The following is a 72089-nucleotide window of genomic DNA, read 5'->3' as shown; positions in this document are numbered from 1 at the left end:
TTTAGCAGTTTAGCTGAATCAAAAGTTCCTCTGACACAAAGGATTGCACAGCCTCAATCCTCCATTATGTGTCATTTTAAGTGGTTAGGGGCTTTTAACTGTTCCCTTTTGTCAAAAATGCTTCACCGTTTTAACCCACTCTCCTCATGCTCCACGCTTGATTTCTGCTTCATTTACATACAAACCACATGAAACCAGAGAAACACCTTCATGTCAGTACGGCATGATCGAAGATGTGCACATTAGAGGGAGTTTAAGAAGCGCGATAAACTGGTCACAGTCACAGTTTAAAACATACTTAAATAATTCCTCTATGAATAATAGCTGCCATGAAACTACAAATCCCAGGTGTCTGAACCTCATTTACAGGACGATACCAATTCGAGAACAAAAAGTCTGAAACAAAACAACTGCTGAGCAAAACTCATAATGCATTGTTGATTATATTTGCAAAATGTCATCCAGGTGTTGCTACGTAATTTTTCAGGATACAAAGTGGTGGTTGCTATGTAGAGGCCGGTAGGTGGTTGCTAAGGTTTCACAGGGCAGATACTGAGGCTGGGTTCACTATTTCATTTCTCCCTATATAATGACCACTCATTAGTTTAATCAACAGGGAGCAACAAACTGAGCTTTTGGGCTTATTATCATTTGTCACTGAGTGCAGTGGAGTCACTATAAATATCTATAAATAGTTAGCAGATATAGGTGCCAGTGTTTGCCCTGCAGTGTCAGTCAGGTAGCATTTGTAGCTGCATGTGAGGCTTCAGCTTTGCAGCTAAAGCCACAAAAAAAATTGAATTCTGTATGGTTCATATCTGAATTGCTAACTAAGATGAATATATTCAGTTTAGTTTTATTATTATTCTTACCTGTATTTAACCAGGTTTGTCCCACTGAGATCCAAGATCTCTTTAACAAGAGAGACCTGGCCAAGAATGGCAGTGCACACAGTTAAAAATAACAGTTTTAACACATAATCACATTTAAACATAGACATAAAAATACAAATAATTAATTTTACAAGATTAGTTAAAATGAAAAATATAAACATTTTCTCTCAATTGAAACATTTGCACTCCAGAAGCCTGGATATGATTGGATTGATCATAGCCTTAAATGCATTCAGAGATACCAGATGTCGGAGTTTGAGCTCTGACTGCAAAATGTTCCATGTAGTTGGAGTTTACAGAGTAACAGACTAAGCCTTGATAGCTACAAATTTTTTTGAGCTTTTTACATTTTGAGAGAAAAAATGACTATATTTTAAAGGTGATAGTAGTGGGGAAATGAACATTTTTCTTCCTTTCCATAAAAAGGTAAAAAACTCACTTTTTTGCTAGCTTTTTTCTCTTTCTGTCACACAGCATGCCAATTGAGTCCTGGTTTAAATGTGGCATCACAACTGAATCTAATCTGTTCTAAGAGTGGATGAGATTATTATTTCTACTAGGTCAGCACCAGTGACTGCTTAACAGCATATTTTTTTAAATTTTTTTGTTGCTTTCAGAACACATCACCACAGGTGGAATTTCCACGTACGTATACTTCTCTGACATGTCTTTAACCTCTCAGCGTTTTGCTCTGCTCTGTAACAGCCTTTACAAATCAGGCTTCAGCATGTTGGTGAGACCTTTGCACCTGTTAATGAACCACAGATTTCAGTTGAAATGTTAGTACATTTTTAGTACAGTGGAAGAACACTGAGCTGCTGCTTTTATCAAGATGAAGAAAACCATAATTACCAGAGAAAAGCTGAGAATCTGTTGTCTGAACATGATGGGAAATTATAGAAAAAAAGTTTGTCTTTATTGTGATATTATGTCTGTTTCTTCCTTACATCATGCCTGTTGTGTTTGTGCTTGAATCACTTACAAAGCTGAGGCCTCGTTTTTGACATATTGAAAAATAAGAAACATGATCAAACTTGAATTGATGTCGACTAAAAGCTTGCAATCAAAATGTGCAGGTTTTCTTTCCAACTCATTTAGTTGACACACAGCTGAAACAGTCAGAGAGCCGTGCTTCATCTGCTGTTTACCCCACAGAAGAACTGGATAAGTAGAGATGACAGAAAAAAGTGCTTCAGCTGGTTGAGGCTGGTGCTGGGACTCTACGTTGTCATATGATTAAAATAACCATATTATTATAGCCCCTGATGTGATTTATAGCTACCAGAACAGATGGCATTTAATACACTACTGCATAATTTCAAAGTGTACCTCACAGCTCACATGAGAGAAATAAGAAAATTATGTCTTTCTTGCAATGAATAGCTAGACAGTTAAAAAAAAGTTTAAACTGTCATTTTTGAACAACACAAAACACAGGACATAACTGCAAAATATGTTTTTTTGTTCATGTTTTTTTTTAACAAATAATAGTCCATTCTTTTGCAATGTCTGCCTGTAAAATTACATTTTGAATTGTTTTTAAATCAGCAAAAATATTAATATTTTACAGCATTTGAAAAAACCCTCATGTATATTGAAGAGTGAAAAAAGTATAAAAAAATTAACTTTTTTTATAAGACATTTTGCTTCGCCCTCCCATTATCTTTGGGGTCAGTTTTAGCTGTATACAACATGTAAGAAATGTCTACATTTTACACACTTTTTATGGGTTGTTTTGGATGAGGTCACGATAACATGCAATTTCATAATTATCAAAAAACTTTAGAGTCCTAAACTTTTTGAAATTGTGTTTGTTTTTCCTGAGGTCACATTGACTCAGAACACAATGCATGTTTAGTATAGTTGATAACAGAAATTGTTTTTTCTTTCCAAATGTTTTGGATAGCAACAATATGTGCTTTCAAATAAAATGAAGCCATTAAAACATCAAAAGGAATTTTAGGTCAGTCAGTGAGATTTTATTGTGTTCTGCAAATTTCTCCATAGTTATGTAACAGGAATTCTGGATGCATAAGGGGAGTGGGGTTGTTTTATTGAGAGCTCTATTTAGTTAGTCAACAAACAGACATAAAGTACCTGACACATAAACCTGTGGAACAATTTTAATTATAATAATTTTTTGGAGGTTTGACCCCAAGGACAAAAAAATGTTAGGAGGGTTAATGAAATTACAGAAAATGTCTAGTAAAATAGCAGGGAAAAGTATTTTTAATGTCGATTTAAACTGATCTTTTCAAGTTTTTGAAGAGTCCATGTAAAGATTTGTGATCATGAAAAAGATACACAGATTCACTGAAAAGTTCAGTGTTTTTATGCATCTTTTGCTGGATAACTGGCTAGCAACAGGTACCAGCTGCTCTAAGTATTATACATAAACCAAACACACATCATTAGTGTTTATTCATTAAACTCTCATTGCATATACAACAGGATTAAAACCTAAGTAAGTGATTTCTTCTAACGACACAACATTCAGTGGTGTAATAAAAGCTAGGTTTACTTAATTATCATGTCATTGTAATTACGTACCTAAATCTGGACACAAATGAGGCACAACAGACCTTTGCTTTGTGTCATTAATGTTATTGGTGTTGAGTCGTAACTAGCAGTTTTATTACTTTTCATTAATGCTTTACATGAACTTAGAACAGCCGGTTTATGACCCATTCATGATGCATGAGCTTCATTACAGACACACTGTGTATTCCATCATTAATATTACTGTCGGGATGTAAACACGCAGATTCTCGCTGTATTATGCTGCAGAGAAAAAGCTGTATGTCAGACGTTAATCTGCATGATCGTGGCTGTTTTAAACTGAACCCGGCCATAACAATGTGCATAATGAATCATGAGACGGTGGCAAAACTGCAAAGAGATAGTTGATAGTTTAAGTAATAAATGGTGACAGTTTCACATCCTCATTTTGGATGATAATGACGGTGAGATTATGGGCATTTGTTGGGGCTCAAGATGAGACCAGTTGGTTGGTTGACAGGTATACTGGTCTTACTGGACTGCTCTTGTCTCCCAGGGGAAAGTTTTTTGGGAGCAGATGGTTGCCTCAGTGGGCAGAGTTGAGTGTCAGCTAACAGTAAATGATCTTCTCAGCGAGGGGCCGACATGCTAGAGCTTGTCCTTGTAAAGTGAAGAACAAGGCTGTATCAAACTGTAACAAAGGATTGGACAAAGCTTTATGATTACTGTGGTGCATCGTGAGTGAGGATTGGTTGCTGACATTGATCCTTCGCATTTTGCACGAGGAGAGCATCTGCTGCTGAGTCATGATGATGAGGTGGGAGATGATCTGGTCCCCGGGCGATCGCAGACGGATAAAAGTCTCAGCTGTGAGGTTCACAATGACGGAGCTGATCTCCAGGGGAGGAAGGACAGGCAGGTTCCCGCTGATGTCAGTCTTATGGAGTTTCTTCTTGAGCGTTCCTCCTTGCACCATTAATGTGTTGAATATGAACAGTTACAGACTTTAAAGCCTGGATCATTATGAGCTGATTCAGCTTCCCTTCTTCAGAATGTGAACTAAAAGCGTGTCACCTCCTGCTATGAGTCAACACTCTGCTGCCTCGCTCTGTTTTGTGTCATGCGGATCTCATTCTCAGTTTTGTTATTAGCTGTGCGGACCTGTTCGCATTAGGAGTGTTTTGGGTCAGTAGGTCAGAGGACCGGCTCAGCAGCACCTGGGGAACACAGAGTTCATCATTCAGAGAGCCATTAGGCAGCAGAAGGCCGGATCCCGACCAAAGACAGGCGGCCCGTCACCTCTGGCTCTAATGGGCAATGATCAGCGAGAACATGCGTTTACGTGTTGAGGTGTCGAGAGCTATGATTGTGTGCAAATGTGTGGTTTTCTAGGGAGGCAGAGGGCAGGCGCATGCACAGCACGAGCATGGAAGTGTTGTTGATTTTGGAGAACAATAGTTTTTTTCTTTTTTGAAGAGAAAGAAAAAAGGCGGATTCAGAGGTAGGGTTGATGAATGTGTTGATGGTGGCATTTTGATAGGGGTAATTTTGACCTGACAGGGCCCAGGCTCTCTCATGAATCAAAATGTGTCAGGCAGGCGCTGGAGATGGAGGGCCGCTCATTGTGGCTCTGACACCCATGTGAGGGGCTGAGGCTGCTGGGGGTCAAGTGTGACACCTCATTAGGACGATGTTGATTTAGTGTGGCCACAGCGCAACAGACCTCCTCCCATGGGGCACGGAGAGGCGTTTGAGCGAGGGGGTGGGGAGCACCTAGCGCTGGACGGAGAGTGGGGGCTACTGCTCTTCATCCGCAAGGGCGTCATCCGACAGCTTGCAAATCATGCACCTACGGCCGATCACGCCGCCCTTCCCCCCCTCTTAATTTTCACCCCATTCAGAGTTTTTGAACATGCATTTCCTGAATCACCAAAAAAAATAAAATAAATCTGCACATATATTTCATGGAGGAATTAAATGTGTGTTTGAATCAGATTTTTGTGTGTTTTCTTTTTAGGTTTGAAGCTCTGTTTTGGTCAGTTTTCCCCCTCAGTGAACTCGCCACCCCTGACAGAATAATTTTGACCTTTGACCTTTGATCTTTCAATTTGAAATTGTTTTCAGTAATGTCAAGATTGCTTCTGACAAGCTGCAGTTGTGCTCGCAGCTCAAGTGCACACGGCCATTTGCTAATTTTAGAAATGAGACTTTTAAGGTTTAAAAGCACCATGTTTGTTAGCTTAGCCTCTCCTGTTTTACATTTCTTTCCAGCCTATTTTATTTAAGAGTGTAAGATTTCTATTTGTATCTTTTGTCAGTCAAACTTTAAATATTACTAATTAATAGCTTGTTTCTACTTCATTGTTTAAATTTCATTGTTTCCAGCTTTTTTCTATACTTCTATTCGAAGTCTTCACATGAGAAAATGTCACATTTCATTGTTTGATGCTAAAACATCATGTGCGAATATCAGCTCTTTACAAGTTCCAATGCTTAAATTGCAAATATAATTGCAAATAAAATCAGAATTATTATCTGGTCTTTCACTGAATTTTGGATTCAAATGAATTTTGATTTTATATGCTTCACATGAGGAGATTAAGCTATAGATCTAAAAGAGTCTATAAAAATTAATACCAGCAGAAACCAATATTATTAAAGTATAAATATTTGCGACTAAACTTTGTATGAATGTTTGATGTGGTTTAAGATGAATTTTATTGTTGAGTTTAAAGGTTTCTTATGAGTCTGAAGTTGTACACAAATCTAATTTGACAGCTTTGCAACAAGGGAGAGAAATCAATTTTGAACAGAGTTTGAGCGATCCTGTCAAATCTAAGAACTGAGACCAACCTAAACTTTGACCTTTAGCTGTAGTGCCCCCATCTGGCCAGTTTGTGACACTGCATTTAAAGCTGTGCATCTGCAATTCCTGCAACTAGAAATCCAAATTTCTGCTGTTGTGTGCACTGACAACAACACTTGCAAGACAAGACACTGCACAGATGATTTATTGATCGCTAATATAAGCGTTATTTAAATGCCAACGTTAAATAAGATCATGCAAACTGTTCTGCAGCATCACGATCAATCATCTCCATTCTGCTTTAATGCAGGCTTTTGTATCCAAGTAGCCTGACTGATCCAATCATGTCAGCGAATTCTCTTCCCCTAATTTCATCTTTGCTTTTATCCCTCATTTTAATTATGCCACAAAGCCACACTCTGCTGGGTCGAATTCATTGAGAAGATGAACGTCTGCATTAATGTCTCAGACTGCTTGAATTTGATTACAGCGGCTCAGGGGCGTCCACCAAATGTCATCGCTTGTCAGAGCGCAGGTTCCCTCCCTTCTTTCACAAAACCCCTTTTTTTGCATTAACTCATCATGCATACCTAAATCTGAAATGATGGAAAGCATTGAAGTAAATTAGTGTATCACTGAATGCATGAATAATGAATGAATCTTAATTCGCTGATCTGGTCATTCATCATTTAATAAGTAAAGATAATTACGATTTTATAATTATCATTTTTTGAATTGGGCACTTTGCTCTGGTTTTAATGCAGAAAAAACAAGCAATAAAGTGGTACTACCAATAAACTTGATCTTTTTTCCTTCCTCTAGCCACACACAGACACACACACACACACACACACACACACACACACACACACACACACACACACACACACACACACACACACACACACACACACACACACACACACACACACACACACACACACATTCAAACAAATGCATAGAGGACCATCTGTCTTTTCTGATGCTACAGATCTGGGAAAACAATGAAGGCTTGGTGACATTTCACAGATTTGCCTCTAAACGTTTCACACCAGTCCCAACGCTCACCGAGTCGCCTCACTTATCCGGCCACGATTAAAATTTTTGACATGTTGCAACAAAAAAAAATTGCACTTGTCACCCACTTATTAATAAAACCCCGCTCTTTCCAAGAATGAATGATTTATGAATGCTGGTGTAGCTGATGTCACAGTCCACTTTTGTTGCCTTTGAGATTTTACTCATTAGTCTGAATAATAACTGTCACTAATTCAAGCTGTTCTCGAATGGCTTTTTGAATAGAAAGAGAGGGAGAGAGCGCGAGGGAGAGAGAGGCAGCAATAGAGAGGAGAGAGGCCTGAGAGATTAACTCCAGTGAGCTCACTCTGAGAGGCCCAGGAACGGCTGAATATTGTTCTAGCGGTGGGGAGATGGGGTTGGGGCGGGTGGTGGTGGTGGTGGTGGGCGGCGGGGGATAGGGGAAGGGAAAAAAAAAAAAAAATCCCTATGCAACCAGAGAAATGAACTTGATGATCTCAAGGGGGCGGGGGGAGGATCACCATTCCTTGCTCCTGACAATCAAAATTAGATTGGCCAGCACTGTGTCAACACTAGCCTCAGTTAAGGCATGACAGGGGAGGGAGGGAGGACACCCCCACCGACACACACACACCCCCAACCTCCCCCCAGCGGGTGTTTGAGAGTTTGCCATGTGAACTATGGAGACCCCACAGTGCCTTTCACTGACTGCTCAAGCCTCAAAGAAATCCACAACCCTCTCTTTTTTTTTTTTTTTTTTTTTTTTTTTTTATTGGCCAGCACTGTAACCGATGGCATCTCTTCCCCCCTCCAGTTCTATATTTTGGCAGCTCATTATTGCTGTTTTTGCCGCCATGTTTCATTAAAGCCCAAATCTACAGCGCTGGGATTAGAATTTGAGGGTGTTGCAGAATAGCAGCTGAGCAATGCCTCTCGGTGGGTTTCTCGCTTCATCCTCCTCGTGTGTGAAAATATTTAAAGAGAAATGCAATAAATAAAGCACGATTCTCGAGCATGGAGCAATTTCACAGGTCTTTGTTGTTTTAAAATAAAAACTGAGCGTTAAAATTAAAGATGAAAACATTGGAGTTACATGAAAAGGGAAACTTTTGGCTCTCCAGTGACAGCTTGAAAATATTAACTGCTAAGTTTCAAATCACGCAAAAAAAAAAAAAAGGCCACAAATGATCTTTCATTTACATACATCTATATGAGGCAAATATGAAATTAAAAAAAGAATTCTGAAACCACATGCATACTTTCTGAAGTGTGAGATTATGATGTCTTCATTTCTCAAAGTGTCAGTGAGGATAAAAAGTATTTGCGTTAAAAATGAGGCCGAATTGCTTCGATTAGTTTATTTTCTGGTTATTTTCTTGCACATGATGTGAGGGTGTGAAAGAGGACTTAAGACCGAGATGATCAAAGGTTGTGTTTTTGGAGTTTTGATCAGTGACCTGGAATATTTCAGCCTTACCACATTAGAGAGGGAGTGCAGCTGTGTCCTCGCATAACCTTCCTGTTTTCATTAAATCATCCCAATTAATCTGATCTGAAACAGCTCCAGAGATGAACCCACAACTTTGTCACCGTCTCTGCATTATACATACAGAATCATCCTGATGTTTAGGTTTGTTTATTTGGTGTCATTACATTTGTTTGTTTATTTTTTTATTTTTTTAATCTGCCTCTCAGTTTATTAATAGCGCTGTTTAATATTTCGGAGTTTATATCGGCTTCGTTGTTGTGCCACAGATTGAAGATGTTGTTCCAAAAATGAGGCAGATTTAGGATTATTACCAGGACTGCAGGGTGACAGCGTGGGACGAAAGGTTTTGTTTTTCACTCTTGGGCTGATTGCTGTTGTTGCCAAAAGGGAGATGTCCGACTGACTTTCAAGTAATCACACACTGCTGTGAGGAGCATTCAAAATAAGTGGACAGAATGTGCAGATTGGTGTGTGTTGGCAAAGCAGAAGCTGCTGTTTTAGTCATCATTAGGATGTTGTACCTACGAGAACCAGAGAGAGAACTCATTTATAACATTTAATATTCCTGCATGAGTGTTTATTTTGCTCATTGATCTTACCTCAAAACCTTTGTGGCTTGAAATAGTTTTAATATTTCCCTTGATGCGCATTGACTTTAGTGGATTATGCACAATATGCGCAGAAGCACTGCTGAAACATCTGCAAATGATAATATTTTACCTTTAGAATATCTACATCTACTTTGCATGTAGATATAAATAAACATAATATCAATTCTGCTTTTTGAAAACCCTGCCTTAGCTTACAGCAGAGAGGCTTACTGAAGGGATATTTGTTACTTTTCAAAGTCACATTTTTCTTCTTTTAACTGATGTTGAAAGAGTCAATAAAGAACTTTTATTTATTTCTTTTTACAAATGTAATATAACAAAATAAAAGCTAAAGAAAAGTGACTTAAACAATGATTTGTCTCTGTGAAAAATGCCAACTTGCACTGTGCCGTTTAATAATTTTCACTTAGACTCTTTTCAGTCTTTTAATAAATCTATTTTTTGATACATCTATTTACTTTGCATCTATAAAAACTAAAGACAACATCCAAATACATTGCTGATGCTGTAGTTTTGCAGCCATGAGAATGAAAAAAACCTCCACTGCATCAGAAATCCAAGAGGGTGTTCAGCCCTGAGCATAATTTAGACTTTTGTTGCTTCCTATCTGGGCCCTGAAAGGAACTCCTCCAGGGTAGAGGAGGTGATCTTGTCCCCCAGGTAAACTGTTAGGTCTGTGGGACTGTATGGCAACATGCCCTGGCAAGGCTGCACCTCACCACCGTCTTAGCAGAGGCAGCAATTGTCAGCTGTGAACCAGATGGTTTGCTGGGAGCACAATAGAGTGACAGCTGTCACTCACCAGAGCCGAGGCACTGAACCTCGTCAGTCAGCTGGGATTTCATGATCTGCAAGTTTACCCAGAGAAAATGAAGGCAGATGCATGTGTGGTGCAAATACCATGAAGCGCATATTCTTACAGTGTTTGCAAAAGTTAATACTAAAATTAAGAACTGCAGTTTGAATTAATATAGTTAAGAGAACTTCTGATGCTAAAGATGCTACATTGTATGAACAGTGATGCAACAATGGTATTTTAACTCGGTGCTTTTTCTGCATCACAATGTAAAAATGAAAGTGAAAAAGTCCAAAAGATGTCAGTTATAGAAAACGAAGCTCAAGCTGCACTTTAAGAAGATATTTTAGAGGATAAAATCAAGATAAAAATGTGCGCCTGATATGCAAAAACTGTTCAAAAACTAACAAGACTGGACATCAGTGTGAAAACAATTATGCAAAAAGCTCTTAAATAATACGTGTTCCATTCATTTTCTCCACTTGTAGATGGTGAAGATGATTTATGATTTAATGACAGCATAAATTACATTTACTATTGAACAGGTATGGTCCAAAAAAAAATCAGCAGTGAAAGTGAGCTTCACTGCAGCGCCGATGATCAGAACATTTAATGAGGATTTGTCATTGTGACTGTTTATTTTATTGTCACGTGAGACTCTTTCATCCCATAAGAGTGTGTGTGATCTTTCCTGAACAGTTCCCCTCTCCAAACAGCGTCCAGTCGCCGAGCCAGACAAAAAGGTGTTACTGATGACTGTGTCCAGCAATTTAAGCTATTGAGTGCTGCCCCCAATTCACCTTCTTTCTGAACTTTATGGCTATAATTGCCATAAAGCTCCTCCTAAATCCTCCCAGCCCCCACCGGCCTTTCTTGAGGGCTTTGTGACATGTTCAATATTCCCATTGTACTGTACGTTTTCCTCCTTTCTTCCACAAGTGCCTCCGTGGCATAGTTCAGTCTTTATTTAACGAAGCTGGGTCAGAGTTCATCGTGTCAGCACTCTTAAGGCTTTGGGGGCACCATTCAGCCTCTAGTACTTCATTTCCAGCTCGTACAACTGCTCCATATGTGGCAAAACAATAAAAACATCCATCAATGTCCTCCCTTGTCTATGTAGGGCGGTTATGACGGATGATGTGTACGGCACATTGATGCAGTTGAGGGGCAGGGGTCTGTGTGAATGTTTGTTTATGTCCAGTGAGAATTTGTCAAAAGGTTTATGTCATTGCTGGCATCAGGCTCCTGGAGCTTGCACTGGGTGGTCTTTGTCTGTTTGCATCCGACAAGAGCTTCGTTTTCACTCTCATTTGTCCCCTATTGATTCTCTAAATTAGGTTGATGAGAGGCCCTCCTATCAGGTGGCATATTAATTGGGTCAGGCTGGATCTTATATGAAATCCAAATAATGGCAAGCCGAGCCCCAACACTAAACCTTTGTCCCCTGAGCGCTCTCTTTCACCAATTAGCCTCGCGGTGAATCTGCTTCCTGCCACCTCTGCTGCCCGTTACTGTTTTCCAAGAATCAAGATGCCACCAGTCACTTAAGTAAGAGTGTGAGTGTGTGTGTGTGTGTGTGTGTGTGTGTGTGTGTGTGTGTGTGTGTGTGTGTGTGTGTGTGTGTGTGTGTGTGTGTGAGTCAAAGTGTTACACAGCGGTGTTGCTACTACTGAAAACACTAAAGCCAGGTCCAATGTTTTTGTTCTGATGTCTAAAATAAGTATAAACTGATAAATAAGTTTGTATTTTTCGGCTACGTTTGAAGCAGTTTCCTTTCTATTTTAGGACAATGACAAAGTAAATGAATGTGTCGGTATCCCCCCCCCCCGCCACACTTCACATACATACCTGTGCTACAGCTGCGATTCCCCTTTTTCTCTGCTGGAGACCACAGTCAGCTGAACGCCATCTCAGAGCGAGCATGATATGGCTAGCTTCCACGCACGACCGTTAACACACATTACTGGACCCAGAGAGCTTGTGGGCAAATACAGAGCTATGGACATTCACTGCTGCCCGTATGTCATTCTTTTAAAAAATAATAAATAAAAAACATTCTGTCTCTCCAAACTGAACTCTGTCACTAGCCTCATTGCGAGAATGGGGCGGTAATGCACCAAAGTGATGGATGCCAACCAGTGCTGCCAACTCCTCAGTAAGGAAAGTCGCTGTTGGCTGTCCTAAAAGTCGCTAGAAGTCGCCAAATGACGTCATCGCCTAATTTGCATATTTCCCAGTTTGCATGTAATTGTAATCAGCGTTGTAGGAGAGAGGAATAACGTTGTGGAAGAGACCAAAAAGTGAGTATAAAACACCCAAAATACATTTTTCTACTAGAGGCTAAATACTGTGGTTTATTTTAGCAGTGAAGAAACATTTTCATTTATATCCTGCTCCGTAAGTCTGGATGGGCTCTGTAGTGAATTTGCGCATGCGCGATTCATCTGCCATCTAGCCGCGGAGTGATCAGACACTGGGACTGCTGCGGGGTTACTGGACTGACCATAGATATATACAAACATGTTTGTATATGTTTGTATATATCTATGGGACTGACCGCCTGTGCTTTGGGACGGGGAGGAGCTCACAGCAGCACCTGCTGCTCGTTGAAAACAGTAACTGCAGAATGATCCGAGTTTTCCTGTCAGAGTCTCCAAAACGGCAGAAAAAGTCACTAGATTTGTTGCTAGTCACTTTTGACAAAAAAAAAAGTCACTAGGACGCTTTGGAAAGTCGCTAGATTTAGCGAGAAATTCGCTAAGTTGGCAACACTAATGCCAACCGTCATAAAACCAATGAAGAAGAAGAAGCCTCGCGAGACCTGCCGTATTCAGTTGCATGGGTGCAGTTGTCGGGAGATTAGAGCCCACAGCGGGAACAATCCATGGAGCGGAAGAAGCGATCGCGGGCATTATCTGCTTTTTTTTCCAAATACAACAACCTATCAGGCATTGATAAGAGAATCGATAAGGAATCAAATCGATAAGTGGCATCAATAATGGCAGTGACATCGATAATTTCTTATCAATTATCATCCCTAAACCCATCCACTCCTTGTTTACTGGTTTAAAGTTTGAACTATTCTCATTATTACAGTGTCCACATAGCCCTGATGGATATATATTTGAGCAAAGCTAAAAGCTACATTATTTGTGTAACATGCTAGGGATTTTTCTATTGCTGTGTTAACATTGCCATCAGAAATATTGTTAATTCACTGGGTCTTCAGTTCTTCAAATGTGAGAGTGCAAAAAGAACACTAGTCTACTTTTTTTGTGTCTGAAATTTAGAGTTTAGAGTACTTTCCATACATAGGAAAATGTATAATGTATATGTTTTTTGTTTCATATACCCTAGAAAATGTGTTTGACGCTATCTTTGGGGCACTTGAATCAGGTGAAGATACGAGACAAATAATCTCAAGGAACGTATTACTAACGCCATTGTACTGTGGGTACGGAAAGTATTCAGACCCCTTGAAATTTTTCACTCTGTGTCATTGCAGCCATTTGCCAAAATCAAAAAAGTTCATTTTATTTCTCATTAATGTACACTCAGCACCCCATCTTGACAGAAAAAAACAGAAATGTAGAATTTTTTGCAAATTTATTAAAAAAGAAAAACTGAAATATCACATGGTCAGAAGTATTCAGACCCTTTGCAGCGACATTCATATTTAACTCACATGCTGTCCATTTCTTCTGATCCTCCTCAAGATGGTTCTATTTCTTTATTGGAGTCCAGCTGTGTTTAATTAAACTGATTGGACTTGATTAGGAAAGGCACACACCTGTCTATATAAGACCTTACTGCTCACAGTGCACACAGACCATGTGATATTTCACATACTGTGTGTCCAGGAGACCAGGTGGAAAGGTAGTAAAGCTAGAAGTCTAGGAGCAGAGTTCAAGTTGTTCTATCATGATGTAGATAGGAAGAGAAATGGAGTAGGAGTTATCTTGAAGGAGGAGTTTGTTAGGAATGTCCTGGAGGTAAAAAGAGTGTCAGATCGAGTGATGAGCCTGAAGCTAGAAAACGAAGGTGGTTTTGAACATTGAACGAAGGTTCAATGTTGTTAGTGGGTATGCTCCACAGGTAGGATGTGAGCGGGAGGAGAAGGAGAAATTCTGGTTGGACCTTGATGAAGTGATGCAGAGCATCCCCAGAAGTGAGAGAGTTGTCATTGGTGCAGACTTCAATGGACATGTTGGTGCAGGAAACAGAGATGATGAGGAGGTCATGGGCAGGTTTGGTATCCAGGAGAGGAACGCAGAAGGACAGATGGTGGTTGACTTTGCAAAAAGGATGGAAATGTCTGTAGTGAATATTTTCTTCCAGAAGAGGCAGGAACATAGGGTGACCTATAAGAGTGGAGGTAGGAGCACACAGGTAGACTACATATTGTGTAGATGGTGTAATCTGAAGGAGATCAGTGACTGCAAAGTAGTGGTAGGTGAGAGTGTAGCCAGACAGCATAGGATGGTGGTGTGTAGGATGACCCTGGTGGTGAAGAAGATGAAGAGGGCAAAGGCAGAGCAGAGGACCAAATGGTAGAAGCTGAAAAAGGAAGAGTGTTGTATGACTTTCAGGAAAGATTTGAGACAGGCTTTGGATGGTCAGGAGGTGCTTCCAGATGACTGGACAACTACAGCAAGTGTGATCAGGGAGACAGGTCGGAGAGTACTTGGTGTGTCATCTGGAAGGAAAGGAGATAAGGAGACTTGGTGGTGGAATGAGGAGGTACATGAGTAGATCCAGAGAAAGAGGTTAGCTAAGAAGAAGTGGGACACTGAGAAGACTGAAGAGAGTAGATAGGAGTACAGAGAGATGCAGCGTAAGGTGAAAGTAGAGGTGGCAAAGGCCAAACAAGGGGCTTACGATGACTTGTATTCTAGGTTGGACAGTAAGGAGGGAGAGACTGTACAGGTTGGCAAGGCAGAGAGACAGAGATGGGAAGGACGTGCAGCAGGTTAGGGTGATAAAGGATAAGGGTGGAAGTGTGTTGACAGGTGCCAATAGTGTGATGGGAAGATGGAAAGAGTACTTTGAAGAGTTGATGAATGAGGAAAATGAGAGAGAACGAAGAGTAGAAGAGGTGACTGTTGTGGACCAGGAAGTAGCAAAGATTAGTAAGGATGAAGTGAGGAGGGCATTGAAGAGGATGAAGAGTGGAAAGGCACTTGGTCCTGATGATGTATCTGTGGAGGTATGGAAGTGTCTCGGAGAGGTAGCAGTAGAGTTTCTGACTGGGTTGTTCAACAGGATCTTAGATAGTGAGAAGATGCCCGAGGAATGGAGAAGAAGTGTGCTGGTGCCCATCTTTAAGAACAAGGGAGATGTGCAGAGTTGTGGCAACTACAGAGGAATAAAGCTGATGAGCCACACGATGAAGCTATGGGAAAGAGTAGTTGAAACTAGACTAAGGGCAGAGGTGAACATCTGTGAGCAGCAGTATGGTTTCATGCCAAGAAAGAGTACAACAGATGCAATATTTGCTTTGAGGATGTTGATAGAGAAGTACAGAGAAGGTCAGAAGGAGCTGCATTGTGTCTTTGTAGATCTGGAGAAAGCTTATGACAGGGTGCCCAGAGAGGAACTGTGGTTTCGTGTGAGGAAGTCTGGAGTGGCAGAGAAGTATGTTAGAGTGGTGCAGGACATGTATGAGGACTGTAAGACAGTGGTGAGGTGTGCTGTAGGTGTGACAGAGGAGTTCAAGGTGGAGGTGGGACTACATCAGGGATCAGCTCTGAGCCCCTTCTTGTTTGCTATGGTGATGGACAGGATGACAGACGAGGTTAGACAGGAGTCTCCATGGACTATGATGTTTGCAGATGGCATTGTGATCTGTAGTGAGAGCAGGGAACAGGTGGAGGAGAAGCTAGAGGCATGGAGGTTTGCCCTGAAAAGGAGAGGAATGAAGGTTAGGCGCAGCAAGACGGAGTATCTGTGTGTGAATGAGAGGGACCCAAGTGGAAGAGTGAGGTTACAGGGAGAAGAGATCAAGAAGGTGGAGGATTTTAAGTACTTAGGGTCAACAGTCCAGAGCAATTGAGAGTGTGGAAAAGAGGTGAAGAAGCTTGTACAGGCAGGCTGGAACGGCTGGAGAAAAGTGTCAGGTGTGATGTGTGATAGAAGAGTTTCAGCTAAAATGAAAGGAAAGGTTTACAAAACTGTGGTGAGACCAGCCATGTTGTTTGGTCTGGAGACAGTGTCCCTGAGGAAAAGACAGGAGGCAGAGCTGGAGGTAGCAGAACTGAAGATGCTGAGGTTCTCTTTGGGAGTGACCAGGATGGATAGGATCAGGAATGAGTACATCAGAGGGACAGCACATGTTAGAGGCTTTGGAGATAAAGTCAGAGAGGCCAGACTGAGATGGTTCGGACATGTCCAGAGGAGAGAGAGTGAATATATTGGTAGAAGGATTCTGAGTTTCCCACTGCCAGGCAGGAGGCCTAGAGGAAGACCAAAGAGGAGGTTTATGGATGTGGTTAAAGAGGACATGAAGGTAGCTGGTGTGAGAGAAGAGGATGCGGAAGATAGGGTTAGATGGAGGCAATTGATTCGCTGTGGCGACTCCTGAAGGGAAAAGCCGAAAGGAAAAGAAGAAGACTGTATTTTTGTCACAGTAAAAATGATCCTACTGTAAATGCAATCACAGTAATAGGGTACTGTACTGTATTTTTTTGTCACAGTAAAAATGATCCTACTGTAAATGCAATCACAGTTTGGTTGTCAAATCTGATTATATCAGGCAACATTCACATACCAAATAAAGATCTCTTCCTCATATTTATTCCTGATAAATTAGATTCAAACAGAGAAACAAACAAATGTTTCCTCATAAATTTGATGGTTCTATAAAATAGATCAAGACTAATTATTCTTTTAGCAGCATCAGGTCATCATGTGTCATTGATTGTGTAAATTAATGGTATAACACTCTCTCTATCGCACCCTCAGTGTTAAATTACATCAGAAGATGACACCATAACTCATCATAGCTCTCAGCCTTTTCTCTCTATTAAAATGTCTGTATCTGGTATCTCTGAACATTTCTGTTCATGGCAATGGACTCAGATCAAGACTGGAGCTGAATACAGTATTACTCACATAGTAGTAGTGAAGATATATTTGTCAAATGGTGTAATGTTAAATATCAAGCATTTTGAAATGAATTTCCCATATGCAGTATAGCAACCTGTTGGCAATAATTCCTCAGCAGCAAACAGAAACCATCCTGTCATATAATATATGTAACCAGAATATCTTACCGAGAGCCAAATGTGTGATTCAGAATTGCTTTAATACACGTTCACAGGAGAAGTGCATTTAAATTAGCCTTGGACGTTTCCATACGTTTCCATTTAAATTTACATTTTCACTATCGCTATCAGAACATTTAAATCGAAATAGAAAATTTAAATACTACTTTTAATAATATCTCAATAATTATTCTACACACAAACCTTTTTTAATGTATTTCCATGGTTGTTACTGACTGCACACCTGTACGCTTTAAAATGTGCCGTTTGAGCCATAGTGACTGCATGAACAGAAAATCTGTCATAACCTTGCTATTAAATGCTCCTCTTTTGGGCAATTTAGTTGGAGGCAGATTACAGTATTTTGATGATTATGTCGAATTCACAATTTGCTGGAAAGTAATCTGTGTTTAAACACATAATTAGTACTTCAGGTGGCTAATATGAGCAAACTTTAGATTTATGTGCCACTAACATTTTCTGACTGCAACTGTTCTGCATTTGTGCTTCTGTTACTCTACATTTTAGCTTTTTTTTGTTGTTGTTTTGATGCAAAGTTCCATATTGGCACAGATGCACTAAAAGCAGTAAGGAGTAAACAGCAAATCCCATAAGCTAAATAAATGATTTATTGTACAAAAGAAAAATGACAGTAAATAAACAACAAAAGGCAAAAATAATTGAACAGTTATTCATATGCACAACCATTAAACTACAAAGTTGGGGTGATTTTTTTTCTTAACTACACAAAGAACGGAGGAATGAAGGGGGAAAGTGAGAAAAACGTTAGAAGCGGTGAACCTGTCCAAAACATCATAAATGTCAACATTTGGGTAGGTATTTACATAGAGATTTCTTACTCTCATATATTTATATGAAAAAAACTCTCACACATACCAGTATACAAACACGAAAATTCAAAATGCAACTTCTCAACAGCTTTAACCATAGTTAAGCCACAGATGTGGGCACAGCTAATTATTTCTTTTGACCACACATTACCAGAGCCGCTACCATCAGTCACTCTGTCAATAACTCAATCTGAACCTGAGAGCAAGGGGACCCTGTGGTTTCATCTACATTATTTTTGGAGGGGATGAGGGGAGGTTCTTATGAGTTAAATGTTTGCACAGATTAATTAATGACATTTTTTCGTATTTATTTAAAAAAAGCAAGGTGTTTAGAAGGCTGAAGTGAGGTAGACAGACTTTGAAATTCATTGTAATTATTATTAATAAATAGACAATTGACCAGTTTAATTTTTTCTTCTCCAACCACTGCCCCTAAACCAACTTTTTCCTCCCTTTGAAATGTTCTAGCATATTCCTGCGATCACAAAAGTTACAGCACACAACATGTCATCTTCTACTTTGGCTAACAATCCCTGGATACTCCTCCCATTCTTACATGGGTGCTTTCACTTAAAACACACACAAAGGCAAAAACACGTCTATGCAAGACAGTCGACACATTGTTTAAGTCAAAAGGATGAAGTCTCTCTCTAACGTGGTAACAGATTAAAGTTGATGGGCGGGCCACTTCCAGTTAAAGCATTCTATGTTCATTGATCCAGACACTTATTACACACATGACTTATCACCCAAAGTGGGCTTGGAGGCCTTTCAGGCCGCTGGTACAGTACGTCCAGGTTCCAGATTGGATCGAAGTGTGTGAGTGTATGGACAGGCCCCCGCTTCAGACAAAGTCAGGAAAGTGTGATGGTATCAAAAAGAAGTAATAACCTCTCTAGTTCACGGTTTATCACCAGAAGCTTGAATAGTTTTTTTTTTTAATCCTATACTGTACAAGCTCTCTTGTGCTTGGTAAAACACAAACAACACTTTACCTCCTCACGCCATGAACGTCCCATAGTGCAAAATTTATTGTTGGTAAGGTAGAGTGCCCCAAAAAAGGTTTTTGTACCCCTTTTTAATATATACATATATCATTTATATATAATGTCAGAAGGCTCTTCCTTTATCCAACAGCATAGTGCTTTCGTTTATAACAAAAGGATATCTTTGCTTTGACATCCAGGAGACAAAGACAAGCTTCAAGCATACTAATCTACTCTGTGTTCAAGCACTAACAATATTTTCTCCATTAGGACAATGATGATACGGTTGAGGTTGAAGTGGATGGGGGCATTTCAAAATGCAATCAAACATGTTCTCTAAACTAAAGTCAGTGGCTGAGTTATATTCCCTTGATTATTTATTTTTTCATTTTGTTGCACGCTATGTGGTTTGTTTTGAATTATAAAAGCTAGATTTTCTTAGTACAGTACTGCAGTTAAAGGATTTTGCATTTTCTGAAACTACCATCGAGAAAAAGTGAATGAAGTGGCTTGACAGGAGTAATGTAGCTACTGCTCTTTCTTAATTTAAGTGTTTTTTTGTTTTAGTTTTTTTTTTTTTTTTTTACACAGATGCGAACACTGATCTAAGTAGAAATATGTAAACTTCTAGTGATACAACTGGAATCATGTTTTGTGCTACTTTGAGCTCAATAATTCACCTAGATTATAAGAGGGTGAACATTCGAGCACGGCAACCTTTGCATGTGTTTTTTCAGAGTGTGGATTCTGTTTTGCTATTACATATTCAGTCCCAAGCCTCTTCAAGTTATGAAACAGTGCATTTACTTCTCTGCTGAATGTGTTAAAGTGTATTTTCCCTTGTTGGATAAAAGGTTCTTGTCATCCTGCAGGATTTGCTCTCCTCCTCCTCTTCCAGATGTGAGAGTGCATCTACATCTCAGTTTTGTTTTAGACTTTAGTGTGCAAGACAAACTAAAACTGCATTACGTACCTTTGCAGAATGACAGAAACAGCTATACCGACTTTAATCATCTGCTTTGAAAGATACGGTTAAACTAGTATAACCTCTTCTCTTTCCTTTTATTAAGTTTTACAAGACTAAAATAAAAGATCAAAGTAACTGTGAAGAGGTTTTCGTAGATACTCGAGAATGTCACACTGGGGTGTTATACATTAATAGTGGGTATAGGTTTGGTTTTGGATCTCCTTAACACTTTACATCTCTAAACATCTGTAAACAAGATTTTGGATTTATCCTAACAGTATCTCCAGACGTGAATCCTCCTCACACTAGTGTGTATTTTGTGTTTTTCTTTTTAGTTACAGTGATGGATTGCAAAATAATTCTGATCATGCCCCCTTGCAAAACATTTTCGTGGATCAAATCTCACCCGCAAGTAAGTGTATCTGCAAAATTAGATATTTCCAGACTCACCTTAGAACTGAAAATTGCTTTTAAAATATTGTAAATGCTTATGTCTCCTGCCATCTCAATCCACTAACCTGGACATTTCACAAAGATGCCATTAAAAAAATATTAAAAAACCCACAGAACTAAGACGTACTCTATGACATAGTCGTGTCTCATTTACCGTTTTCTGAAGCTGCTCCACAAGCACAACCTCTTCAAATCATTCAGAATGTACTGCATTTCCATCGCATAGTTCTTTTTTTTTTGATTCATATTTCATTCATAACTTTTTGTACAGTTAGAATCAATTTAAATACTGGAAAAATGGAAACCCAGTGGGATGCTTTTGTGGCCGAGCAAAAGTGAGATCTGGTGCCGAGGAGTGGGTTCTGGTGCTGGGGAGGAGCTCCGTAAGGGTTTTGGGTGGTTTGACGTGGGCTGTACACGAGTGTGTGTCTCCTCCTGCAGCCTAAGAGCAGCCACATCGATCCACCACCATCCCCGGGATCTTGCCGTGAATGATCTGCTGCTTGTCATTGAAGTAGAGCATGTTAATGGGGGACATCTTGGTCGGGGTACAGCAGGGCCCTGCCGAGCCTCGAGGGTTGGCGTGCTGCACCAGGTGGGTGTGCGGGTATTTCTGCATGAACATGTACTCGCACTGGCCGGAGCAGTAGTTGGCTTTGTAGCGTTTGGGGGCAATGATCCAGTCCCAGCCAAACGCCTCGAAGTCCACAGTCAGAGGGTAGCGGCAGCAGCGGGACTCGGTGGAGTGCTCGTCGCAGTCCAGGCCGAGGTTTCTCCGAGAACGTTTGGTCGTCTCAAGAACCTTCACTTCCAGGAACGGCTGCTGGAATCAGGGGGAGGAGGGGCAGGACAGACGGAAAGAGGTGGTTATAAGAGAACAACAGCAGAGTCATCGCAGAAAATGCAAATATCTGACATTTTGGTGAATCTGCTTATTTCTTTTCCGACAGTTGAGCATATTTCTTGGATAAGAAAATGACAGACAATGAAATGGGCCTTGAAGAGGAGGCTTTTTTTTTTCCTTGTATGGCAATATTATTCTAAAAAATATGGAAAAACTCTTAAAACAACAACAACAAATATAAGGAAAAATATAGAAAATATAGAAAATTTCCACATTGTAGAAGATTTGGCCACATTAGCTCCTCTTTAAACCTCTGAGACTTGCAGTTACTCGTATTACAGAGGCTAACACATGTAAGCCCTTTGAGATATGTAACTTTGATGGATTTCTGTTAAAGTTTCTTCGAAGTTTAAAGCACAGTAAGATATCTGTTGTGTCACCCACTGCACAAAACACAGTCCTACAACAGTAATCTTGTGTTCATTCATATCCATTTCATGCCTGCAATTCAGACTTGTGCCACGTTGAACGTGACACATAAACTGTTATTAGATCCATTCTAGTAAGACTGTCATCCCAGCATGTATTGAAAAGATTAGTACCATTTTAACGTATCAGGAAGCAAGTAGCTTAGCTCTTAGCTTAGCATTCAAGGATAGAGTCAGCAGAGGCTTAAATCTTCCCACAGTTGAAGAATGTACTTCCAAGGCTCATTATTTAGTTTCATCTGTTCTAGTCTGACTCACTGGATGTAGACGATGGGTTTAAGTCTATCATTGGATGCACATTTCACGTACTCTTCCTCTTAGCCTTCTGCAAGCTACGCGTTGCCACTGTCAAAGTTCCCTTCAGTACAGGAAACAACAACAACCTTTGAGCAGCAGCTACCAGACTGTAAACTTCAAATTGTACAGAGGATTATTCAGTAAGGTCCTTCTAAGGTTTTCTGTGAATTCGCCATTCTGCCACTCTATCACTATTTCGAGGAGATGGTGTTGCGGCGTCCTTCGCTCAGCTCGTTTTGAAGTAATACAAATGAATGTGTTTCTCCACATGAGTAGAATGATGATGAAGTTTCCTATGAAAGCATAAATCTGTACAGAAACAGGGATGTAAAAGTGACAACTAGTTTGAGGTTTACACAGGCTACTTTTTGGTAAACACTTTGTTTGTCCACACAGTTCTTCTGTGAAGTGTCTCTGTTGTCTGCCTGGCAAACTCACAACAAAAACAAAATAAAGAATCATCTGCACTTCTGTTTTACTTGTTCTTTTGCTACTATTGAAAACACTAAAGCCAGGTCCAATTTATTTGTTCTGTTGCCTGAAATAAGTATAAACTGATAAATAAGTTTGTATTTTTCAGCTAAGTTTGTAGCAGTTCACTTTCTATTTTAGGACAATGACACAGTAAATAATTGTGTCAGCATTTCCCCCCCAGAAATTTACTGCCTCAATTTAAGATGGCAAAACTTGTTTTTTTTCTGTTTGGAAAAACATTAAATGATTAAGATGAAATGCATTAATCAGTTATCTTTAAAGGGGCTGAGAGAAGTATTTTTGTATTTTGGCAAAAACAGACCAGTTGCTTGTCCCATTGTCCGGTCTTTGTGCTAAGCTACGCTAACCATTGCTCAGCTCCAGGTTTATGTTCAATAAATAGGTATGAAAGTTGTATCAATCCTCCCATTTAACTCTTGTAAAGACAAAGATTAAGCACAAGCTCTGAGCTTTGTTGTTTGAAGTGTGTTTATAGTGTTCCTCTTAAACTGACATGGAGCTCTGTCACTACTTGCACAAACATCTTTTCATGCACATGTTTGTCAGCCTGGTGGAGACAAAGAGCTGCACAAACATCTTACTTATGCAAGTGTGGACGACCTTTGACCTTTCTCTTGTGCATTGAATCCACTATTTTTAATGTAGCTGAGCTACAAAGTGAATGTTTTCTGCTAAAAACACAAACTGATGATCAGTGTAAACCAGGGGTGTCAAACTCAGTTCCTGGAGGGCCACTATCCTGCATGTTTTAGATGTTTCCCTGCTCCAACACACCTGATTCAAATGATCAGCTTATCATCAAGCTCAGCAGAAGCCTGATAATGAGCCTGATCATTTGAATCAGGTGTGTTGGAAGAGGGAAACATCTAAAACATGCAGGATAGTGGCCCTCCAGGAACGGATCTTGACACCCCTGGTGTAAACAGTTAAAACAGATGTGTCACGAGAGGCAATTGTGTGATGGTGATGGTCACACTGCCACGACTCCCTTGGATGCTTGGATTAAACAGAACTATCTCTAATGTTATCAGTGACAGCTGTGGTTGTCTTTAAAAGTCATAAATAACTGATGTAAAAATGACTTTAGTCCAGCACAGCATTGTCATAGTTTGTTGGCTTTTTACCTCTCGTACCTACTGGTAAAACAGTCAGAAAAAGCTTTAACCAGTTTCTAATTCCACATCTACTCATTTCATATTTAATCTCATTTTATTACTTTTTTGGTCACTTTTTAAAGAAGTAACACAGCGTGCCATTTGAGCACTTTTTCAAAGCTCACTGAAACAAGCCTTTTCTAACACTGATGGCCGACTCTGTATGCTTGGTTTGATCCATGACCCAGGAGGTCATCTGCAGGCTACCATAACCTTGACCTTTGGGCGAAGCGAGTGGATCAAATATTTTACTCCATCATGTTTGTTTTACAAAGCCTTCTTCTCCCCACAGTGATTCCAGCTGGGCTTCAGCACAGTGTTTTGTGACGCATTCAAAGGAGGAAATAAGCTGAAAGGCTGTTGTGGTGAGACCATGTCAGCTTGGCCTTTAAGGCTTTTGTTGTAGAAAAAAGACCCAGAGGATCAGGGAGAAGCAGAGTTTGACTCTTTCTTGCTTGTTGTGTTTTGTTTTATTTTTATACACTTGCCTGTGTTTTTGATCTTTTCCTTTTTTTGTGGAAGAATAATATTGCACACTGCTGTGTGCTCAGAGGGCAGCGATTTATTGGCCAAGACACCAGAGCTGACCTCTGATATGTGTTGTGAAGATCTGACCCAAATAACCACTTGGTAAATATTTGGTGTTGCTTAACTGGGATAAGTGGCCTACATAATTCAACATAGATGTTGTATGTAACTGTCAGTCGCAGTGACTCTGGGTTTTCTAACAGGATTAATGGTTCACGGATGGTTTTGCTTTGAGACTGAAGTTTGAACTCATCCGTGCAGCCCCGTCCATTACGTGAGACCCAGAGGTTCACCATTAAAAAAAGAATCTAAGCAAATATGTAGGCCAAGACAAGTGCAGTGATAAATGTTGTGTACGTTAAAAACATCCCACTTGAGGCCCAGAAGCATCCTTTCAACCGAGGATGTTTAAGGAAACTCAAACTATTCAGAGTGAAACTACTCAAACTATCCATCTCACTTATTTGCTTCAAGTGATTTACATTTTTCACGAGAGAAGCCATCATGAAATAAGGATTTAGTTCATATTTTCATCTACATACATACAAGAAAACATGCAAATGCTCAACCTGCACACAACAAAAAAGTACATAAACTTTTTTTAAAGAGTGCGTACAGTCATTGCACTGTGTAAACTGTGTAGTTGTTGTTATTCATGCTGGATTTAATGATGGGATGCAAAGATGAATAAATTATAAATACTAGGCCAAACAAAGCAGCTGTGTTTTCTCTGGATGAAACTAAATAGACCGGAAATGACTAACATATCTAAATGAAGTGTTCTAAGTATAAAACTACAAATGGTGTTTCAACACATCCCTGTTTTGTAGATTTTACATTTTTAATTGCACTTCTTTTTTTAAAATATACACTATTTGGTATTAGTGAATATGACATTATTTGAAATGGCGTAAAATGAATCTCCTCCTGTGTTCTTACATACACACTTCAAAAATCTCTTGTGATAGTTCTAACAAACTAAACTTTTGAAGACAGAAGTAACCGGAGTGGCAGAGGATCATTTGTATTATGCAAGCAGCGGCCTTCAAATCTTTGGGATCAGTGGCTTTACTTTAGCGGGGAGCTGTTCTGTTTCCAGCCTGACTATTTCATTTAGGTGGTTAAAATGAAATTTTCACGCACAAAAAAACGTGCCAACTGCAACCATATGCTCCTTTAAAGAAGCCCTGCTGTTAGCTGCTTCGCTCATGGTTCAAAAAGTGGCTTTTGATATCAGCATGGTGCACATTAACATTCCTTTGGGTTGTTTTCTAGTTTTTAGTATTTATAATGCAGACTGAAGCTACATGATGCAAAGACTTCCATTTTGGAGGGGGCTCAAATCCACTGACAGTTTGTTTTAGACTCTTTTTTTTCAGATTTTATTTGTGGTCTGTGCAGTCACTGGATTTCATGAATTTAATTCAAACAGAAGAAACAACCTATAAATCTTTAAAGATGGAGTCTAATTCTGGAGAGACATTGCTGATATTCTGCTACTCAACATATTTTAATAGTTAGCCTTTGTCAGATTCAGCATTCTTCTTGGACAGAAGCAGCAGCTGGGCTTCCTCTATGACAGCTGTGATATTTGTTGAATTTGACAGAAAGTGTATTGAACTAGAATCACTGACTCTATGTACAATCTACTGAACATGTTCAATGTCACGTTTAGCCTGAGCTGAGCAAGTTTAAAGTCTCTGCAAGTTGGTTTGGATAATTTAATGAAATTACCAGTGTCTATATTAGGAAGCAAGAAACACTATTCAGAAGCAAAAAACATACCAGCATGCTCTAGAGATGGAAACGTTTCAAAATGTACTCTGAAACAAAAATAAAGCATCAGGGATACAAGACCAGAGGTGAAGCCCAACAAAAGTTAAGCATAATGCATCTGCATCGGTAATAATAGCCTCACCAGTGACTTCTTGCAACCTTGTAGAAATATCCAACTTAGATTTTTCTATTTTAAGTTGTTTGTTTAATATATAAAAGAAAAAATGTGAGGAGAAAGAAAATAAGATGACCTGCAGAACGACACTGTTGCTGTCTTTTTTCCTTAATGACTATTTGTTCAAGTCAGTCTTAGCCCAGGCCACCCATGATGCACAGCGGATCTCAAATGTTGCTCCAACTGATTTTTGCTGCCCTTAGTTGATTGAAATATGAACTGACATCTGCATATGCATAAATATGAGCTGTACTGATGTGATTATTCCCCCACCATCTTGCCCCAGGGACAGGTCTGAGGGTCCTTACCAGCCCCTCCTCTCCGGGTCGCAGCGAGGTAACAGCCAGGTCATTGCCGCTCTCATCAAAGGCGTTGATGTCGATTCCCCAGTTGGTGTGGGGCTGTTTGAACCAGTTCTGCAACACGTGCTTAAAGTCAATACTTTGCCAGTGGCCGACCCTGGAGTTGAGCTCTATCTTCAGGGAGCGGATGCGGATGTGGCGGCTGCCCTGCTCCGTGACGGGCTTCAGCCGCAGGATCTGCAGGTAGACGGTGGAGGTCTGCTGCAGCGGCCGCAGATACACCCACAGCTGGGCCTTCAGCACCTTGGTGAACATCAGTTTGGGGCTGAACTTGAAGAAGCAGCAACTGGGTTTCCCATTCACCTGCACCAGGGGCTCCGCTGTGGAACAGAGCACAGAAGCATTTATATACGGACACTCTATACATATGAGATCAAGATTATCATCAGATAAATGACTTTCAATTCACTTACACACTTCCATTTGACCAAAGCCTAACTTTATCCGTTAAACCGCAGAATTATCTTCCTGAGCTTACATTTTTTTCATTGAACTCATTCTTTTAATATCACAAATAATAAATAAAAAACATTATTACTGCTATTTTGAGAAATAATGAAAACATCATGTCCTTCATATCAGAGTTTGTCTGTTTGTTTGTTTAACAAGTAATTTTACACTAAGTATGTGGGACAAGCAAATGCAAAATCATAATTTTCATCATTACCATAATTAGCAGCAGCAGGATCTAAGTTCATTCATGCACTCCGTTGCATATATTATTAATAACTAAAAAAGGATCCTTCAACCAGAGCCAAGTAAGAACTTCAGCCAAATAAGAAATTTGCTCAGAAAAGGGGAACACAGAGTCAGCAACATCTTCCAGCAGTTTTCAAGTATCAACTCAAACTGGTGCATCTTTCATAAATTCACAGAGCAAACAAAAAGGTTTTATTGCTGAAGTGAAAATGGGATTTTCCCTGTCTGTAATCCTGAAAAACATCCCCGTTTGGGAGGCTTTGTTGACATTATTATGAATTCTTCGAAACCACAAATCACAGCACCACTTTTTGTCTTTGAATTTGACAAGAAAGATGCGTGTGTTCTGCAAATCGATGATGAAGACTTTCACAGCTCTGCATGGCAGAGAGAAGTGACAACACTCTGACACATTTGGTGTAGCTCCAGTGAATGAATTCACATTCGTAATATACCGCCAGTAGCTCAATAACACACTGCTTTTGCCAACATATTTATTATTTTACACGGAATGTAATCAAGTTGTTGTGATGAAAATTAACCCTATTTGTGAATCATACATTTTAAGTAGCTGTGATTTAAAGTGTGAGAAAATGATCAGTGTGTCTTTTGCAGCATCAAATCTAAAACAGCAACGCCTGCACTGAATCTGAGAATGATGTTTTTCTGTAAACTGACCGCTGTCCTCCGTCTATCCACATGACGGCTGCCAGTCATCATATGCGCACTGGGTCCTGCTGGTCGGTCTATTCAGTCGGGTTACATTTGTGATTACATTAAGGTTGGAAAACAGATAGATTTGCATATTAAAACAAGAATCAGTAATGGTGGCCAGTGGCCAGATGGTAACCTTAGATTCCCCTGGGTCAGTCATAATGAAATGGTCTACCCCTACATTACCAGTAGCAAAATTAAAACATTCCAAGTTTTTTTAGTGACTTCACCTTTGCTGAAAATATATTAGGGGTGTGGATTAAGGGTTACGTCAGAGAGCACAAGGCGTCTCCTAAAATAGGCAGATTTATTCCTGTCATGATCTTGGGCTCTGGTGTTTCTGTGATTTGCACCACATGTCAAATCTGCACATGGTTCATTTACATAGACCTCCATCTGATATAATGACATCCATCCATTGAATTCACACATTCATTTCCATGTAAAGCGTTCATTTATTAAGGGAAATTTATTCTGTATCTATCTGGCATAATAATGTGCCAACCGAGTACAATAGAATATTTAATCTGCCCATTATCTCTAAGCAGATTTGACATATTACAACAGCAGATTTTGGCAAAAAAAAAAAAAAAGAAAGAAAGAAAAAAGTCATTTTTTTGTCACTTATCTTGAAGGGGAGTTGTTGTTTTGGCTTTTAAAAGAAAAGAAGAAAAAAAAACAGTATGGACCTGTCAATCATTGCTAAATCTGAGGTTTCTCAGGCAACCTGCAAATGCTTCCTGGGTCAAAAGGTTATTTGGCACCTCAGCCTAGTTAAGAAATGGGATCAGGGGTCAAAACCGTCAGCCTCTTTACATCTCAGGGGTGCTGGGGAGGGGCAGCCCTAACAGCCAGATTGAGATTGAAGGTCAAGGTCGACCCTATGGCAATGGTAATATGTCTTTCTTCACATCACGCCTTTTCACCAGAGAATCATTTGAAATCTCAGCGACACAACAGTGCTGAATCATCCACAGTTTGTTTTTGTTTTGATTAGGGTGGAGATTCTCCAGCCAATAGTGAATTGTTTATCAAACCTCAATTGACCAGGAGGGAACACTGCAACCGGCTGTTTTTGTTTTTTTTTACACTAAACAAGTATTGTAATTGAATTATGGGCATGTATTGAAGGATATGAATTCACTGAGGTACAGATGGACTATCCATTAGAAGAGTCCAGGGCGAACATTGAATAAGGGCCAAGCCAGGGACAGACGTGGTCCTTCAGCCTGTATTTCCAAGGACAGTCATTAGTGAGTGTAAATTATACAGTGTCTCACGCTGGACAAACAATATGTCAATGTTCCTTTTGGTGGGTTGCTGGGGTCACAGCAATTAACGTGGGTGTTGTTGTGTTTGCTCATCAGCACAAAACTGGCAATGAATGATTCTGCAGTTTGCTTGGGGTTTACTTGCGATTACTACTTTTTTCTTTTTGTTGTTTTTAAATCGTTGCAGATGGGGGACGGACAACCACCAGCTCGTCCTTTGCAAACTGTTTTCATTGCTATTGTTGCGCTGCTGAGAAAAAAAGAGAAAGTAAAACAATTCAGCAAACACTTCAGAGCTGAAACGGTTCAGGTTCTCAAGCAGAGGCCTTTCTCGAGAAGGAGTAACCTGAGAAGCCGGGCCTGTACACCGTGATCCATTTAGGACCGCAGTTATTAAACACACATGCACAACATATGAGCTACGTTATGTTAAACAATGCCTGCATTGATAGGTGAAATCATTTTGTGCCTTTATAGATCCTGTAAGTGCACGAGCTAGAGGCGAGCCGCGGAGGATAAATGCCTGCAGCTTAATTACACCCCACGTCTTGGCAGAGAGCTCCGCCAGTGCACAACGAGCACAGCTAGCTTGTAAAGATCAGAAAACCAATGGGGCATTTAATCCTTCTACCTGAACTAACTTTTCTCCTGCCACCAGAACACATTACTGCTGGAAAGCTTATAATTTTACTGCAACTGCAAGACTGCTATTTTATGGCTTAATTTCCTGGACAATTTACTTAGTTACAGCTCAGTGCTTTAACAGTCTGATTTCAGTCCCGCAGTAAAGATCATTTTAGATTTTGTGTTCAGCACCACCTACTGGAGCGATAACAGCTCTCTGCTCAGCCTAACTGAAGATGAACTTACAGTGAGAACGCTGCTCTCATTTCACTTCAGCTGAAACCCACGTGAAGTATGGACAGAGGCTGTGTTTTTCCAAAGGAAACAGGTTTGTTTTGCTTTTCCTCCTCATGTTTCCAGCCTGCTTCATTATTACAGCAGCTTATTTCCCTGTGGTATAATTGCAGCATATGCAGCGCATGAATTTTATTGCCAGCACACAGCAGGCCTGCAGGTGAGCCTATCAAACATCTGGTGGGGTCCCTGGGTACCTGTGTTCCATAGTTAGCCTCCTATACATGCATGTAAGGGGAGGCATATAGAATATAAGGTTTTATTCCCCACGCCATCTGTCCACTTTAATATGATCGCAGCCCATTTAAATGCTTTTAAATAACCAAACACAGTCATGTTGTTGAGGGGGAGACGAGAACTGAGGCAGTTGAAAACAGATGGACGAGGATTTTAAGGTGTTAGTATGCAATGACAATCTTACATTTTACCAATGAGTAAGGCTAAAAGTGATTCTTTATAAGTCAAACTGGTATAAATTATTCTTTGATTATCGCAATTTCACAGAGGTTTCTACAGTTTTGATGATGCTGGTGACCATGACTCTTCATGCTGTCAACTTCTGCAATGAAGGGCTGCGTTACTATATTTACATCAACAAAAAACTCTCTACTCAAACATCACAACATGGTAAGAAACCTTACAATGTAGCATTTTCTGTTTCATACCCATATCTTATTTTTTGCCAAATATGCAGCAAAGTACAAAAATTAAACTGGATGATAAATTTGCTTCACAGTGAAGCGTCAGATAGTTTGATGGGATTTATCACACAGATGTTTCTAAGCTTTAAAAATGACCTTGACACTCACATTTGGGAAAGAAAAATTATCCAAACTGTTTGCATGTTGTGTAGATGTGTGGTAACATATGCCAGTCAGGTGAAAATACGCAGCTCAGATGGGGTGGGGAGAGAAATGGTCATCTATTGTTAATGTCCAAATGGATATTGCATAGTGGTATAAACCTAGATAGGACTTTCATTTGCATATATATCTATATTTTCTTTTCTTAATGGGAAATGCAAATGTGCCATTTTGTGGTGAGTGTGTGTTTGAGAGCCTTCGCGTTGAATAAATGTGACTCTAGGGTATCCCCACGCACCTCGGCATATTAATCATCGTGACACGTTCACGACCCTTCTAATAAGACAGGGGCCACAGTGCACCCCCTCAAACATCCCATCCCACCCCAGCCCCACTCCCTCTTTGTCTCTCGGCCAGTCCCAGGGGAGTGGAGAGGGTTGTGGGGGAGGCCGAGCTCGAGCTGAGGATAGAAGGGGGGAGTGTGTATGTGTGTGAAGTTAGACCCCCTCATTCAGAAGCCCTCCCCTGGGACAACGGCAGGCACAAGACTCCTATTAGGACTGAGCACAGTAGCCCCCCAGGAGCAACAAAAGACACGTCCTAATGCTCCCTGTTCTAGCTCAGTGAACACGCACACATGGAAACATGTAGCCGCACATAAACACACAACATGCACAAGCTCCAAACTGGCCGTGTGCAGTGAACACACTCGAAACTCATTGTTTTTAGTTTTACGTATGTTTGTATCATCGGGGGAACGTCTGCTGGACAGCAGGACAGGAAGAATGAGCGTGCAGTGAACTGCAATAAGGTGGACAGCTGGACAGCATGAAGCACGCCGGGGTCTCACCACTTGTGTTTGTGTGCATCCACACATACATGCAAGACATTAATGCCACGGCACGGCACTCTGCTCTGTCCAATGCAAAACTTTTCTCACACTTTACATAAGCAAACACCTAAACAGGACGAGACAGACAGATGGTTTGGATTGATTTGGAGGCTTTGTTTTTAGTGCTGCTGTTTTGTATTGATGACAGGCTTCAGAGGGGGAATGAATGCGTACATGTTAATTAAGCGTTGCCATTAAGTTCTTTTGGTTGTATTTAAAGGAACATCAAGTTCCTAGAGAAAGTCAGTGAAAAATGTCCTCTTGAAACTAAAATAATTAACATTTATTTTTGCTCCCTCATAGCTGAGCAGACGTTTGTTAATTCATGCCATTCAGAAGTAGCAACACAGATTTGGATATTATTTAGCTCTAAAGCGGAATTCCCTTGAATATCTTTTGAGTTTCAACCAAGTTTCCCAAAATACACTGAGACAGTGTCAGTGTTTGTTTCACCACACAAATTTATCATTATAACTGTCCTAAATTAAATTAATAGCTGAGTATTTGTCAAGTTTACAAGCTAAAGCTTCTGGAAATTTCTTAGTGTTGGACTTTCTTTGAAATGTGCAGCAACTTAACAGTGTGTTAGTTCACCCAAGTGTGTGTGGCATTCAGTTTAGCAGCAGCCCTCCTGTGAGATTATTGTTTCAGAAAAGGCCAAAGCCTGAGGCAAAAGGACGTAACACAGCAGTGACTGGTGGAAAACGGAAGGAAGGCAGTAATCACTCCAGAGGCGATCGAGTGCTTCTATTTTTCTCTCTGTCCATTATCATTTAGATAATAGAAACTCATACAGATGTAAAGATCATCTGGTGGTTTGCAGGCGAGTCATATGCCACTCCGTATGGTGATGATGTGATATATATTTCTTCAGTCGGTGTTATTTTATGCAACAGATTTCTACAGATTATCACCACCTGCCTGCCTACAAGCTGGTTCCACATTATCACATGCTACAAGTGATTTACAACAACACACACTGTGCAGCCACAGACCAACACATACACTCATTCAAGTCTGACACTGAAATAACAAGTTATTTATACATTTTCACAAGATTAGAGGGACTAGAAACACTCATTGTCATCGGTTACTTGTCTAATGAACATACAGCTAAACAATTCAGCAGTTGTAAATTTATGTAACATTTTATGAGGCTATGTTTGTGGATATTTGGAGCAACTGTGAGAAAAAAAAGTAATGAGAAAGAAAAACACAGAATTAATGCAAACCCATTAAAACAAAACAAGAATCAGGTCCCTGTACGCTATCTAACAATCACACTATCTTACAAAGCATTGCCTAAGATCTGCAGTGTATCACCTCCCTCCGACACCATCATCTACACACGTGGACAAAATTGTTGGTACCCCTCAGTTAAAGAAGGAAAAACCCACAATTCTCACTGAAATCACTTGAAACTCACAAAAGTAACAATAAATAAAAATTTATTGAAAATTAAATAATCAAAAACAGCCATTACTTTTGAATTGTTGATTAACATAGTTATTTAAAAAAACAAACTAATGAAACAGGCCTGGACAAAAATGATGGTACCTCTATAAAAGATTGAAAACTATTTGACCAGAGTGACATGATTAACTCAGGTGTGTCATTTAATTGACATCACAGGTGTTTCCAAACTCATAATCAGTCAGTCTGCCTATTTAAAGGGACACAAGTAGTCACCCTGCTGTTTGGTGAAAAGGTGTGTACCACACTGAACATGGACAACAGAAAGCGAAGGAGAGAATTGTCCCAGGACATCCGAAAAAAAATTATAGACAAACATCTTAAAGGTAAAGGCTATAAGACCATCTCTAAACAGCTTGAAGTTCCTGTGACAACAGTGGCTCATATTATTCAGAAGTTCAAGACCCACGGGACAGTAGCCAACCTCCCTGGACGTGGCCGCAAGAGGAAAATTGATGACAAATTGAAGAGACGGATCGTTGGAATTGTGTCCAAAGAGCCCAGAGCAACCTCCAAAGAAATTAAAGGTGAACTCCAAGGCCAAGGTACATCAGTGTCAGATCGCACCATTCGTCGTTGTTTGAGCCAAAGTGGACTTCATGGGAGACGACCAAGGAGGACACCACTGCTGAAAAAAACTCATAAAAAGCCAGACTGGAATTTGCAAAAATGCATGTTGACAAGCCACAAAGCTTCTGGGAGAATGTCCTTTGGACAGATGAGACCAAACTGGAGCTTTTTGGTAAGGCACATCAACTCTATGTTCATAGACTCAAAAACCAAGCATACGAAGAAAAGAACACCGTCCCTACGGTGAAACATGGAGGAGGCTCAGTAATGTTTTGGGGCTGCTTTGCTGCATCTGGCACAGGGTGTCTTGAAAGTGTGCAAGGTACGATGAAATCTGAAGACTATCAAGGCATTCTGGAGAGAAATGTGCTGCCTAGTGTCAGAAAGCCTGGTCTCAGTCGCAGGTCATGGGTCTTCCAACAGGACAACCATCCAAAACACACAGCCAAAAACACCCAAGAATGGCTGAGAGAAAAGCGTTGGACTATTCTAAAGTGGCCTTCTATGAGCCCAGATCTGAATCCCATTGAACATATGTGGAAGGAGCTGAAACATGCCATTTGGAGAAGACACCCATCAAACCTGAGACAACTGGAGCTGTTTGCTCATGAGGAGTGGGCCAAAATACCTGTTGACAGCTGCAGAACGCTCATTGACAAATACAGAAATCGTTTAATTGCAGTGATTGCCTCAAAAGGTTGTGCAACAAAATATTAAGTTATGGGTACCATCATTTTTGTCCAGCCCTATTTCATTAGTTTGTTTTTTTAAATAATTATGTTAATCAACAATTCAAAAGTGATGGCTGATTTTGATTATTTAATTTTCAATAAATTTTTATTTATTGTTACTTTTGTGAGTTTCAAGTGATTTCAGTGAGAATTGTGGGTTTTTCCTTCTTTAACTGAGGGGTACCAACAATTTTGTCCACGTGTGTATATTCACTAATGCATGACCAGAGTCAAATGTCACTTTTTTGCCATTTTCTGTAACTCCCTAGTACCAGCAGTTTTCTATACTGCAAATAAAATCACCATAATTGTGCAAGTAATTCATTACTGAGCTCTAAAATGGATTACTACTCAGAAAAAAACACATGTCAAAGAGGATTTCACGTGTTTTCAATCACTAAATTTTAGCTGTTAATTTGATAAGACAAGGCCTTGATCCCTCACTGGCTTCCCACCCACAAGACCATCCAGTTGTTTTTACTGTAAAGGATTATCAAGGTGAGAATTTTGATGCTTTACCCTCAAAACAATAAAACCACATAACATCATTATGCAGATGACGCTTTAATTTACCTCTGTCAGTAAGTTATAACACTCTGAAGCACTAGAGATGTCTCAACCTTCTATGGTGGCATACAAACTATAATACTGCTTTCATCTGGTATGGGTGAGGATGCCATTCAAAGTTTTAAACTAAACACAGACAAGCATTATTTACATAATCCTCCAGCACGGAACACATTTCTAGAGGATGCAATACTTGACTCTTGCTAACATTATTTAAACTTGCAGGCTAAATTTTGTGTGATTTATTTTTTCTCCTGCATGCCGTGCGCCTTGTGTAAAGTCAGTTGGAATGTAAATAAAATGTTTAATATAAACATGTGGCCAAGCTTAGAGGGAAAATAATCCAAAACAAAACATGCATATCAGTGTAGCAAAGATCACTTGTGCTGATACACAGACTGCAGAACAATTTTAACCGAATGTCCCGGATTTAAATGTAAACAGTTTTTTTTGGATTTTGATCACAAAACTCCTTCCTTAGCAGCCATTCCCCTTTAACATTCAAAAAAAGGTGCAACTCTTCTCCGTGGAAGGTTTTCTGTTCACTCAGCTACTGAAAAAAATCCCAGAAGCCACCCAAATCTGTCAGAGCCTGAGCCAAGAGTTTTCATTAAACACAAAGTCAGTGTGACCAGATTGTGCCAAACCTCCCTCTAGGAAGCATTTCCCTCCGTACTGTTTCCTCGAGAATTTCCGAGCAACATAAAATATCTATAGTGCCCCTTATGTGCTTCTCTTTATCCATCTGTGCTGTACATTATATAAACCAAACCTGGCTCTCGTCCCTAAAGAAATCACTTGAACCGTGCAATTTCACAACTTCCATAATGAATGTCCTGCGGAGCTGTGGGCACCGTGAGGAGGAACACAACCACAGGTGATAAATACAGCGAGAAGCTGCTCTCCTCCGCTGCAGAAAAGAGGCTAATTAAATTTTCATGTAGATAATCATGAGGTAATTCTCTGTTAATTGTGCTTCTCTCCGACACAGTGGCTCCCTCATGGGAACCAACATTATGCCCATGCAGCATTTCGTTTGCTTAAACGCCTCTTAGATTTAATGGACTCTTCCATAAACTGATCCTCAGCACCTCCTCACACACGACCACACAGAGCCTGAACGCATCCATCAACAATAATCCCCTCAATGATCTCCATTTTATCTGTTCACTCCCCTCCTCCTCCTCCCTCTCCTCCTCCTCCTCACTCATGTCCCTACATAGGGCTTAATTACTGGTGTGAAGTAATTATTTCCTTTATTAGTGAAACCTAACATCTGTTTCAGGTCTTTTTAATTGTACCTATAAACCCCTTCCATTATTTCTGTCCCTTTAGGATAGAACTGGGCTGCTTGTTGCTCCCTGTGGACTCACTACCCTTCTTCCCTTCACTCCCCTTCATACCCGCTGCACGAGCCGCGGTGCACCTAACTCCATCTCTGAAATCTTTTAAAGAAGCAACAAAGAGCTCGGCAGTGATACAGACAGAAAAAAGCGGGAGGCAAAAAATATTCTTGCACAGCCAAATTTAGATTAATGCAGTCCTTTAATCTATTCTCCTGAATAGCTTGTTGTATTTTTGATAAAGCATGCATCAAATTCTACAGCAGCATATTCCCAAATGCCAAGAGAGAGGACCGGCTGCAGCGACTGGTACATGGGAGCGTGGGAATAGAGGAAGGAGGGTGGAAGGAGTGAGATTCCTGGGGTCCTGGGGAAATTTTGTCCCTGTATTAATAGACTTTGGTCCCTTTGAAATTTTATTAGCCATAAAGTTGACAGTATGTTGTGCAATTTCTACAGTCCTACAGACCTTTCTTAAGTTTTTACTTCTTTTTAAACAAACCGGTCAGGCCCCAGCGTCCAAACGATTCAACACCAAACTTTATCTTTCCCTAAGCTGATGCCAGCAGCTACACAAGGAGAACAAGTGTCATCGTCAAACTGAGACCTCCATGGAATAAATAAATCTATAAAAACCTCACATAGTCATCAACTTCCAGCAAACACTGACCAGTGAGTTGAAGACAGTCTGACTTCTGCTGCTCTGTCCTTTTAGCGCTCTCCCTCTTAATTTTTATGGTTCCTGCACCTTCAGGAAATGACCCTTTTATAGGGTCAACACTATAAAAGACTTGTTTTTTTGTGGGAGTGGTTAGTAGATGAGTGTGTGTGTGTGTGTGTGTGTGTGCGCGTGTGGTGGGGGGATAAGTGTTCAAGTTACTACCGGTTCGTCATTGCTGCCAAAGAAAGAGACCTGATGAGGTTAATAGTCTCCTCTTCCAATATATCACAAAGCTGTGAACTCTGTGACCCTTTTTGTCAACAGGAGAACTTTTCTCTGGAGTGTGTGTGTGACTGTGTGAGTAGGTGTGTGTGAGCATCCTCTATGTGTCCACACAAGTATGCACACGGGGCAAATTTGCACACTCATACCTTTACATGTGTGGAGATGGACTGAAGAGTTGTGTAAGCCTGCGCTCATACCGAATGTGCCTCATTTAAACAGGATTACATAACGATGGCGGCAGAGTGCTTCCTAATGTCGGCCGAGGCATGATTACGATGCACAGAACAAAATGAGGGGAGAAAAAAGTTTAAAAGTGACAAGTCTGAGAGGTGAGAGTGATTTTAAGAGGTGTTTTTTTCTTTAGCCTGTGTCTCAACCGAAACCCAAACCTAGTGAGGTTTTGTTTTTGCAAGCAGCCACTGATTTCCCACATTTTAGATTCTCTGTTTGCTGGAATAAACGTGGAATCAAGGCTGAAAAGGGACAGTAAGACAGTGTTGCTGTCTGCTGGGTGCTTCAATACCGGACTAAATTACAGTCACAGCACGGAAAATAAATTTACTCAAAGCATAAAAAGGACCAGTAATGCAATAAGTGTTTAGCTACTGCAACAAATGATGATCTAAAAGCAGTAATGTGCCACTCCTTCTTCCTAATTCTGATCGTAGAAGCCACATAGTGTGTGGTTTAGTCAGCACCAAAACATACAGAGCCAGGCAGACAGACAAAAAGAAGGAGGAAGTCACTGGTGGCAGAGGAAGGTCTGCTCTAAATGTTGTGGACAGGTGACAAATGGGAGACTAGTGGGGTCAAATCCTCACCTCACCTCAGGCAAAACAAACCCGGATCTAAAATACACACTTTACCTACGCACAATTGCACACAAAAATCAATGTACTACAGCTTCTTGTGATGTGTTGATGCAAATGTATTTTTTAATTAAAAAAAAAAACACATCTCACTGGAAAACGACCCCGATGAACTGCTCAAAACTGAGTCACTTTTAATGCATAAGCAAAGCGCGGAGCAGTTACCTACACGACACGCTGCATAGAGGGAGATGTTTTAGTACATAAAGTGCCGCACTATGATATAAATAGACGTACTTTTCCATGAAATTTCATAGTAATTAGAGACCAGGAAGCATGGACCCTCTCAACCCCCACTGCGGCACCCACGTACCTTGAGTGAATACTAAGAAGCAACTCTGGCACAGATCCAGTTCAGTATGTACTGTGTGAACCCCCATGGCCCATCAAAGGCAGTGTGCACGACCATGAAAGAATGATTGGGTTCGAGGTGCACAGGGAATAGTGTTTGAAGTCCTTCCTTCTATCAGAGAGACCGAAAAAGGCACTTTTAATCCTGTGGGATCACTAAGGCGCCACAGGCAAAAGAGATGCACTCATTCTCTCAACTCTTCCACGAGTAAAAAGAAGAAGAAGAAGAAGAAGAGAGGGGGCGAATAGGGAGGGGGGGATGATAAAAAAACTGCAGCTGACGTATAGAGATGAAGCGAACAGAAGAGAGAGGAAGTGCTGTAGCATGACAGATTCAGCAGTAATGTCAGTCATTAGCTCCTCTGGCTGGCATGGGGCCGTCAGAAATGCACAATTAGCCGCCGTCAATGCCTTTTTCTGGCTTGACAAGGTATCAAATCGCTTTGTGCGTGCATGCATGTGTGTGTGTGTGAGAGAGAGAGAATGTGTTTGTGTGTGTGGATGTGAGGGTTACAAATATAATCCGAAGCTGCTGTTTTTCCTGTAGTGTACGGCAAGTGTGTTAGGCATCTCATCCTCTGTATTTATGGAGACGATTCATCTGCACATCACAAAGAGGAGAATCTCCATTGTCAGCATCCAGTCTATGTGTGTGTGGGCAAGTAATGAGAAACGGATAGATTACTTCAAGCGTACTTATCATTTCTTTTCCCGAAAGCTAACCGCCACGTGAAGTGAACTCTGATAAATCAAATCCTCTATGATCTACCTGTAATATTGAAGGCTTAAGCTGTGTAGTGATGCCCTAAAGGAGTCGCTCACGTGGGTCCAGAGCAACAGCAATGCTCAATTTTAAAGATTTAAAGACATGCCCGAGGTTCACCCGAGTGATGAATGATGTGATAACTGAAAAGTAATTACAGGCCAGATGCAGGAGCGCTGGAAAAGGAGAGATGTTAAGATGATATTTAAGTAGTTCACATGTCAGTTGATGTTTTTTTCCTGTGGTATAATGACAGAGACAGGTGGGCCTGTCTGGACAGGTGAGGAGGGAAAAGTGGTAGTAAAAAATAAGGAAATATTACAATTTACGTGCACCAAGTCAAAAACTATTCAATAACATAAGACAGACAGACATAGATAGATAGATAGATAGATAGATAGATAGATAGATAGATAGATAGATAGATAGATAGGCAGGCCTGTCTTTGTTCAGTCATGGAGTAAAGGAAAAAAGCTGATTATGAGTGTGTTTCATCCACCTCGTGCAGAATATATTACGTGTGTTAATGTTGTTGAACCCCGCGATTCGCCAGGAAAAGGTCACACACTCCCCTCGACCCGAAGTGATTCTCTGTCTTTGTGTACTCGTGGTGAAAAAAAAAAAAACGAGCTGCGCCTATAAACTTCGCATTTAAAAGGCAAGTGCAGCCGAGGGGGGCCGCTGCATGAGGGGAACAATAGCAGCTTTTTGGACACACTTTTTCTCACTGCGATGAACAGCAGGGAAACCGGTAGAGCCTCCTATAAAAGACCGAGAGAGCACAGCTGCCAGGGTTCAACAGTAATTTTATAAAATGTCTCCAAGGGGCCTGCCTGCGGTTTATCTGTGGATTTATAGGAAACTATAAGAGGGCGAGCAAATTGTCAGAAAGGGGAGGGGGAGGGAGGTGGGGGCCTCACGACGTGATCATAACTCCAGGATTGAATGCAAAAACAAAAAAAACAAAAAAAAAACAGAAGGCATAAAAGATAAAGTAATGCCTCTGGCAGCCAAATGCTGCGTTATCACTAATAATGCACTTGACATTCACACGGCTGTGCCATGTCTTTATGCTGCCAGTCAAACATGCGTCAAAATGGAAAGTTTTTGGTGTTTTTTTGTTTGTGACATGACAGCTGGAGGTGGACTGAGGAGCTAAAACACTCCGCTCCATCATCACCATGAAGACAAAAGTTCACCAGGCCATCTTGGTGCTGTCTGTTTCAGAGTGACGAGGCTCTTTATGCCGCTGATTATTGATTTATCAGCTTCGCGCATAATCCCTATTTTGACAGCTGTGGGCAACGCTTAACAGAGCCATTTGTCTACTTTTATCAGTCAGGCACACAGAGCTGAACCCCCTCACCAAAATGATTAAAAGTAGGCTATGTGGCTGACTTGAAAGAGCACCCAGTGGCTCCACTGTCCGCGCAGCAGGCCTGAGCCACTTCAACCTATCTGCTCCGCAATTACGCGCATGACGCATTTGGAGACAATATCGTTGTTGGGTTGTAAACTATTACTCACGCTCAGAGGCCATAGTGATCACTGACTCCGTGGTGGCGTGGTACTCGTCCTCTTCCATAAACTCATCCTGGGACGACGCGTCTCCCTGGAAGTCGTGATGGTCCAGGAGTTGCTGGAGCGGCGGCGCCTTGGGGAGCAGCTGATTCACCACCTCCCGGCTGATGTTGGGCGCCTGCTTGAGGCGCAACTTGCTCAGGATCTGGGACTTGATGGTCTCCAGCCTCAGCACTTTGCTCTGCTCCCTCCAAACACAGGCGGAGCACTCGTGGGAACCAGCGTCCTCGTCCAGTAGAGACAGCCCGGCATCCGTGGGCGTCTCGCTGGCAGGAGGCAGCAGCAGATTGGGCTCGTCGCTCCCCGACCGTCCCAGGGAGACGAGCACCATCAAGCACAGTAAGAAGTTGTACCTCGGCATGACGATGCGCGGACACCGGGAAATGCAACTTTGTTTTCTTTCTTTTCTGGTCTTTTTCCTTGCTTTATCCCGTTATATCCCTTCTCTCGGATGTGCGCCGCTCCTTGCCTCAGCCTACAAAAGGCAGGAAATCACTGACATGCATCTAATCCAATACGATCACCTCGAAGTTGCGTTTTGTGTGTGTGTGCAGCAGCAGCAGCAGCCTTTGCAATAAGTTTTCAAAAAAAAGTGCGTTCCAGTGTGTCTCGGTTTTGGCGGTTTTGACTGAAAGTGAACAGATTATCTGCCTGGTGAATGCATAGCCCGCTCACATGTAGTATAATGGCTGTTTTGGGGTCTTCTGTACAATTTAGTCCATGGAGGTGTGTGAATGTTCAGATGTGTCACTGAAAAATGTGCAAGTGCGGTCAAAAAGGGGCTCTTTATATATCTCAGCTGCCCGGTGTCGTAATCCGTCTCCATTGGCTAAGATTGCAACAAAAGGCTTTTAGGTCTGTCACCAAGTCAAGAAGGACAGAGCGAAGGGAGGGAGCGCGCACTGTTATGAGAGTAAATGTTTTTACAGTGCACAAACAATGTCTCACATTAGAGATAGAGACCAATTAGGTTTGTTATGATGACGGCAAACTATGGCTCACTGTGCCTCTTGTCCCAAATGCTATTTTAATGGTTTCTATCCAAAATAAAGCTGCACGGATTCCCTCGAATTCATCACATCCTCTCCTAAATCACACCCATACAAACATTTATATTGCATTTTTACGCATGACTATTCATCATGCAGGTCTATCCCTACGGTTATATGTAGATTAGTCAGAAGTAGCACAAGCTGCTCCAATGCAAGGCTCTCCAAACTGTGCGTAAAACCTGCTAGGAAGTAAATACTGGCCTTTTCGTTCAAACCTGGGAGCTTTAAATACACCAGAATGGATATTAAAAAGCATCAACGTTATAATGACAATATGACAAACATGCTCAGGAGATTTTTCAGCCATGCAACAGCAGATAGCATATAGAAAGACCTAATAATATATATGTAGACCCACTAAAAAGGCAATTTGTACGAAACAGAACAAACCTTGTGAAAATGTGACTCAAGTCCTAATTGTTGTCAGTTAGTGAATTTTTACAGATTGTAATTTAACTTTTATATCATATTTCACTCCACAATATCCTAATGATACATGCCTAATATAAATGTTGCCCAATGACCATGAAAACATGCTAGAGTTCGGTTTATATGCATCACTGACTGATTTTAATAAAAGTTTTGCTTTTATGGAAAATATTTAATTATTAATATAAGGCTGTCTTCATTGCTATTACTATTAGTAGTTGTTGTTTTTGTGCATGCATCAGTCATGTGTACGGTCTGCTACAGTTGCTCCTGCTCGTTTTCTAATTTAGCAATTACCATGCAGGGATTATTAAAGTTATTCTGATTTGGACATAATTGAATCTCTTAAAGAGCAGTGAGTTTCCTTTGTGGCATCACTGACCCACTGCTGTCACCTGCTGGAGGAAACCTGAGCTGCAGCAGCAGGACAGGTCCTGTTTGAGAGCTGCAACCTTCTCTGCTGCTTGTGGTCTGATGTGGAGTTTCGCTGCAGAACAGGCACTCTGAGGCCATTAGGTCTCTACATTTGGCTGTTGTAAATCTTTATGGATAAAATTCAAATTAATTTGCACTAAATACCCATTAAATTAAGTAAGTGAGGAATATATGTTATTCAAGCTGAAACTAATTCTGCTCTCATGTTAAAAGGACACTCCTCATTCTGCAAGCATAAAATCCATTTATCTGTCACAAGAAATGGGATACAAGCAGCCAGTGAAAAATAGGCTAGTCAAAACTGACCACATTTTTATGCTTTTGGAGTATGTTAGTATATTTCACAATCTCGGAAAAAAAAAAAAAAGATCTCTTGCAGGTCTACTGGACTTGAACAATACTAAAGCATCAAAGCTCCTCTATAATGTATTTGGATAGAGATTCCCAGACATCATAAGTGACACTTTTTTAACTGTTTGCTCAAATTTGCCTCTGTTTGTTCCCTGTTGCTAAAAAAAAATCAACTGGCAGCTTCATTTCAGTTTAACTGAATCAAAAACCACAAACTAATGAATACTCAAGGGATAAGACACTTAGTTTAAAATTTTCATCTGATCAAAAACTACAGCCTGTTTGTCTCTGCACTGTGCATTTGTATGTTTCAATGTTTAAATATACAGAATATTTATCAATGACACAAAGCTATCAACCTGATTTTCACTAACAACCATATTTATCACACTAAACCCAAACCCAAACATTGGAACGGCACTAAAATACTGAAGAAAAAAAATCCCCATGAGGAAATATCTTAGGGTTTGAGCAGTCTTTGCAACAAAAGGAGGAAATAATGGGGTCAAGGTTTGCTGGAAGACAAGTTACATACCACAAACCAGAAATAACTATTCTCAGCTGGGTAGTCAATATTTCTGGAGGCTGTTGTTTGCAAAGTGACTTACTGTAACCAGCAGTCACCATTTAAATTCTACACAGTGACAAAAAGTTTTGCTGGGAAGAAAGCTTGAGAAAAAATCCAGAGATAATACTGTTTTGTTTTTTTTTCCTTTTACATGTGCCACCCAGTTAAGTCTCTCTGTATTCAGCTTATCACAGAGGATAGTAGGAAATGTTAGTAAAGCATTAAATAAATGTGTCTTCTGAGCCAATAAACTGCTATTTACAAGTGCTTACAGATAAACACACCCGAAATCAAGATATCAGACTGTATTATGATGATCAGTGTGGAACATCACCATATCAATTATCACGACAAGGATGCAAATACCCTAATTATACATCTCTTATTCTGGATCTGTACAAATGCCCTCATTTGGAACTTTTTTGGAAAGGACCTGCAGTCTCTAGATACATCTGTGGCATAAAGCTGAACTATGTGTGTGGATGTGTGACTAAATACTCACCAGTCTTTCAGCGTATAAAGAATAGTTGAGTCTGAAGCATCAAGGAACTTCCTCCCACAAAGGAAGCTTCAGGAGAATGTATGAAATCAAACCTCTGATGCTTCGGCAGGTAATAGCCACCATCATTAGTGCTTCAGTAGTCCACTTTTTAAGGTGGGATGAAGGGGCTGTAAAACAAAGAGAGATGTACGTGTAAAGTGGCACATTATACCCATACAGATTCACTAAATTAAACAACAAATGCCCGGTAGGAAGTCCAAGCAACTAAAATTCATACATCTTTCATTACTGAGATTTGTACTTTGCATGTCCTCATTTATTTTTGATGACTGTTGCCCAATTTGCTGGGGAGATGCTCTGTCATTCCACAGACACAATGTTTTCAGCAGTTCTTTGCTGCAGCTGCTGTGTTTGTTTATCTTTCTCAGGTGACATACTCATCCAGGTAATAATTCATACTTTTTATCTTTAAACTCTTGCATGATTTTTAAACTGTGCTTTGAATGTGGAGACAGAGAGTCATCTTTTCAGCAACATCACAGCACTGTGGTACATGTACAGCCATTAATGGTGCCATCTATAAATGTCATCCCTCCAACACCTTTTGCACTCACGCAGCCCGAGATCATCTCACTCCCACCTTCATGTTTCACTGTGAGGACTATGCATTCACTGTGAGAGTACTGGCCAGGTTCATGCTGAACATGCAACATGCTGGGTGCCATCAGAGTCAAATAAATCTGTCTCGGTCTCTTCTGACCAGTAAAAGTGATTTCAGTATTCACCAGGCTTCTTTTAATGTTCTTTAGCAAAGTTGAATAGAGCAGATTTGTACCAAAGAGCAAGCATGGTTCTTTTTCTTGGATACGATCCAAAGTGGTTGATGTTATACAATCTTCTTTGCAGTGTCTGAGCTGTCCCGGAGCCTCTCATTTCCATTGATGACCTCCGTACCAAGCCTGTTGTTTTTTCAGAGCTAGAGTGTTCAAGTCGTGTGTTGTCCGTGATGTCATTTTATCACTGCAGTTCTAAATTGTGGTACCATGGCTCTTTCCATTCCTCATTAGTGCAGCAGACCGTTGAATGATTTTTATTTATCACCTATATTCCTGTATCCTTTTCCATCTTTGTAAAGTCTCACAGTCAAACTTCTTTGATAAGTCTTTTCCACGTGGAGCCATGATGCAGACATGCAGATAGTGTTAGGAACGCGGTGGTGTTTGAACCCAAAAGCAGGTACTCAGAGACAGGCGGGTACTAGAACCAAGGATTTAAAATATTTACTGAACAGAAAACACTCCATACGGGAAGCACAGGAATAAACAGAATGGGAATCTAAACTAAACAGAAGCAAGAACTAAAACGGGCCGTGATACGGGAGTGAACTAAAAGCCAACAGAAAAACTCAAACTCAAAAGTCCGGGGATCGGGAGCTGAGGCAGGGGCAGAGTTCAAAGCTGGACTGGGCAGGGCCGGGCAGACGGGGAAATCCAAAGCTGGAGTGCAGGGTGGGAGAGGGAGACAGAGCAAAACCAGGCGGGTGTGTTCCAAGCAGGAGCGTCTCAGGTACGGGCCCAGCACTCAATGTTTGGGAGAGGCAGGCTTTAATGTGCTGCTGATTGCTGATTATGTGCAGCTGTGCTTCTCAGCAGCAGCACACAATCAGCCAGGGGTGCCAGCTGGCCAGGAGAGCAACACAGAGGAGGGAGGGGCCATGACATATAGACACAGCCTATAGGTTTGACCATATTATTGCAATAATGCTGATTAAAAATTACATGCTTATTCACTTTTGTTGCACTGAGCTTCTACTTTTGGAGTTCTGCTGGTAATATAGTCAGTCTAAAATATTGCGGACTCATTTGGTCCCTTTTATAGTGTGATAAGGGAGTTGCTGGTAAATATGGTGACGGAAGTAACAACTTATTTGTGAATAAATTAAGCAAAGCTCAAATTGATAGATTCATTAATAGAAGAGGTGCTAAATACATATATAAAGTAATGTTGAGCAGCAAAAACGTTGTCTTATCTCTGTATAATCTGAACTCAATTTGTTCTATGTGATTAAAACAGATGTGGTGTCAACAAAGTTCCTGTAAGTGGTAAAGATCATGTACATTGTGGGCCATCTGCCACTAGCAACCACAACAAGTTCAATAGTTTTGTATTGTCCATGTTGATATTGAAATTAAAGACCCTTTCAAAATTTGTCTAATGCATAAATGTGTTTTTTTCTCTTTTTTTCACAGTGGCTACAGGCAGAAAAAAGTCCCAATCTGTCTATTTTGTACCTGCTTATATTTCCATCATCACATCCCCAGTGGGTAGAAAAGGTCGGTGTGAAGGACAGCACAAAAACAATAGAGGCAGGGGTCTACGACAGCAGACATGACTTAAGGTTCAAGGTGGACAGAGAAGTCACCACAGAGACAGTCCATCATGTAGCAGTAGGCTGTAACATTTAGGCTGGGACAGCACACACTGACAGGCATCTGTCCTTCGTATGAGTTAAAAGTCCCCAAGTCGCAATGGGACTCACTACTGAAAGTGTTGGAGAGCAGCGGAGCTTAGATCCTGTGACTTCAGGTTTCAGACTGACAAGCAGCTGCTGTCTAATCAATCAGACATAGTGGAAGAGGACAATTGTGATAGATTAGAAGGTTAAGAACAACCGGAGGCTGAAGGGACAACTGGAACAGCTGTGAAAGGACAGTGGTCAAAGTTTTAAAAGGATCATTTAATCTCAAATCACCGGTGGCATTGTGACACATTTTTTTTCTGATCAGAAACTCTGGATATCAAAAATGGCATCTTTGAAACTGTAGCGTGATACATAAAATAGCTTGTCGACCCACTTTCAGGAGTTTGTTTTGCACATTTAAATGTGAGACTGTTTGAATGACAATATCTTAGGAGCTACTAATGAAAAAAGCCTGAAATTTCAGCTGTTATTTCTCATCATGAATTGATTCCAAATGTGCAATATTGTACAAGTAGATTAATGCGCTCTTATGAGTGAGTTGAAACATGGAAACTAAATTAAAGCCATCTTTAAAATGTCTAGCTTGAGCGCATAGAAATTAAAATTGATCATGCAGAAGTCAAGTAGTGATTTTTTTCTGAACCATTTTGAAACTCCAGAACTCAGTTCTACCTGGATTTTATGACCAAGTGTTTACTATTATAAAGTATTCTGTGTGTTTTGTTTTGTATCATTGTGACATGCAGCCATGTGTGGTTCTGCATTACAAATTGTTTTATTCATGTGTGTTCAGAGATTAGACGTTTCTAGAGAACGTCAAACTGATATATTTATATATGCCAGTATATGTAAGCAAAAAAAAAAAAAAGTGTAGTTGAAGTTTTTCTCATCTACTTCAAGTTTCCAGGAAATAGTCGCAGCCCATCACACTCACCTTGAAGGTACTTGGCAGACTTTCACACTGACTAATTTCAGCACGTAGCGCTTGAAATGCACCATAGCTAATCTTAACGGTAAAACAAACAAACAATTTTTACTTTTACCTTCCTACAGCTGACATGATTCGTGTCTCCTGCCAAAGAGCTAATCTTTGACTTTTTGGTGAGAGTGGGCGGGCTGAGGGTGGCGTTAAGGCGGTTTGACCCCTGCGGCTCTCCGTAGATCACGGCCTGGGCGTCGCTCTATGCTGCTGCGTAGGAAACAAACCAAACAGCACTTCAACCAGAGTCTGGAGGTGTCTTTTACGTAAACTAAAGCTCAATATAAGCCAGAAAAAATGCATTCAGTCACCCTGGACAGCAGCGGCTCGCCAAAGAAACGGACATTTTCTAGAGGAATCAGCGAGGATGAGTCGCTCCGCAGCATCATAAAGGAGGTGAGAGCAGAAAAATCACGGCGTCATTAACGGCAGAGCTAAAGCTAACGTTACTCTTCCTTAACGATTTAACGGTGGTTAATATAGTTAGTTTGGTGTTTTTAAAGAAGGCACATTTCAGCTGTGTATCTCTGAAAACCGAGCTGAACAAGCAGAGTTGCCTTCGTCAGGCTTGAAGCTTCACTTCCTCATTGTCAGTCGAGTTAGCTCCCAGTGTTTTTGTTATGACAGTTTGTGATGCTAACTCCATCTGAGACGTGCGTTTTTTTCTTGACGACAGACTGAGAGCTCATCTCGGAGGCTAAACCGGAGCGACAGCCGAGCAGGAACCCTGAAAAAGAGGAGTGACAGCCAGGTAAGGAACCCTCACTTGTACACGATATTATCCTGATCATCTCCACCCTGTCTGTCATGTCTCATTATCACTGACACGTAACACAACAACACTGAGTAAGAAATAAACGTAGCATCCAAATAGTCTTCCTTTCTGACTTAAGAAAAAATGTGCAAATCTTATTTTTTGTACTTTTTGGTTATTAAAGTGTTCAGTTCAATCATTTGTGCACAAAATGTTTTTGAGCTGTTCAAGTCTGTGACGAGTTCTTAACCACGGAGATAATCCACACCCTCCTCAGGTGTGGCTGTAAAGGACAATGATCAGACAGCATGAGGCAGTGTTTCCAGCCAGCATCAACAAAAAAACATCGATTGTATGCTGACTTATTACTAACTTGTGGTTTCTTGTCTTTGATCCCACTCTCAATCTGCCCTTTGTCATTTCAGTACAGTGAATACATCCATTGTGCTGTGGAGAAGTTGTGTGTTGGAGAAATACATTTTTCCCCTCTGTCCTTACAAAGAATGGAGAGAATTTAACAAATTAATACGTGCTGCATTTAGATTTTTCTTCGTTTTTTTAGATTAATTTCTTGCATACTGTACTGTAGGGCTAAACTACACGAGGAAAATGTCTAGCTGTGATTTTTCTGTCAGCTTAATTTCTGTTATGAGTTTTTTAAGGACAAGTTGCAGTTCAGTATTTATTGTGTAATAGATTAAAAGTGCCAGAGAGCATTACCACGAGTCACCACCCAAGCGTGACAGTCACAGAAGGAGAGATAAGTAATGAGAATGGGCTTTTGTCAGTCGTATCAGTGTGCTCATATCTGTACCACATAGTATGTACTGATCATGTGTAAACAACCTCTGAATGTTTCAGTCTGCCTAAATTCAGTACATTTGAAGTACAGTTAGGGCTTCAACTAATGGCTATTTTCAATTTAAAGTATTTGCTCAATCAATCAACTGGTTGTTTGGTCTATAAAATGTCCTAAAATAATGAAAAATGTGTTTTCAAACCTTAAATGATGTCCTCAAATGCCTTGTTTTGTCCATAACCCAAAGATATTCTGGAGTCAGACAATTCAGCCATTACGATTTGCTAATTGCATTGTTTGATATTATGAATCGATTGATTGGTCCTGCTGTACAGTGTGGGCTTTTAAAGTGCAGTGCATAGTAGCGTTTAGCAGTCACATTTCAGATGTCTGAGGCGAAATCAAAGATGCAGAAAATACACGTACTAATAATTTGAGAGACAAATTATTAGTTTTTTTTTTTTTTACATAAACAAGTTATTTCTACATACTCTTTCCTCACTTGGAAAAAAGTTTAGAATCTATGAATATGACTAGCCTTTTTTGTTTCATAAGTTTAATTAGTTGATACATGATGTCTCCCACTGACATCCAAATGTCAGGACTTGCATATCTTGTCTTTAAAGATGTAACAGTATCTTTGTTAGTCTGTTCAGTTTTCTACTAAGCACGTATTTAGCAATACTAAAGTAAAGTCGGAATCCTAGTAGTCTAATGCAAAATTAATCCTAACATACTGGTGTTACACAAACCTGTGTGACTCGTCATAACCTGTCATCAGGTGCACTCACTGCAAATACCTTTTACTTAAATCACACAATTTATCATATACTTTAAAGGTGGTTATCATCATGCCTCAATAGTATTTAATATGATCAGTATTTGATAGTATAGATAGAGCGTCTTTTTAAAGCTATGATTAAATCTATCAGAACGGGTCATTCACTGAATGTTTGTCTACAGACTAACTTTCACCAGACAGTTTCTGCTTTATACATTCCTGACTGTTCTTATATTTATCTGAAAAATCTTTTTTGCTTATAGCTGTTAAAATGTGTTACATATTTGCTATTGATTTTCAGATGTCACTATGGAAATGGTTCACTGCTTAAAAACATTTCATACAGTAATAAATAAACTGCGTCATCTTCTGGTAGGCATGGATTGAATCTGAGCTCACGACTGAATAATTAGTGAGAATATAAGTTGTTTGAAAGCGTTCATTTGTCGTTAATTCGGTGAAGCTCGTCTTATAAAATCATATCGCTGACAAAGCTCTGTTCTGAAAGACCGAGGCAAACTGATAAGGTCGTCGTGTAGTCAAAACCAGACATGTCTGATTTAATGAGTGCAACGTGACGAGTGGTGACATGGCGATGGGAGGTAGCAATGAGATACTTCTGCTTTAGAAGGTTGATACTGTGTCGAGTAGCTTAGCGTCGATGCCAGTCACTGTTTTGGATACAGCTGCAATCTAAATAAAGTATGTGATAAAGTGTTAAAATGTTTGTCGTTGCAACAAAGCTGAAATTCCTCAGTGAGTCAGAGTTTTGTGCAACATTAGCAATCCTGTTTAAAAGGTTTGCTATGAAAATTATAAAGTTGCATGTTAACAAGATACATCCTGTTTCAGTCTCATTTTGAGAAATGGGAACTAATAAGCTCATTTCATAGCAGATTTTTACAGATGTTACTAATTGCACAGCAAACCACAGTTCAATAGCAGGAGCCCTGAAACAGATAAATGGTGTTTAGCTGTTATGTGTTTCATTATTTACACCTGTGTTTTCCTGCTGTGATAATCCACTTGCAGATAAGCCGTCTATTATCTCCAGCTATCAGGGAGCTTTTGATCATGTCATCAGTTTAAGTAAGAATCACGTCACTGAAGGAAAAACGGCATTAAGTCCAGAAACAAAAGAATGGTTCAGTACTTCTTTTTTCCAGAACAAATGTTGTCATCTATATTCGGTAGTAAATAATTTCAAAATGATATATTATATATGAGCCATTGTTTGATGATTTTGGTGAATGTAGTTTGTTATTTTTGTTGAAGAGCAGAGACTAAATAACAGAAACAACTCATGTATGATGTAGTACAGGTCAGCCTGAGGGTTGCAGTAACTTTATAAATCAACATTGTAGTCGTTTTTAATCCCATCACTTGTGGCCAGTATCCAATAAGCCTTTTAGAGCATGTTTGGGTTCCTGTAAATAATTTAAAATCATTCAAGTATTATTTATAAATGACCTTTTTTTTCAAATTTGTTTTTCTTTTTTGACAGTCTGACCAGGACCTCTTCATGGGGCTCCCAGAAATGGTGATTATTTCTTCTTTTATTTTTGTTTTCCTTTTATCTTTGCCTGTTTTCATAAATATGATGACAGTTGTTGCTTTTTAAAGTATTTTCACAGTATTGTCGGGTCTTCTGTGAAAGCACTGCGTTGAAAAGTGGTTCTGTACATATGGAGAGATTGTCATGCTTCCACATGAGGCCTCCCACAGATGGTTGCTGCTGAGGGCTCGCTAAGCTCTTTCTCTCCCACTGACTGGCATGCATTCCTCTGAAGTTGCCCACACTGATTTGTAGCTGTGCTTGTGGTGTAGCTGGAGCTGCAGGCCAGCTACGACGAGGCGGTGCAGGAGCTGCGTGGGCTGGAGGTCGAGCGAGAGGCTCTGTTGTTCCAGGTGGACGTCCTGCAGGACACGCTGGAGGGTGTAGAGGAGCTGCTGGCTGAAGCCCGGAGGGAAGCTGGACAGGCTAGTTTGGTACGTGGAGGCTTCACCAAAACAGAAACACTGTTTAACAAAATAACATTTCAAGTCATAGTATAGACTTTCTAAATCTTTTATTCCTCGTCATTTCTGTTGTGAAGTTTTTGGTTCCTGATTGCAACCGAATGTGACGTGAACAAGCTGCTGATCCGCTCATAATGCTGGTGTCTCCCTGTATTTGTAGGAGCTGGAACGAGAAAGGGAGGCCAAGAGGAAACTGGAGAGCATGGTCAGCTCTCTGATGCAGGAAGTGGAGAGATTGAAAGAGGTAATGTGGCAGCTGAAGAATGACCTTTACATAACATCATAAAGGCACTGAATTTGTGCCTAAAGATACACTGACCGTCCAAAAGAAAAGTCACACGCTCTAATATTTCATTGGACCGCCTTTAGCTCTGAGAACGACACACAGTCGCCGTGGCATCGTTTCCATAAGCTTCTGCAAAGTCACAGCATTTATTTCTGTCCAGAGTTGTATTAATTTTCATGCACAGCGAACATGCAAACCCCATGCAGAAAGATCCCAGGAAAGCCGGGACGCGAACCAGGGATCTTCTCGCTGCAAGGCGAAGGTGCTAACCACTACTCCACTGTGCAGCCCTCTTATAACTAGTTGCACTTTAACAAATTTGGGGATTTTTATGTCAGAAATAGTTTTTACTGCTGAAATACAACCATGAAATCAGTTCTAGTTCTTGTAACTTTAAGCTTTTCATGAAGCAACTTGCACTGAAATGACTTGTTTGATTTCGTTTGATCCGAACTGAATTCATTGATGGGCATCTTGTTTTGTCTTTGCAGGAAAGGAATAACAAACCACCTGCTCCAGAGAACACGATCGATGAAGCAGCGAGGCGAGGTCACCAAATACAAGACGATGCCAAGGAATTGATTCAAGTTGCACACAGAGAAGAAAAGAACTCGTTGCTGTGTGAACCCGACAGCAGCATTGGAGACTGGCAGGCGACGAAGCTGCGGAGGATCGTGAGCAAGCCGCTCGGCCACCCGCCTTCTCTTGCGCTGGACAACCTTGAGTCTGAAGACGGCGTCCACCAGAGGCCTTACGAAAACGGCATCGTGGACGGACGAGATCCCTCCCCAGACAGGAACGACTCAGACAGCATAAGTGCCTACGAAGATGCATCTGATGAGACTCCAGAGCAGGACAGGTTTCCAGAGCTCCCCGATGATTCGCAGGATAAACAAAAAAATCCGACTAACGACGGTGAGATCCAAGACAGCAGAAACTCCGATTCCTGCATTTTGTCTTAACTTTATCTGTTTTATCTTCTACTAGACAAAAAGTCAAAGAGAATTTAGTGAAATTTAAGAGTTATTTAATTTGCAGTATAATATTTTAGTTGCTGGAAAACTGAGGCCAACAAAAACATACATTTGGTGATTAGTCAGTCAAAAGAAAATGAATCTGCAGCTATTTTAATAATCCATTAATCACTTTAGTAATTTTTTAAGCAAAATTGCCAAACATTTACTGGTTTGAGCTTCTCAGATGTGCAGATTTGATGCTTTTCTTTGTCATAGGTGACAGTAGGGGAATATCTTTGGGATTTGGACTGCTGGTGGGACAGAACAAGCAGTCTGATATCACTTTTTATAACTAAGTCACGATAGTTTAATTCAGAAAATGATCAGCTTGATCTACAATGAAATGTTTGGTTAGTCTGACGCTAGTTAGTTGCAAGCCTAGTTGTAATAAGTTGTTGTAGAAATATCAGTTTCCTTTTAAAAATCACAACAAAGAAACTCAGGATCCAGATAGTTTACCAGCTGGAATTCCACTAATGACTACTTTTATATTATTTGCCAATCGTTTCTTTTAAATCTGTCTTAACTTAAATCTTAACTGATTGTGTTTTAAGAAGTTTTTGTACACTAGCAGCTGCAGGGACACAAATCAGGATTTATCTGTATACAAAACACAGTAAGCTCTGTGGGTTTGTAGACGGGGACTGATGCTGTTCTAGCTTCAATCATAGCTACACATTACAAACACAGCTAGGTTTCTTTTCCAAATGGGAGAGTACAGTTTGATTTACTTAAAAATAATCTCACATTAGAGTTGTGATATTTAATCTGGCTGTCATTAGTCGAACTCACTGTAAAGCAGGTTTACGTCACGTGTGACACCGATCTTTCTAAGCTATCATTACGTACTTGCTATCAAAGGCAGATGTTTATAAGGGTTTAGAAGGGATGTTTTATAATTAAGGGAAATCGCCACCTATTTACTGCCTTTATTTTTTATCTTTTATACGTTCCCTTTTCTCTGTTTTGCTCTGAAAAATGTAGAGAAGTTGATTTGGCTGCATTTGCACTTTTTAAAGTTCTTGTATTGTGGCATACGTCTGTCAGATTACATCAGAAACAACATTCCCTTTACAACCAAACACAGCGGCGACAAAACGCTCCGCTGACCCGCTGCAGGCTGGACTCTGTCTGCACGGTAATACTGTATGTTTGCACATTTGCAGTGGATCTTGCTGAAATTACTCTCTTAGGATGTCTTTGAATGCTGTAAACACTTTATATGTAATCACTTTTTTGTATGTTTATTTTTTACAATGATACATGACTGTTTTTTTTTTTTTTTAAATTTTGTTAGTGCCCGAGACAGCAGTAGGCCCTTTCATGTCTTTTGTGATAAATAGTTTGCATGAACACATATGAATGCATATTGATTTCCAAACTGCACATAATGCGTTGATCTGTGTCATTAATTGGTACTTTTGCACGCAGTACTTTCACACATATATTAAGTACTACTTTAATCTGCAAAAATTGGTGTTTTTACGAGGTTTTCAGTTTGCAAATCATGTATCGTTCTTTCAATCTCCTTTTTTTTTAAAAGCATAATCAACAAATGATTGCAGTTTGAAAGATATCAAACTAGATTGAGGATTTAAGTGACGATCACAGTCTTGATGAATAATTCTACTACAGTGAAGACAAAAGCAGAACAAGACATTATTGGTGCATGTTGAAACTTGAAAATGGGTACAAGACATGTAGTTGCTTCATTCAGCTGCTTATCATGTTGTTGGTTTAGTGCAGCATATTAGTGTTTGTACACTGACTCACTTGCCTTTGTACCTCTTATCGCACAACCTCAACACAACGCTGTATTGTTGGCTGCCAAAATGCACAAAACATCAGAGGTGGTATGTTGTTACAGGAGGTTACTGCAGTGCTGTGTGGCAGGACTGTGGTCGGTTCTTTGACATATTCTTATCAAATAACTCGTGAACGTCCACAGTAGCTGGTTTTGTCCTCAGCAGTCATCTGTCAACATGTATCCTTTAAATGCGATATTCGTTGACGTGGTCAGCAGACCTTCTGACAATTCATCAAGCAATCGATCTGTTTTTGGTTTCTGTTTTCACACAACAATGCAAAAAAATATTTCCTGACTGGTAATTAGTTGCCTTCTGTGGGTCTGAATACATCAGATTTTGTCTTGAGCTTTGAAGTACATGTTCAGATGTAAAAGTAAATGACATTTCTATCATAATAAAATGAGTGAATAATGCTGATGTTGGTTTGTCATTTGTGCTCAAATGCTGAGGACCTTCTGAAATCAAAGAAACACCATCATAAGCAGCTTGATTGTGGCTTTACGTTTGAAAGTAAAGATCAGGGAATAAGCAGGTTAGCTGCGTTCAAAACGCGTTTCATTAGATTAACGTCATATTCTGAGTAAATGTGATGTGTCTGATAACTAAAATTCATAAATACAGAGGGAAAATGTCCTTTTGCTGATTGACTGCTAATCTGCTTCTGTGTATTCTTGAAAACACCAAAATACTTCACAAAAAAACAGCAAGTCTAATAAAAACATCACAGCAATCTGCCCTCTTAGCTCAGCGCAAATGACGTGTTGTAGCATTATTTGTCCAACAGATGGCAAAGCAGGACTCTGTTTAAAGAGAAAGCAGACCTTCCTTAGATTTTCAAAGTTACATTCATCTTTATTGCTGTGCAATGACAGATGGAATTTTACATATTTATTTTACTTCCGTTTTTAATTCCAAAAAGCCTTTTGGATTTAATCGTGTGTATTAACTTCCATCAGATCTGCAACGCCTCACTGTTTAATAGAATAATGTGAAAAGCCAAAGCTGATATATTTTGCCTCCTGCAGGGTTAGCAGATGTAAATAAAGTCACAAACACATGCACAGGAGAACAAGGAATATGGTTTGTAGTTTTTAAAGTAATCCTACCACAGCTGTTCTTAAATAAATAGTATCAATAATAAAGTTAGCATAGATTAAAAAAATAAAGTGATTATTTTAGCGTGATTTGAATCGCAGTAAAACTACGGCATGACGAGACACATCATTAGAAATTCCTGTATGGAAAACTCTGAGTTCCTTGAGTGGAAATTGAGTGAAATTAGGGGCACAAAGACGGTCCTGCAGGTAGTAAAAGCTTACAATTTCATCAAAACATCCCCTTTTCTTTCTTCATGCTCAGCTGTTTCCAGTGCGGCAGGCTGGCAAAGTCGTCTTTGGTGATCCCAAACACACAGCTGAAGTCAGAGTCAGAGAGGTGTTTCTGGAAAGCAAAATTAGTTTGAGATAAAGAAGCAAACAAATGAACTGCAAGGGCACAGTGTGTTACTGATAAAATATGCAAAACATCACAATGAAACCTCACAACTAGATGCAGAACACCCAGAGGTAATGAATAAACAAGGCACAGACTTACTGTGTTTGACAAAATAAGAAATGGTACATAAGGATTCTTATGTCAAGACTTGGGGAAGAATTGGTGTTTTTTTAGAGACTGTAATGTGAAATGTGAAACCTTGCAATTCGATGTTTATATAGCTCTGTATGTAGGTTCAAATTGGGCTTTTTTTCAGTGAAAATGTAGTTTTTAAAAACTTGCTAACATGTCCATGTATATTTTTATACTCTAGAAGTGATGTGAGTTAAATAATCAACACCATGAATCAGCATTTCCACCTTAATCCTCCAGTGGTCTGATGAAAGTCTCTAAAACAACGACTCACTCTTTCAGGGTTTCATCCACAACAAACCCCAGGAACCAGTCCTGTCAACTTGCAGAACGGGGCTTAAACCATCACTATTCTTTTGCAGACACAGTTTCTGATTCAAAAATGTGGCTGAAATACTCCAATATTACAAACCTGACAATACTTTTACACACTTTTACATTGTCTCAGCAGAGTTGTAAGTAAGCTATTGTTCCGTGAAAAAAAATAGTAATTTTGTTGCACAGAAATCAGATTTTAGGGAATTTAATCGATGATCAGAAGAACCTAAAACATATTATGGTAAAATATAGCTCTACCATGTTAATAATTTCTACTCTGGATGATTATACATCCGTTTCTAGCGATAGAGCAGTATGTTTCACTCTACAAAATAACAGAAAAGAATCTTCTAACTACAAACAGGCTGCAGTTGTTCTTGATATAGTAAATATAGAGAAGATTTTTCTTCTAGCTTATCTTCTAATATCGAGTCTATGTCCACCATTTCTGCTTTGACTGTTTTTCATTATACAAAAGGTGTGTAGTAAAATTTACATGGTGGCTGGCTGAAGGAACTTTTCATGCCTTAATACACCTGCTGACCAAAAAATAACAAAAACAGACACACACCTCTTTCTGAGAGGGATCAACACCTTCAGGCAGCTCAATGGTAGATTTGTTGACCAGAGCGTCGGGTGGAAAACACTGGAAGCTTTTCTCACTCTCAACACAGTTCTCCTCCTGGAAAGTCACAAAGATGTTAAACCCATGTCTCATTATTAATCTAATGCCGAAAATGCATGTCGAATGTGTAATTGTAACGATCCTTTCTGGCCTTTGCTGCATGTCATCATTGAAATAATGACAAAAATGAGTGAAGACTGCAGAGGACTTTACATACAGTGTTGACGTTAACAGGTGAAGCTGAGTCTCCCAGCTCCTTCTTCAAGTCTTCGTAACTCTTTCCTCCCTGGAGGGAAGAAATATTTGTCAGCTTAGTTTTTATCTGTTAAAATACGCTGTGATCCTGTGTTTAAGGTGAAATATAAAACACCCACACTCCATTTGGAGGGATCCCAGGCTGCAAACCACCCAGTGAAGGTGGGCGGCTCGAAGCCTTGTTTGATCAGGACGATGGGGGTGTCTGGATCTCTGTCTCCTGGGTGGGTGCGCAGGTACTCCTGACTTGTGACTACTGCTTCTTTGCGTTCCACCTCGTTGGCCTCTTTTCCGATCCACAGAAACACCTGAGATCAACAAATAGAAAAACAGAACATGATGAAACTGAAGTGACACAATATAACACAAATAAAGAAGCCAGTCTTGTTTGGCAGTGATGACAAAATGACATTTACAGTTGAGGCCCAAATCATTCATACCCTTGCCGAATTTTTATACATGGTGACAGTTTATTAGACTGATATGTTTCTTCTGGCTTGAAATTACATAAGCAAGTGACAAAAGATAGTTACACGTAGTGTGAAAAGATGATGAATGTCTTGTTACACAACCAAAATTGTTCATGTAATCAAAGGCAAATCCATCCCAGTCCTTATGACTGCTAGCAAATTTTTTGAAAGTCTTCAGTGGCATTTTGTTCCTCTCCTGTTTTTTTTAAATCTGTATGTCTTTGAGGTCTGAAGAGTTCTTTGCCAATATTTGGCCTTCAGGTCCTTGATGGGATTCAGGTTTGGACTCTGACGGAGCCTCTGCAAAATGTAATATTGTTTTCTGTTAAGTTCTTTCTGTTAAGTTAATTTCTTGACCACAGTGGCTGTACGTCTTTGATTATTGTCCTGTTAGAAAACGATGTCATAGAAAGCTTTTCTGCAGACTGCCTAATGTTTTCCTTCAGGAATTTAATGCGGTCTTCTCTTCTTATGATACAGTTTTCTTTGACATTTTGCTTGCCCATCGATAAAAAAAAACCAACCCAAAAGTATCGCATTCCTGATGCTTGACCCTAAGGATTATGTTCCTGGGGTTGAATGCTTCTCCTTTCTTTACCCAAACTAAAGCCAAAAGGTTCCATTTTCATCCCATCTGACCTGATGACCAAAAGCTTTTGTCATTGCCTAGGTGAACTTTTGTGAAGATTAATCTAATTGTTATTTCTGTGTGCTATGAAGAAGCGGAGACCTCCTTGTTCAGTGTCTACTGGAGTGTCTGATTAAGATCTAGGTACCAGAATTGTGGTGGTGAAATTTATATTCATTACGGCCTCTCGGACCACCATTCTTGCAGGTGCAGAGATCATGTTTGCCTTTTTATCATGACCTCTGAGATTTTTCACAGTGTGGAACTTCTTGTACTTGTGATGATGATGATTTGTACCACGGCTACTGGCACTTAAAATGCTTACACATGTCATTATACCCTTTCTACTCATCTCCCTTGTCTCAGTGATGGACCATAATAGCAAGCTTACGCAGCTCTTCGGCTTTAACCATAATCTATAATACAACTAGAAGCTGACTGGAGAACTACTGCTTCAGCTGTTCTCAGTTTTTCATGTGTTAGGATGCTCCAGAACATGATAGAAATTACCAGGACCATTCAAAATAGTGGAGGATGCAGGTTTTATTTCTAAAATTCAAAGGGATGAGTAATTTTGGACAAATAACATTCTGCTATTTGTTTATGTCATTTCCAGCTAGAAGAAGCCTACTGGTTAAAAAAAATACTTCAAATGAAAATTCGGCATGCATATAAATCATCTAGCTTCAATGTATATTCATATTATTAGAAACACATTATACCTGGTCCCATGTGTCCAGCAGCATGACATCATCCTCATTGAGGTCTTCCTGTATGAATTGAGTCACTTCAGTCACAATGAAACGTCCCGTCTTATTGGAGCATTCAAACAGCCGTGGCTGATGGTCTAAAACCGCCTGCTGTAATCTGCAACAACAACAACAACAACATACAGCTTGTACATCAGTGGAAAACAAAGGCGTCTCTTCAAAGAGCCACTTTAAACTTGCCACTGCTGGTTTTAGTATTTGTGTCTTTCTTACCGCTTGTCACTTGCATAAGGAGCTTTCCCTCCAAGCAGTTCCCAGAATTCAATGGGCTCCTGACCCTCCGCCACAATCTCCTCATTGCCTCCCTGAGAGTTCTGACTAATCACACAGCTGACCTCTTTGGCCATCGCCCTCTCATCTCCACTGGATCCCTGGTAACGGAGAGTCAGTTACGGTCTACAGTAATTTCATCAAATGTGATCTAAGTCCAAAGAATGAGAGAACCCTTGTGTCTAATTAGTGATTCTGAAAAGGAGAGATTTCCTCTGAGTCAGCAGCTGGTAGAGATTAAGTGTCTTACTCAAGAAAACCACAACAGGACAGATGCTCGCTGCCAGACAGGCTGGAACAAAACTCTGTCTGTGGTAAAAGTATGTAAACAACCAAGCATTACACCCACATATGATTAATGAGCATCAATCTGTTACTGTAAATCGTCTAGGAAAGTTTTCTACTTCTGAACCTTACCCTGAGATTTGCATCCTTTCAGCTATAAGATTATTAGTGATTCTCAACCAGCTGTTGGAGAAAAAGTTCTAGTTTGCAGTTAAGTTTTAGTAAGGGGCTGATGAGGTTGACATCAGGGTTCTGTTAGGTTCTTCAACACCAAACAAAGAAACCACTGATATGTTGAAAAAAAATGGACATCATACTTGGGATTACAAATGAATCTCATCCTTCAGTCTCTTGCAGCTGATTTCAGCATTTTCCAGCAGAAGTCTTAGCTTTGTTGATAACCGAGTGCAGGTAGGAGTAGAAGAAGAGCAGGGTCTTATGGGTCTTACAACACTGTCCAGTTAATAAAAGTTGGGTGTCTGCAAACTTGCTGTCACTCTTTTCATGGAAAACTAACATGTTTATAATTGATCTTGACCATAACAACACACAGCTACAGTCCTCCACTGGTTACTTCTCCAGAAATCCTACATCCTCTGCTGAAAACCTGCAGGTGTGCCATTTTTCTCATGTCTCCTAATCTTGTTTTTATCATCTCACATCATCCTGTCTGCTTTCATTTCCACATGTGTAGATAAGTGTAACAACCTCCGATCAGACATAAGTCATAACATGTGTCTTCCACAAAGAAGTCTACTGCAAACCAATGCAAAATAGCCCTACACAAAAAGTGTACAAACATTTATATAAAAGCATCATAAATTCTCACTTTCTCACTATCGTGCGTTAACAAAACCTAAATCTGTTACCTTTCCACACCATAGATAAATCCCTGATTGGCTCTTCAGTATAAACACGTCGTTGGAGTTGAGAGAAGTGGCCAGAGCTGGAACCTCGATGGTTTTTGTATTGGAAGAGTCAAAGCCATGAACCTGGAACAATCTTATTGGTGGCTCCGGGTCAGAAGAGCCTTTTCTAGATGTGCCTCCCTAACAGAGAAAAGGAGAAATATCCTCAACTATTATGAAAACAGTGACAGGACATGTCTGATTCTTGATAACGTAATGTTTCCAGTAAAATGATAAAATGCTATCAGGAGTTTTACCTCAAAGATGACCATTTTTCCTTTGAAAATTGCCATGAAGTGTCTCGGTTCTTTGCCCATCGTTACTCTCACTTGAACTGGCTCACCGTTGTACTTCTGATCCAAGTCCACCGCTTGAAACGCTGAAGCTGCCACTTCATCCTGTGACGCATGCCGCCCCTAAAATAGGTGGCAAAGTAGCTTAAGATCACACAGTTTGGTGATAGTCAGAGAAAATTACAAATCTGGGGTAGTGAGGGTGAGAAATTTAATGTGAATGTGTCCTCACCTGCCACATATAGAGCAGGTAGCACTTCCTGTTGTTGACCAGGTAGGTGTAGAGGATCAGGTAGCAGTCTCCTCCAAAGAAGTATCCAAAGCACTCAGGGTCTACAGGCACTAGCTCCAGATCCTCGATTCTCCACACCTGTCCACAACAAAAGGAAACACTGAAATTGCAGAAAATTGGTACAGCATTTGTGACTGCAGGCCAGTTGCGTCAAGACAGCAGCCGTCCTATGAATTCAGTGAAATCAGAAAGCAGCAACATGAGCATGAGTTTTTGTCTCCCATATGTTTAAAAGTCGGATTTAAAGTCTATATGTATACTAGCAGCCTCATGAGGCCATAATGCTCATTGCAGATTTTTAAAAATTGTGTTTCAGAGTGCACTGTTACAAATACTGTACCTCCACTTGACCTGTGCCATTGTCCACCATTCTCTCCTGTGCTGCTACTTCAGGCATCACATGCATCAGAGAGGCATCGAATTTCTCCTGTGTGACATGAGCTAAAAACAAATATGGTCATACAACATGATCAGTAGTCAGCAATCAAGTGAGAAACAAAGAAAGGTGTGTGGGTTTGCTGTCTTTATTTGGAGACATTTCTACTGTCTGTTTTTATGAATTTACAGATACACGCACCAATTTTTCCTCTTGTGTTATTTTTTCCAAAGCCTTGCGTCTGGTCCTTCACAGTCCACCTCTGGAACAGCTGCTTGAACAGAGCCGACTCTGCACCGTCGTTCACCGTCTCCACGTTTGTAGTGATCGGATAGTTTTTTGCTTTGATGAACTCCTGTCGTAGTCAACCGGACACAACATATGAAATAAGCATGCCACCTGAGGTCAATCAGACACAAGCTAATGGTGTGATACTCACCAAAGCTCTGGCCATGCTGGCCTGTTTTTCAGCTTTGTTTGCTTTCTTCCCCTTCCAGACAAAGATCTTCGTCCCTCCCTGGTCCAGGAAGTAGCAGTCCTGAAATAATAATTCCAATAAGTATACAAACCACTTATTTCATACTTTAGTTAATGAAATATTTAATCTCTAACTGTTTCTACCTTTCAAAATTTGAAGAAATAAAATCTTTAGTATTAATTTCCATAAAAATTGGCCTAACAATTTAGCACCAACTCACATCATGACTGAGGAGATCCTGAACCAGAGGCCTCGTGGCGACTTCTGTGACCTTCATTTCACCATCGACATCTGACACACTGAAATTAAAGGTAAAAGCAAAGAAAGTGAAGCATGGCTGTAACTGAAAATGGATACATTCTCACACACTACATGAGACATTAAGGATATTAGATATCACTGATGAGGGCTCACTGGTAAAGTGTGAGTTTTGCTTTCTGCTCCTGGTCAGCGGTTTCATCAGGAGCTCCGTCTGTCAGGTTAGAGGTTCTTTCTCCAAGAACATCATTCATAATCTCCATGTTCTGAGGAGAGTCGCTCTCTGCGTCACCCTCGATCACTCTGATCTCTGCCCGACCCCCTCTCTCTCTGTCTCGAATGTCTTTAGCCAACAGCATGCCCTGAGAAGCAGAGGTAAAACACAGACATGCTCAGACTCCACACTCTAATCTGTAGTGACAGTTTATAGTCTGATATGTTGACATTACTGCTAAGAGTCATCTAACATTTTGTACAATGTTAGTTCTTACTTATTCTGCAACATTACACAAACATGACGCACCCAGTCTGACCGAACAAATTTATCTTTGTTTCGACTAAACTAAGAATTTCCCCCATTTATTTATCAGACTTCTATAATGTTCTATAGCATTGTTTCATGTTTGCCAAAAAGCAAAGCTATGGTTTTTCCTTGGATGTGCCTATAGAAGTTGATGTTATACATTATCCTTCATGCTGTCTGTGCTGTCACATAAATTCTGATTTCCATCAGTGAACCGTGTTCCAAGTCTTAAGCACCTTCCCATCTGTTGTCAGGACTAGACTGTGCAATTAGGACACTATCTGTGGTACCACTTTAGCAGGACAGCCAGCGTGGTTCTGATCAGTGGCACCATGGCTCCTACACCTCCTGATTACCGTTCTGATTGATTTTTAGTTGGTCACTGATTTTCCTGTATCTTTCTTCATCTTTGTGAAGTCTCACAATCACATTTTCAGTTCCTCCGATGGTTCATTTCTGTGTGGAGCCATGATGCAGACATAAAGATAGAGACAGGCCATAGGTTCAAATCTGAAAATGTTCTGGTGTTCACAGATCATTTTATAGCCATGTTCATGAAATTGGCCATTTTAGTTCCCACTTTGAGGCCAGCATCTGCAATACAGTGTTTCTAAAGTATGTGTTTTTGATTGCTCGAAAAAGGAAACACACATTTAAGTGATTTTTTTATATTGTTTATGATTTGAATGCTTTCTCCACAGCTGCACAAGATCATCTGTTCAGAACTGATCTCATGTAATCTGCTGTTAATTTTAGCCTTTCTATGGTGATAATTTGGAAATCGTTTTATTCTTCCAGCACATGTAATTTGTATCAACATGTACACTAAGAGCTAAGCATGACTGAATTTCCTACAGCAGAAGTTAGACATAATAATGTAAATACCGACATTCTAAATATTGATAATTAAAACTTTCAGTCTTCAGTGCAAAGTTGTTGTAAAAAGCTATTATATTTTTTCCTGTAGAGCCTGCGGCCTTCATCAGGAAGAAGGAAATGATCCTCAGCTGTGCACACCCACAACTCTCTGGACCTGTAGCTAGACTTAAAAGCAGGTATAATGTGGAAAGGTTGATACAAGGTTACTGAGAGCACCCTCACTAGTCATTTTTGCACAAACTAAATCTGAAAATAAGGATCTTCATACTAAAGATTTGTTATTTCTTCTTTATCATATTTTTTTAACAAATGAATCCTGCTTTAGGCAACACATGCTGACACCCATGCAATCACAATAATCTTACTTTAAGCTTTTCTTGTCTGTTGCTCTTCGGCCCGTTCCACTGAACGATGATTTTGCCAATGTCCAACAAAAACACATCCCCAAGGTTGAAGCTCTTCCAGCTCATCTCCACCTGAAACAGATCAAAGCGTAAAGCAACTCTGTCTACATGGCCTCCTCTGTCTGTTATATAATCAATGTGTCGCATAATTTACCTCGTTGGCAATCACTCTCTTCTTTCCTTTCACATGAAGCAGCCTCTTTACATCATATGTGTTGGTTTCAGTGTGCCTCATACCCGACGCAACTCCACCTTTCATGTAGCTAAACAAAAGAGGACGATGAATTTAGTGGTGTCTTTTAATTTCTTACGAATGGGGCACTGTTAAAACATTTCTCACTCACATTGCTCCTTGTTTGAAGTAGCCCCTGAAAGCATCAGACTCATGGTGCTGCACTTCTCTGTGCTGCACCGGCGTGCAGCCCAAAAACTCATCCAGCTGTATGGTGTAAACAGCAGCTGCACCCTGTTCATCCTGAGAAGACTCGGAGCCGATCCAGTAGTGGATATTATAAGACAGAGAGTTCTTCACCTTCTGGGTCTGCAAAAGTGGAGAAACTGTGGTTAAACTGTGTGGGGGAGGATGATGCACTCTGATAAACTGAATGACCAAAGGCAAGGAATACAGACACAGCAGGAGCATTAACTGGCACCTAAAGCCAGAATGATTCATCAGTCAGCTTCTCAGACTTACAGACAGAAGTATGTAGCAGTCACCCTCATAAAAGTGTCCAAAAGTCTTCTCAGGGATTTGAACCAGCTCCATTTTCTATCGCACAGAGAGAAGAAGGTGATATTTTTACACTCACCAATCTGCATTTCAGGTTTAAAAACTATTTCTCAGTAATGCTCAATTTTCACCGCTTTTCCTGGATGAGCAGATGAGTTCATCCTTTTTATAACAATGAAATTATTTAGCTGATTAAAGAAAACAGATTTGACTGCCACAATTGAGATCAAATTACCTCAATTCTCCAGATTATAATCCCAGGGTTTTGAGTCACTGCTCTAAATGTGTAGTCCATGTTGCTCGGACACACTCAGCTTCAGCGACACCTTTGTAGCTCGGCTTTCCTTTTGTGGAAGGAGAAAATGTTGCAGAAGAATTAATGCAGACCTCATCTTCTTTCATTTTAGTGGATAAAATATCATGTTCTTCTGAGCAGATAAAAATATATCGAGTTTTAGTCTCTCTTTTCTACTGACAAACTGTGCAAAATACTAACCTCAAGACTGATAATCAACTAAACTGCATTCTATCACACAGCTCATACCTGATTTTCTCGTATGAAGAGGTTCCTGTGTGCCTATTTGATCTTCGAACAGCTGATTTTCTGTCTGATAACAAAAGACCCTCAATTCTCATCCTGACAGCGCCCCTAAAAGATTTGCCTGTGTTTGCATGTTTCAGGTCCTGTCACCGGGTTCTGTCCAATCACTGGAGAAGACATGAAATCCTGTAAGCAAATGTGCAGAAAAAAAAAGATTGACTCATATTCAAATGCACACAGTAACACTGATCATGATGCCCATTGGTTTCCCGGCCCATTCAGCCTTGTACCACCACATCCACACCATATATGGAGACTTACACAGCTAGCAGACGCACTGTCTGTGAGCAAAACACATGCTAATGAGCTTTTATGAGAATGGAACATTCTAATTAGGTAATTGTTGTAGTTACAATGTGCAGTGTTTAAAGATTATATGTAGTATTACTTTGCTGCTTCATTATTATTGCTGGTATTATGTCTTACTTTTCTATTCTGGTCTTATTTTTTATTTCTTTAGTAATGTCTTTAACTCATATCCTTTTATTAGACGGCACTTTTGCTCATGCTATTGTCATTTTTTGAGCAATATCCGGCACAAGAATTTCCAGTCTTATTTTAAAAGCCATCGCTGTAGAAAGTGTAGTATCACTTCAACTATTCACTTTAGATTAAATGAATATAATGTTGATCATAGCTGTTGCACATTCAGACACACTTAGACCTGAAGTGTCCGGCCTGCATGTGTTTTTACTCTGCAGGTGTTTGGAAGCAACACCAGCCTGGACATAACGTCCTGGGTGGGTCTCCTCTTGGACCCCTGCCCTGAATAAGTGTGTACATAGAGATTTATTTTTAAATAACAGGAGTTACAGCAGCCGAATCCTGACTAGGAAGAGGAAATAATACAATAAAAAATATTATATCATTAGAACTGCTGCACCAAGTGTGAGTTTTCCATGTGTGCATTGTTAAATCAGTGTAGCCTAGCCATGCTACACCCATGTTTCTGACGGCACAAGGGTCGAGGGAAGCTCGACAGGGAGGGAGGCGGGCTAAAAGGTTGTCTATCAAATCCCTCTGCAGCAATTGGGTAGGTATACAACCAATCAACGCAACGAATAGGCTGACGTAGTTCCGAGAGCACCGGCGGATTGTGGCTAAGTCCCATTAGCTTCACAACCAGCGGAGCCAACTGGTATATTAAGGATTTGCCATATCCCGTCGGCATAAGTCCAAATACGTCTTTCTTCTCAATGAAACACTTAAGTGCCGTCCTTTGTTTATCTTTCAAGTTGAATTTTAGCTTCAACTCTTTAAGGGCTGTGGCCAAAGCCGAGTCGAAAGATAACTGTTTATTGTGCACTGGTTGTTTCTGTCAGAATCGTCACGCCTCTGTCGTCACTTCGTTACGCCCGCCTTCTGACTCTACACTTCATGGTGATTCGTCCGGCCAGTTTTAGGAGAATCCAGCCTCGAGCCTTATGGAGGGTAACTAGACCCACCCTGGCAGAGAATTAAATTCGTTGCTGTGGGTTGTCTAGCGCGGCTAGGCTAGAATCGGTGAGGTTTTCTTCTTAAATAAAATAGACTGTACATTTGCAAATAAGCTCCTGTTCACAAGGCTCCATCCTTCCTTAGTATATTTATAACAGTACACTTTCTGTTATTAGAGGGAAAAATTCCCACAGAATCTTGCTCTGGCCTGACACCAAATAGAATCACTGATTTCAGTACTGATATTTGACTAAATTAAAGGTACAATCGCGATTCATGTATTGTGATTTATTAGGTGACTGCATCCTCCTGAATACATTCTTTGTGATTTTCCCAAATATTACAAATGTCCAAAATAGCGAAATCTGTGTTGCCCAGTCACAGGACAGGCAATGTTTAAAGGCAATTTCAATCACTTCTATTCAAAAAACTTTATTTGTCCTCTGGGGGCAGCTCAAAGGCACATAGAGCAGTTGACCACAGAGTTAAAATATGAGCTAACATAGGATAAATAGAAAATGTCTCATGCATGAATTCTCTGAACTAACAAGCCACACCCGCTAGCCTCTCAACACAGAAACATTTTCATACCTGCACATAACCACCTACACACACTTGCACATACACGTTTTCTACACAACTGCCTTTAAAACATGTCGTTTAATAATAATCCAGTGCTGCTGTATTCATCCTGACTGTTGTAGTTACCTGACTGCCAGGTGTTGTTTTGCATTGTTTTGTTTTTTGCCCCTTTTTAAAAAAGAAAACTATATTAAACAGAAAAAAAATCTCCCATTCAAATAAGCATGTGCCTACACAAACAAACCTCAACCACTGATGGGACCGAGGGAAGCCATAAATGCGCCTCACGCGGCATTACAGCGGTGGAATAACCATATCGTAAATGCTGAGCAGCACAATAGACCTTTAGTTGTAGTGATGTCAAACAGTAACTACAGCATCACTGGTGGAACAGCTACGTCATCTACATACATGGAGCTTCAGAGCAGATTTGGTAGATTTACAAATGAGTTAAAGCCCTATACAATAGAATACTGTTGCAAGGAGGAAATTACTCACAAATCAGGTTCATTGGCACGACACTGTCATATTTTACTTGGTTTTATGCTGGAATGGAAAGATCCACAGATGAAGAGCTGCCAGTAGAGCTCAGAGGAGGTGTAGATGCCCAAAGTAATTGCTCTGTTTTCAGTTAAACTACACATAAATACTATTACTTGTAATAATCTTTCTGGGCTTTGTGTAGTACCTGATTTGGTAACAGTAGAGTTACCTTAGTTCGGTATTGATCATAACTTTATCGTTTGCTGGTATCCGCATTACATTTGACGGCTTTAATGTGTCCTCCACCACTTTTACACTTGAATTTCAGTTTTCAGAAGCTCTTGGCATTATTGTAATGTTATTTTGGGGGGCATTTGTAAGTCTTTATTTCATCATGGCCATGGAGAGAGACAGGAAATGTGGGGAAGAAAGTAGGGCAATGACATGCAGCAGATTCTTCCCGTCAGAGAATCTGCGCCCATGTGGTTTGCAGTACAAATACTTGGGGTAAGAACTATTTAACAGTGAGTCTGCACTGTATACGAGCAGTGCAAAGTTTGAATCACATGGGCATTAAAAAAGTGGGAAATGTCTTTACAGAGTACATACTGGAAACGTAGAATGCAGTGTTTTTGACATACTAAAATGAGCACCCAGTCAAGATCGCTCACCAGCTAAAATCCACACATTACAGCAGCTAGATAGTAAAACAAACAAAAAAACATGATGTGAAACACAAAAGTGTAATAAATATAAAAATAAGAATAATTAAGATTAGAAATGCACATCTTTCATATGTACAGATAGGCGTGACAGATAATTGTACACACATTGTAGAAGACACATATTGTTGAACTGTATTTAAAATGTTACAAAGAGTAAGATTGTGACAATATGTTGTTGCACTTGAAATGTTCTAAAGAGAAAACCACAATTACATTGTGTTACTGCATCAACAGCATCTGTTGCATTAATTTGCTCATTTTTGTTTTAAAATGTACACTGCACCTCAACTTTATCAGAGCACAATACTAGCCTTGTCATTCAATATACATAAAAGGAGGACAAAAACATATCCAAAGCATGACTTCTGAAAGGGTCTAGAATATTTAGATATATTATCAATAAATCTATTGAAACTATGAATGTAATCCTGTGATCCTGCCAAAGTCTGTGCAAGCAGGGAGCACCCAGGACAGGTCACCAGTCTGTCAGCTACACTACAAACAGCTAAATTTAGATATTCCAGAATGTTTTAATGCCATAGATAATATTTCTTGGATAGATGCGGGGCTGAGCAGCAGAGAGCAGATGTTATCTTTCACAAATCCTGTTTTGATTATTACAATAATAGAAGCCTTCGTGCTGTCTGTGGAGATGATGGCAGTAGACTGCGTGCAGACAGACATGCTGCTGTGCTTCCTTTAATATGAACATGCAAATGAATTCCATTGTTGTTCATATTGAAGTAAATAACACTGTTTTGATTTGCAAAATCCATTTACCACTTCAGATGAGCTTGGGGAAGCTGACTGTACTAATCTAACAGCAAATGCATGCGCTTTTTGCTTTTGCTTTCACAGTCACAGAAAATAATGAAAAATCTTTCTTCAATTTTTTCCATGTGTGTCCCTACTGGACGTTACGTAACGGACGCATAAGAGCCACAGTTTAATGAATGACACTACTGTAAAACTTAAAAATACAGCAAGAGGATTTAGGTGTTATTTATAGCTTGAATACAACAACATACGCACTAATTACTCTGTGTTGGGTTGACTTTTAAAGCTAACTGGAAAAACAATAAAGCAAACCTTTAGGAAAAGTTTGTTCAGCGCCATAATCCAGCTTTTGTGTAGCAAGGTGGGCATGTAATTACAAGGCAGACAGTTTTAGCACTATTTCCTTCCTATTCCCAGTAATTCACAGTTCTAACTGCTGTTTTTGTTCGGCTATGGGCATCATTACTACTACTGGAGCTGCTACAGCTGGAAAACAAAGCAGACACACACAGAATGTGACTACATTTAATTTAGTTCAATTCAGTCTTACTTAAATAGCATCAAATATGGCATCATCTGCCTTCCAAGTTCAATTATTTACAATAGATTGTCCAATTATGGTGTTTTTAGTGCAGTATTTGCTCTTTATTTCCTCACACAGTTGATTCCATTGATTGAAAAACACTAATTTTGGAAGATACAGACTTGATTTGTCTGCTGAAGCCTTAAGCTACAATTATTTATCAGAATACAGCCTTGAACAGAGGACAAAGGGATAATACACTGAAGAAAAATATAAACGCAACACTTTTGTTTTTGCTCCCATTTTTTATGAGATGAACTCAAAGATCTAAAACTTTTTCCACATACACAATATCACCATTTCTCTCAAATATTGTTCACAAATCTGTCTAAATCTGTGATAGTGAGCACTTCTCCTTTGCTGAGATAATCCATCCCACCTCACAGGTGTGCCATATCAAGATGCTGATTAGACACCATGATTAGTGCACAGGTGTGCCTTAGACTGCCCACAATAAATACCACTCTGAAAGGTGCAGTTTTGTTTTATTTGGGGGGGGGTCCACTTCTCTTCAATGGCTGTGCGAAGTTGCTGGATATTGGCGGGAACTGGTACACACTGTGGCATTGTGCTGTGTGATAAAACTGCACATTTCAGAGTGGCCTTCTATTGTGGGCGGTCTAAGGCACACCTGTGCACTAATCATGGTGTCTAATCAGCATCTTGATATGACACACCTGTGAGGTGGGATGGATTATCTCAGCAAAGGAGAAGTGCTCACTATCACAGGAATGGTGATATTGTGTATGTGGAAAAAGTTTTAGATCTTTGAGTTCATCTCATAAAAAATGGGAGCAAAAACAAAAGTGTTGCGTTTATATTTTTGTTGAGTGTATTTTATCCCAGCCAGTATTGAATATGGAGGTATTATATGGAGAACTGTGTGTGTGTGTGTGTGTGTGTGTGTGTGTGTGTGTGTGTGTGTGTGTGTGTGTGTGTGTGTGTGTGTGTGTGTGTGTGTGTGTTTTTAAAGAAAAAGCAATGTGAACCT

The 72089-nt window shown here is 40.1% G+C and overlaps 3 protein-coding genes across 5 annotated transcripts; 1 reads left to right on the top strand and 2 right to left on the bottom strand.

Annotated features, from left to right (window-relative positions):
- Positions 1–18005: 18005 nt before the first annotated feature.
- gdf11 (growth differentiation factor 11) lies at positions 18006–42095 on the bottom strand. Of its 2 annotated transcripts, none has more exons than XM_022197439.2 (3): positions 41208–42095; positions 26717–27090; positions 18006–21474 (listed from the first exon to the last, which is right to left on the bottom strand). In XM_022197439.2, the coding sequence occupies exons 1-3, from the start codon at positions 41620–41622 to the stop codon at positions 21094–21096; spliced, it is 1170 nt and encodes a 389-aa protein (XP_022053131.1). In that variant the 5' UTR covers positions 41623–42095; the 3' UTR covers positions 18006–21093. The 2 variants fall into 2 exon arrangements, with proteins under 2 accessions (XP_022053131.1, XP_022053132.1); XM_022197440.2 differs by having other exon boundaries at positions 18006–21471; positions 41208–42093.
- A 5885-nt stretch (positions 42096–47980) lies between these two features.
- Positions 47981–55939, top strand: si:ch1073-456m8.1 (leucine-rich repeat flightless-interacting protein 1). Of its 2 annotated transcripts, XM_022197441.2 has the most exons (6): positions 48138–48455; positions 48736–48810; positions 51898–51933; positions 52221–52382; positions 52573–52656; positions 53190–55939. In XM_022197441.2, the coding sequence occupies exons 1-6, from the start codon at positions 48357–48359 to the stop codon at positions 53658–53660; spliced, it is 927 nt and encodes a 308-aa protein (XP_022053133.1). In that variant the 5' UTR covers positions 48138–48356; the 3' UTR covers positions 53661–55939. The 2 variants fall into 2 exon arrangements, with proteins under 2 accessions (XP_022053134.1, XP_022053133.1); XM_022197442.2 differs by lacking the exon at positions 51898–51933 and having other exon boundaries at positions 47981–48455.
- Positions 55940–56348: 409 nt separating this feature from the next.
- avil (advillin) lies at positions 56349–66742 on the bottom strand. The gene is made up of 20 exons (XM_022197438.2): positions 66455–66742; positions 66146–66254; positions 65875–65949; positions 65525–65721; positions 65335–65443; positions 65142–65252; positions 63531–63736; positions 63337–63415; positions 63078–63176; positions 62840–62993; positions 62603–62703; positions 62203–62340; positions 61935–62093; positions 61639–61818; positions 60428–60585; positions 60167–60311; positions 58466–58654; positions 58309–58377; positions 58038–58148; positions 56349–56962 (listed from the first exon to the last, which is right to left on the bottom strand). The coding sequence occupies exons 2-20, from the start codon at positions 66203–66205 to the stop codon at positions 56849–56851; spliced, it is 2454 nt and encodes an 817-aa protein (XP_022053130.2). The 5' UTR covers positions 66206–66254; positions 66455–66742; the 3' UTR covers positions 56349–56848.
- Between the last annotated feature and the right edge of the window lie 5347 nt (positions 66743–72089).

Source organism: Acanthochromis polyacanthus, chromosome 5 (assembly GCF_021347895.1).
Source record: "Acanthochromis polyacanthus isolate Apoly-LR-REF ecotype Palm Island chromosome 5, KAUST_Apoly_ChrSc, whole genome shotgun sequence".
Taxonomy (NCBI): Eukaryota; Metazoa; Chordata; class Actinopteri; family Pomacentridae; genus Acanthochromis; species Acanthochromis polyacanthus.
The sequence above is the reverse complement of the archived record's forward strand: the minus strand, read 5'-3'. Positions and strand labels throughout refer to the sequence as shown.

Coding starts and splice junctions, on each gene's coding strand:
- avil (XM_022197438.2), bottom strand. CDS start 66,205: ATGGACTACACATTTAGAGCAGTGACTCAAAACCCTGGGATTATAATC. Junction 65,722..65,874: donor ACTGCTACATACTTCTGTCT/GTAAGTCTGAGA, acceptor CCACTTTTGCAG/ACCCAGAAGGTGAAGAACTC. Junction 62,994..63,077: donor CCAGCATGGCCAGAGCTTTG/GTGAGTATCACA, acceptor TGACTACGACAG/GAGTTCATCAAAGCAAAAAA.
- gdf11 (XM_022197439.2), bottom strand. CDS start 41,622: ATGCCGAGGTACAACTTCTTACTGTGCTTGATGGTGCTCGTCTCCCTG. Junction 27,091..41,207: donor GATCACTATGGCCTCTGAGC/GTGAGTAATAGT, acceptor TCTGTTCCACAG/CGGAGCCCCTGGTGCAGGTG. Junction 21,475..26,716: donor GACCCGGAGAGGAGGGGCTG/GTAAGGACCCTC, acceptor CCCTGATTCCAG/CAGCCGTTCCTGGAAGTGAA.
- si:ch1073-456m8.1 (XM_022197441.2), top strand. CDS start 48,357: ATGCATTCAGTCACCCTGGACAGCAGCGGCTCGCCAAAGAAACGGACA. Junction 51,934..52,220: donor TCATGGGGCTCCCAGAAATG/GTGATTATTTCT, acceptor CTTGTGGTGTAG/CTGGAGCTGCAGGCCAGCTA. Junction 52,657..53,189: donor AAGTGGAGAGATTGAAAGAG/GTAATGTGGCAG, acceptor TTGTCTTTGCAG/GAAAGGAATAACAAACCACC.